The sequence below is a fragment of the Triticum aestivum genome, chromosome 5D (genome assembly GCF_018294505.1).
Source record: "Triticum aestivum cultivar Chinese Spring chromosome 5D, IWGSC CS RefSeq v2.1, whole genome shotgun sequence".
Classification (NCBI taxonomy): Eukaryota; Viridiplantae; Streptophyta; class Magnoliopsida; order Poales; family Poaceae; genus Triticum; species Triticum aestivum.
Genome location: NC_057808.1, coordinates 563,471,412 through 563,543,500, shown reverse-complemented (window position 1 = coordinate 563,543,500; position 72,089 = coordinate 563,471,412). Strand labels below are relative to the sequence as shown.

General features: G+C 47.0%; 2 protein-coding genes across 2 annotated transcripts; one reads left to right on the top strand and one right to left on the bottom strand.

The window, feature by feature from the left end:
- The first annotated feature begins 52,866 nt into the window (after positions 1 to 52,866).
- Positions 52,867 to 54,164, top strand: LOC123123937 (acyl carrier protein 3, chloroplastic). Its single transcript, XM_044544591.1, has 3 exons — positions 52,867 to 53,200; positions 53,415 to 53,537; positions 53,813 to 54,164. The coding sequence occupies exons 1-3, from the start codon at positions 53,027 to 53,029 to the stop codon at positions 53,939 to 53,941; spliced, it is 426 nt and encodes a 141-aa protein (XP_044400526.1). The 5' UTR covers positions 52,867 to 53,026; the 3' UTR covers positions 53,942 to 54,164.
- Positions 54,165 to 54,468: 304 nt separating this feature from the next.
- Positions 54,469 to 60,692, bottom strand: LOC123123936 (ATP-dependent DNA helicase 2 subunit KU80). Its single transcript, XM_044544590.1, has 12 exons — positions 60,557 to 60,692; positions 60,164 to 60,256; positions 60,028 to 60,079; positions 59,440 to 59,571; positions 58,572 to 58,966; positions 58,124 to 58,410; positions 56,778 to 56,973; positions 56,494 to 56,700; positions 55,609 to 55,776; positions 55,146 to 55,526; positions 54,877 to 55,010; positions 54,469 to 54,776 (listed from the first exon to the last, which is right to left on the bottom strand). Exons 1-12 carry the CDS (start codon positions 60,668 to 60,670, stop codon positions 54,716 to 54,718), a joined length of 2,220 nt encoding a protein of 739 aa, XP_044400525.1. The 5' UTR covers positions 60,671 to 60,692; the 3' UTR covers positions 54,469 to 54,715.
- Between the last annotated feature and the right edge of the window lie 11,397 nt (positions 60,693 to 72,089).

The window sequence follows — 72,089 nt, the reverse complement described above, 5'->3', positions numbered from 1 at the left end:
TTCTGTTAAGTTTTGTGTTGTGAAGTTTTCAAGTTTTGGGTAAAAGATTTGATGGAGTATGGAACAAGGAGTGGCAAGAGCCTAAGCTTGGGGATGCCCATGGCACCCCAAGATAATCTAAGGACACCAAAAAGCCAAAGCTTGGGGATGCCCCGGAAGGCATCCCCTCTTTCGTCCTCATCCATCGGTAACTTTACTTGGAGATACATTTTTATTCACCACATGATATGTGTTTTGCTTGGAGCATCTTGTATTATTTGAGTCTTTATTTGTTAGTTTTCCACAATCATCCTTGCTGTACACACCTTTTGAGAGAGACACACATGATTCAGAATTTATTAGAATACTCTATGTGCCTCACTTATATCTTTTGAGCTATATAGTTTTTGCTCTAGTGCTTCACTTATATCTTTTAGAGCACGGTGGTGGATTTGTTTTATAGAAACTATTGTTCTCTCATGCTTCACTTATATTATTTTGAGAGTCCTACAAAACAGCGTGGTAATTTGCTTTAATTATAGTAGGCATTCAAGATTAGTAAAAAAAAGAGAAAATTTTCTTATGAGTGTGTTGAATACTATGAGAAGTTCGATGCTTGATAATTGTTTTGAGATATGAAGATGGTGATATTAGAGTCATGCTAGTTGAGTAGTTTTGAATTTGAGAAATACTTGTGTTAAAGTTTGTGATTCCCGTAGCATGCACGTATGGTGAATCGTTATGTGATGAAGTCGGAGCATGATTTATTTATTGATTGTCTTCCTTATGAGTGGCGGTCGGGGACGAGCGATGGTCTTTTCCTACCAATATATCCCCCTAGGAGCATGCGCGTATACTTTGCTTTGATAACTTGTAGATTTTTGCAATAAGTATATGAGTTCTTTATGACTAATGTTGAGTCCATGGATTATACACACTCTCTTCCTTCCACCATTGCTAGCCTCTCTAATACCGCGCACTTTTCACCGGTACCATATACCTTCCTCAAAATAGCCACCATACCTACCTATTATGGCATTTCCATAGCCATTCCGAGATATATTGCCATGCAACTTTCCACCGTTCCGTTTACTATGACACGCTCCATCATTGTCATATCGCCTCGCATGATCATGTAGTTGACATCGTATTTGTGGCAAAGCCACCATTCATAATTCTTTCATACATGTCACTCTTGACTCATTGCATATACGGTACACCGCTGGAGGCATTCACATAGAGTCATATTTTGTTCTAAGTATTGAGTTGTAATTGTTGAGTTGAAGTGAATAAAAGTGTGATGATCATCATTTTTAGAGCATTGTCCCAAGAGAGGAAAGGATGATGGAGACTATGATTCCCCCATAAGTCGGGATGAGACTCCGGACGAAAAATAAAAAAAAGGGAAAAAAAGAGGCCATAAAAAAGAGTAAAGGCCCAAATAAAAAAATTGAGAGAAAAAGAGAGAAGGGACAATGTTACTATCCTTTTACCACACTTGTGCTTCAAAGTAGCACCTTGATCTTCATCATAGAGAGTCTCCTATGATATCACTTTCATATACTAGTGGGAATTTTTCATTATAGAACTTGGCTTGTATATTCCAATGATGGGCTTCCTCAAAATGCCCTAGGTCTTGATGAGCAAGCAAGTTGGATGCACACCCACTTAGTTTCTTTTGTTGAGCTTTCATATACTTATAACTCTAGTGCATCCGTTGCATGGCAATCCCTACTCACTCACATTGATATCTATTGATGGGCATCTCCATAGCCCGTTGATACGCCTAGTTGATGTGAGACTATCTTCTCCCTTTTTGTCTTCTCCACAACCACCGTTCTATTCCACATATAGTGCTATGTCCATGGCTCCCGCTCATGTATTGCGTGAAGATTGAAAAAGTTTGAGAACACCAAAAGTATGAAACAATTGCTTGGCTTGTCATCGAGGTTGTGCATGATTTAAATACTTTGTGTGGTGAAGATAGAGCATAGCCAGACTATATGATTTTGTAGGGATAACTTTCTTTGGCCATGTTATTTTGAGAAGACATAATTGCTTAGTTAGTATGCTTGAAGTATTATTATTTTTATGTCAATATTAAACTTTTGTCTTGAATCTTTCGGATCTGAACATTCATACCACAATTAAGAGAATTACATTAAAATTATGCCAAGTACCATTCCACATCAAAAATTCTGTTTTTATCATTTACCTACTCGAGGACGAGTAGGAATTAAGCTTGGGGATGCTTGATACGTCTCCAACGTATCTATAATTTTTTATTGTTCCATGCTATATTATATTCTGTTTTGGATGTTTAATGGGATTTGTTATACACTTTTATATTATTTTTGGGACTAACCTATTAACCGGAGGCCCAGCCCAAATTGCTGTTTTTTTGCCTATTTCAGTGTTTCGCAGAAAAAGAATATCAAACGGAGTCCAAACGGAATGAAACCTTCGGGAACGTGATTTCGGAACGAATGTGATCCAGAGGACTTGGACCCTACGTCAAGAAAGCAACCAGGAGAGCACGAGGCAGGGGAGCGCGCCTACCCCCTGGGCGCGCCCTCCACCCTCGTGGGGCCCACGTTGCTCCACCGACGTACTTCTTCCTCCTATATATACCTATGTACCCCCAAACCAACAGAAGCATCCACGAAAACCTAATTCCACCACTGCAAACTTCTGTACCCGTGAGATCCCATCTTGGGGCCTTTTCCGGCGTCCTGCCGGAGGGGGCATTGATCATGGAGGGCTTCTACATCAACACCATAGCCTCTCCGATGATGTGTGAGTAGTTTACCTCAGACCTTCGGGTCCATAGTTATTAGCTAGATGGCTTCTTCTCTCTCTTTGGATCTCAATACCATGTTCTCCTCGATTCTCGTGGAGATCTATTCGATGTAATCTTGTTTTGCGGTGTGTTTGTTGAGAGCGATGAATTGTGGGTTTATGATCAAGTTTATCTATGAACAATATTTGAATCTTCTCTGAATTCTTTTATTTATGATTGGTTATCTTTGCAAGTCTCTTCGAATTATCAGTTTGGTTTGGCCTACTAGATTGATCTTTCTTGCAATGGGAGAAGTGCTTAGCTTTGGGTTCAATCTTGCGGTGTCCTTTCCCAGTGACAGCAGGGGCAGCAAGGCACGTATTGTATTGTTGCCATCGAGGATAACAATATGGGGTTTACATCATATTGCATGAGTTTATCCCTCTACATCATGTCATCTTGCTTAAAGCGTTACTCCGTTCTTATGAACTTAATACTCTAGATGCATGCTGGATAGCGGTCGATGTGTGGAGTAATAGTAGTAGATGCAGGCAGGAGTCGGTCTACTTGTCTCGGACGTGATACCTATATACATGATAATACCTAGATATTCTCATAACTATGCTCAATTCTATCAATTGCTCAACAATAATTTGTTCACCCACCATAATACTTATGCTCTTGAGAGAAGCCACTAGTGAAACCTATGGCCCCCGGGTCTATTTTCCATCATATTAATCTTCCAACACTTAGCTATTTTTATTGCCTTTTATTTTACTTTGCATCTTTATTATAAAAATACCAAAAATATTATCTTATCATATCTATCAGATCTAACTTTCGTAAGTGACCGTGGAGGGATTGAAAACCCCTGTATTGCGTTGGTTGCGAGGTTCTTATTTGTTTGTGTAGGTGCGAGGGACTCGCGCGTGGTCTCCTACTGGATTGATACCTTGGTTCTCAAAAAACTGAGGGAAATACTTACGCTACTTTACTGCATCACCCTTTCCTCTTCAAGGGAAAACCAACGCAGTGCTCAAGAGGTAGCACACAACTATGCACTTGAGATACCTTGGGCACCGGCGGAAGCACAATACGGACGAACCCGAAAACACTTCCATTGTTGGAAATATGCCCTAGAGGCAATAATAAATAGGTTATTATTATATTTCCTTGTTCATGATAATCGTTTATTATCCATGCTAGAATTGTATTGATAGGAAACTCAGATACATGTGTGGATACATAGACAACACCATGTCCCTAGTAAGCCTCTAGGAGACTAGCTCGTTGATCAATAGATGGTTACGGTTTCCTAACCATGGACATTGGATGTCGTTGATAACGGGATCACATCATTAGGAGAATGATGTGATGGACAAGACCCAATCCTAAGCCTAGCACAAGATCGTGTAGTTCGTTTGCTCAGAGCTTTTCTAATGTCAAGTATCACTTCCTTAGACCATGAGATTGTGCAACTCCCGGATACCGTAGGAATGCTTTGGGTGTGCCAAACGTCACAACGTAACTGGGTGGCTATAAAGGTGCACTACGGGTATCTCCGAAAGTGTCTGTTGGGTTGGCACGAATCGAGACTGGGATTTGTCACTCCGTGTAAACGGAGAGGTATCTCTGGGCCCACTCGGTAGGACATCATCATAATGTGCACAATGTGACCAAGGAGTTGATCACGGGATGATGTGAGTTACGGAACGAGTAAAGAGACTTGCCGGTAACGAGATTGAACAAGGTATAGGGATACCGACGATCGAATCTCGGGCAAGTAACATACCGATGGACAAAGGGAATTGCATACGGGATTGATTGAATCCCCGACATCGTGGTTCATCCGATGAGATCATCGTGGAACATGTGGGAGCCAACATGGGTATCCAGATCCCGCTGTTGGTTATTGACCGGAGAACGTCTCGGTCATGTCTGCATGGTTCCCGAACCCGTAGGGTCTACACGCTTAAGGTTCGATGACGCTAGGGTTATAGGGAAAGCATGTACGTGGTTACCGAATGTTGTTCGGAGTCCCGGATGAGATCCCGGACGTCACGAGGAGTTCCGGAATGGTCCGGAGGTAAAGATTTATATATGGGAAGTCCTGTTTTGGTCACCGGAAAAGTTTCGGGTGAAATCGGTAATGTACCGGGACCACCGGGAGGGTCCCGGGGGTCCACCAAGTGGGGCCACCAGCCCCAGAAGGCTGCGTGGGCCAAGTGTGGGAGGGGACCAGCCCCAGGTGGGCTGGTGCGCCCCCCACCAAGGCCCAAGGCGCATGGGAGAGTGGGAGGGGGCAAACCCTAGGTCCAGATGGGCCTTAGGGCCCATCTAGTGGGGCGCCTCCCCCTCTCCTCCCCTTGGCCGCCCCCTTGATGGGATCTAGGGCTGGCTGCCTCCTCTTGGGGGTGGAAACCCTAAGGGGGGCGCAGCCCCCTTCCCCCCTATATATACTTGAGGTTTGGGCTGCCATACACACACGAGAAAGTCTCCTTTTGGTGCTGCCCTACCCCTCTCCCTCCTCCTCCTCTCCCACGGTGCTTGGCGAAGCCCTGCGGGATTGCCACGCTCCTCCACCACCACCATGCCGTCGTGTTGCTGCTGGATGGAGTCTTCCCCAACCTCTCCCTCTCTCCTTGCTGGATCAAGGCGTGGGAGACGTCACCGGGCTGCACGTGTGTTGAACGCGGAGGCACCGTTCTTTCGGTGCTTAGATCGGAATCAACCGCGATCTGAATCGCTACGAGTACGACTCCCTCATCCGCGTTCTTGCAACGCTTCCGCATCGCGATCTACAAGGGTATGTAGATTCACTCCCCTTCCCCTCGTTGCTAGATTACTCCATAGATTGATCTTGGTGATGCGTAGAAAATTTTGAATTTCTGCTACGTTCCCCAACAGTGGCATCATGAGCTAGGTCTATGCGTAGTTTCTATGCACGAGTAGAACACAAAGAAGTTGTGGGCGTCGATGTTGTCAATTCTTCTTGCCGCTACTAGTCTTATCTTGTTTCGGCGGCATTGTGGGATGAAGCGGCCCGGACCGACCTTACACGTACGCTTACGTGAGACAGGTTCCACCGACTGACATGCACTAGTTGCATAAGGTGGCTAGCGGGTGTCTGTCTCTCCCACTTTAGTCGGAACGGATTCGATGAAAAGGGTCCTTATGAAGGGTAAATGGAAATTGGCAAATCACGTTGTGGTCATACGTAGGTAAGAAACGTTCTTGCTAGAAACCTACAAACCACGTAAAAACTTGCAACAACAATTAGAGGACGTCTAACTTGTTTTTGCAGCATGTGCCTTGTGATGTGATATGGCCAGAAGATGTGATGAATGATATATGTGATGTATGAGATTGATCATATTCTTGTAATAAGAATCACGACTTGCATGTCGATGAGAATGACAACCGGCAGGAGCCATAGGAGTTGTCTTTATTATTTTGTATGACCTGCGTGTCATTGAATAACGCCATGTAAATTACTTTACTTTATTGCTAAACGCGTTAGCCATAGAAGTTGAAGTGACCGTTGGCGTGACAACTTCATGAAGACACAATGATGGAGATCATGATGATGGAGATCATGGTGTCATGCCGGTGACAAGGATGATCATGGTGCCCCGAAGATGGAGATCAAAGGAGCATGATGATATTGGCCATATCATGTCACTATTTGATTGCATGTGATGTTTATCATGTTTTTGCATCTTATTTGCTTAGAACGACGGTAGCAAGTAGGATGATCCCTTATAATAATTTCAAGAAAGTGTTCACCCTAACTGTGCACCGTTGCGAAGGTTCGTCGTTTCGAAGCACCACGTGATGATCGGGTGTGATAGATTCTTACGTTCGAATACAACGGGTGTTGACGAGCCTAGCATGTACAGACATGGCCTCGGAACACACGCAATACACTTAGGTTGACTTGACGAGCCTAGCATGTACAGACATGGCCTCGGAACACGGAGGACCGAAAGGTCGAGCATGAGTCGTATAGAAGATACGATCAACATGGAGATGTTCACCGATCTTGACTAGTCCGTCTCACGTGATGATCGGACACGGCCTAGTTAAACTCGGATCATGTTTCACTTAGATGACTAGAGGGATGTCTATCTGAGTGGGAGTTCATTAATCAGACGAACTTCATTATCATGAACATAGTCAAAAGGTCTTTGCGAATTATGTCTTGCGCTTTAAGTTCTACTGGTTTAGATATGTTCCTAGAGAAAATTTAGTTGAAAGTTGGTAGTAGCAATTATGCGGACTGGGTCCGTAAACTGAGGATTGTCCTCATTACTACACAGAAGGCTTATGTCCTTAATGCACCGCTCGGTGTGCTGAACCTCAGCGTCGTCTGTAGATGTTACGAAACATCTGACATACACGTTTTGATAACTACGTGATAGTTCAGTGCGGTTTAGAATTGTGGCACCCAAGACGTTTTTGAAACGTCGCAGAACATGTGAGATGTTCCGAAGACTGAAATTGGGATTTCAGACTAGTGCCCACGTCAAGAGGTATGAGACCTCTGACAAGTTTCCTAAGCCTGCAAACTAAGGGAGAAAAGCTCAATCGTTGAGCGTGTGCTCAGATTGTCTGAGTGCCACAATCGCTTGAATCGAGTGGGAGTTATTCTCCCAGATGAGATAGTGATAGTTCTCCATAGTCACTGCCACCAAGCTAGTAGAGCTTCGTGATGAACTATAACATATCAAGGATAGTTATGATGATCCTTGAGCTATTCGCGATGTTTGACACCGCGAGAGTAGAAATCAAGAAGGAGCATCAATTGTTGATGGTTAGTAGAACCGCTAGTTTAAGAAGGGCAAGGGCAAAAGGGATACTTCATGAAACAGCAAGTCGTTTGCTGCTCTAGTGAAGAATCCCAAGGTTGAACCCAAACCCGAGACTAAGTGCTTCTGTAATAAGAGGAACGGTCACTGAAGCAGTACTACCCTAGATACTTGGTAGATGAGAAGACAGGCAAGGTCGACAGAAGTATATTGGATATACGTCATATGAATGTGTACTTTACTAGTACTCCCAGCAGCACCAGGGTATTAGATACCGGTTCGGTTGCTATGTGTTAGTAACTCGAAATAAAAGCTGCGGAATAAACGGAGACTAGCTAAAGGTGAGATGACGATATGTGTTGGAAGTGTTTCCAAGGTTGATGTGATCAAGCATCGCATGCTCCCTCTACCATCGAGATTTGGTGTTTGCGTTGAGCATGATTGGATTATGTTTATCGCAATACGGTTATTCATTTAAGGAGAATAATGGTTACTCTGCTTATTTGAATAATACTTTCAATGGTCTTGCACCTAAAATGAATCTCGATTGTAGTGATACACATGTTCGTGCCAAAAGATGTAAAATAGTAATGATAGTTCCAGATACTTATGGCACTGCAATTTGAGTCATATTGGTATAGAACGCATGAAGAAGCTCCATGTAGATGGATCTTTGGACTCAATCGTTTTTGAAAAGATTGAGACATGCGAACCATGTCTATTGGTATATATGCATGAAGAAACTCCATGCAGATGGATCGCTTGGACTCACTTGATTTCGAATCACTTGAGACATGCAAATCATACCACATGGGCGAGATGACTGAAAGTCCTCGTTTTCAGTAAGATGGAACAAGAGAGCAACTTATTGGAAGTAATACATTTTGATGTATGCAGTCCAATGAGTTCTGAGGCATGCAGTGGATATCATTATGTTCTTACTTCACAGATAATTTGAGTAGATGCTGAGAATATTTACTTAATGAAACACAAGTCTGAATTATTGAAAGGTTCAAGTAATTTCAGAGTGAAGTCGAAGATTGTCGTGACAAGAGGATAAAATGTCTATGATATGATCATAGAGATATCTGAGTTACGAGTTTGGCACACAATTAAGACATTGTGGAAAGTGTTTCACAATTAATACCGCCTGGAACACCATAGTGTGATGGTGTGTCCGAACATCATAACTGCACCCTATTGGATATGGTGCATACCATGATGTTTCTTATCAAATTACCACTATCGTTTATGGGTTAGGCATTAGAGACAACCGCATTCACTTTAAAAGGGGCACCACGCAATTCCGTTGAGACGACACCGTTTAGAGAAACCTAAGTTGTCGTTTCTTAAAAGTTTGGGGCTGCGCAGCTTATGTGAAAAAGTTTCAAGCTGATAAGCTCGAACCCAAAGCGGATAAATACATCTTCATAGAAAACCCAAAACAGTTGGGTATACCTCCTGTTTCAGATCTGGAAGCAAAAGTAATTGCTTCTAGAAACGAGTCCTTTCTCGAGGAAAAGTTTCTCTCGAAAGAATTGAGTGGGAGGATGGTGGAGACTTGATAAGGTTATAGAACCGTCACTTCAACTAGTGTGTAGCAGGGCACAGGAAGTTGTTCCTGTGGCACCTACACCAATTGAAGTGGAAGCTTATGATAGTGATCATGAAACTTCGGATCAAGTCACTACCAAACCTCGTAGGACGACGAGGATGCGTGCTACTTCAGAGTGGTACGTGATCCTGTCTGAGATATCATGTTGTTGGACAATACTGAACCTACGAGCTATGGAGAAGCGATGGTGGGCCCATATTCCGACAAATGGTTAAGAGCCATGAAATCCGAGATAAATGGATCTTTGAGAAGAAGACGGACGTGGACGGTAATGTTACCGTCTATGAAGCTCGACTTGTGGCAAAGAGTATTTCCACAAGTTCAAGGAGTTGACTACGATGAGATTTTCTCATCCGTAGCGGTGCTTAAGTCCGTCGGAATCATGTTAGCATTATCTGCATTTGTGAAATCTAGCAGATGGATGTCAAAACAAGTTTCCTTACCAGTTTTCGTAAGGAAAGGTTGTATGTGATACAATCAGAAAGTTTTTGTCGATCCTAAGGATGCTAAAAGGTATGCTAGCTCCAGTGATCCTTCCATGGATTAGAGCAAGCATCTCGGAGTCAGAATATACACTTTGATGGAGTGATCAAAGTTTTTGGGTTTATACAAAGTTTGTTAGAAACTTGTATTTACAATAAAGTGAGTGGGAGCGCTACAACATTTCTGATAAGTATATGTGAATGACATATTGTTGATCCGAAATGATGTAAAATTTCTGGAAAGCATAAAGGGTTGTTTGAAAGGAGTTTTTCAAAGGAAGACCTGGATAAAGCTGCTTACACATTGGGCATCAAGATCTATAGAGATAGATCAAGACGCTTGATGATACTTTCAAAGAACGCACACCTTGACATGATTTTGAAAGAGTTCAAATAGATCAGCAAAGAAGGAGTTCTTGGCTGTGTTACAAGGTGTGAGTATTGAGTAAGACTCAAGACCTGACCACAGCAGAAGATAGAGAAAGGACGAAGGTCGTCCCCTATGCTTTAGACGTAGGCTCTATAGTATGCTATGCTGTGTACCGCACATGTAGTGTGCCTTGCCATGAGTTGGTCAAGAGGGTACAATGGTGATCCGGGAAAGGATCTCATGACAGCGGTCGAACTTATCCTTAGTACCTAGTGGATTAAGGAATTTTCTCGATTATGGAGGTGGAAAGGAGTTCGTCGTAAAGGGTTACGTCGATGCGAACTTTGACACTAATCCGGATGACTCTGAGTAGTAAACCGGATTCGTATAGTAGAGCAATTATTTGAAATGGCTCCAAATAGCGCGTGGTAGCATCCACAAAGATGACATAGATATTCGTAAAGCACACACGGATCTGAAAGGTTCAGACCCGTTGACTAATAACCTCTCTCACAAGCATAACATGATCAAACCAGAACTCATTGAGTGTTAATCACATAGAGATGTGAACTAGATTGTTGACTCTAGTAAACTCTTGGGTGTTGGTCACATGGTGATGTGACCTGTCAGTGTTAATCACATGGTGATGTGAACTAGATTATTGACTCTAGTGCAAGTGGGAGACTGTTGGAAATATGCCCTAGAGGCAATAATAAATAGGTTATTATTATATTTCCTTGTTCATGATAATCGTTTATTATCCATGCTAGAATTGTATTGATAGGAAACTCAGATACATGTGTGGATACATAGACAACACCATGTCCCTAGTAAGCCTCTAGGAGACTAGCTCGTTGATCAATAGATGGTTACGGTTTCCTAACCATGGACATTGGATGTCGTTGATAACGGGATCACATCATTAGGAGAATGATGTGATGGACAAGACCCAATCCTAAGCCTAGCACAAGATCGTGTAGTTCGTTTGCTCAGAGCTTTTCTAATGTCAAGTATCACTTCCTTAGACCATGAGATTGTGCAACTCCCGGATACCGTAGGAATGCTTTGGGTGTGCCAAACGTCACAACGTAACTGGGTGGCTATAAAGGTGCACTACGGGTATCTCCGAAAGTGTCTGTTGGGTTGGCACGAATCGAGACTGGGATTTGTCACTCCGTGTAAACGGAGAGGTATCTCTGGGCCCACTCGGTAGGACATCATCATTATGTGCACAATGTGACCAAGGAGTTGATCACGGGATGATGTGAGTTACGGAACGAGTAAAGAGACTTGCCGGTAACGAGATTGAACAAGGTATAGGGATACCGACGATCGAATCTCGGGCAAGTAACATACCGATGGACAAAGGGAATTGCATACGGGATTGATTGAATCCCCGACATCGTGGTTCATCCGATGAGATCATCGTGGAACATGTGGGAGCCAACATGGGTATCCAGATCCCGCTGTTGGTTATTGACCGGAGAACGTCTCGGTCATGTCTGCATGGTTCCCGAACCCGTAGGGTCTACACGCTTAAGGTTCGATGACGCTAGGGTTATAGGGAAAGCATGTACGTGGTTACCGAATGTTGTTCGGAGTCCCGGATGAGATCCCGGACGTCACGAGGAGTTCCGGAATGGTCCGGAGGTAAAGATTTATATATGGGAAGTCCTGTTTTGGTCACCGGAAAAGTTTCGGGTGAAATCGGTAATGTACCGGGACCACCGGGAGGGTCCCGGGGGTCCACCAAGTGGGGCCACCAGCCCCAGAAGGCTGCGTGGGCCAAGTGTGGGAGGGGACCAGCCCCAGGTGGGCTGGTGCGCCCCCCCACCAAGGCCCAAGGCGCATGGGAGAGTGGGAGGGGGCAAACCCTAGGTCCAGATGGGCCTTAGGGCCCATCTAGTGGGGCGCCTCCCCCTCTCCTCCCCTTGGCCGCCCCCTTGATGGGATCTAGGGCTGGCTGCCTCCTCTTGGGGGTGGAAACCCTAAGGGGGGCGCAGCCCCCTTCCCCCCTATATATACTTGAGGTTTGGGCTGCCATACACACACGAGAAAGTCTCCTTTTGGTGCTGCCCTACCCCTCTCCCTCCTCCTCCTCTCCCACGGTGCTTGGCGAAGCCCTGTGGGATCTCCACGCTCCTCCACCACCACCATGCCGTCGTGTTGCTGCTGGATGGAGTCTTCCCCAACCTCTCCCTCTCTCCTTGCTGGATCAAGGCGTGGGAGACGTCACCGGGCTGCACGTGTGTTGAACGCGGAGGCACCGTTCTTTCGGTGCTTAGATCGGAATCAACCGCGATCTGAATCGCTACGAGTACGACTCCCTCATCCGCGTTCTTGCAACGCTTCCGCATCGCGATCTACAAGGGTATGTAGATTCACTCCCCTTCCCCTCGTTGCTAGATTACTCCATAGATTGATCTTGGTGATGCGTAGAAAATTTTGAATTTCTGCTACGTTCCCCAACATCCATAACCACTGTTTCCTCTCTAACTACTATTTTTTCATTATTCTTTCCACAGGTGGCTAAAAGGATGGTCATATACCGGACTCCATTAGGGGCTCGGGTTCGCACATTTATCCAAGGGCCATTCCCTTCAAAGGAGTCCCCAAAACCGAGGACAGGCGACGCAGACGTGCGATAGGAGGTCCAAAATAACTTTTTGTAGACCGCACTCTATATTTCGAGCCTGTAAGGTGCCTTTTTTTCCTCAGCCTTCGACCCCTGGCATGTCAAATAGTCGGGGTCGTGGCGTTTTTATCCGTAACATAACAATCGGCATATCACTGAGGTCCCAGTAAACATATTCAGCATTCACCTTTTTCTAAGGAACTGAATTTTGCTCCTTTGGATGTTTTCACACCTCGGCATAACTTACCAGGGGCTCAGAATGAGACCAAATGAGTTGCCAACAAAGTCCGAATAGCTCTATAGCGTACTTCGGCGTCGCCAGTTTGGCCTTATATGCATCAGCTCCGAATCATGTCTTGGGTCAATAGTTAGGTTGCCCGGCTCCTGTGCTTGCTACCTTACGTTCCGCTCTATCGGCTAAGGTAGTAAAGGGAGAACTACTGCGATTGTGCTTCCGATTCATCCGGTCAAGCACCTCAGTAGAGAAAGCCGAAAACTGACTGTCATGATGCGGCGAGAGCTGGTCAACCACTCGACGACTTATTGGAATCTTTAGTGATTTCCTCTGTATTACACGAAGGACCTTTTTTTTTCAGGTCATACATGTGACGCACCATATTGGCATAGCCCCGCACATACCAGGGGCTATATCATAGACCCGCCGTAAAACTCCTATGGCAAAGTGAAAGTGTTAACGCCCTATAGTCCGATTGCCTCGTTCGCCGCATTGACACCTCCTTCATGGACCAATACGTTGGATTAAGAGTGGTCAAATGCTTTTCCGAACACCCCGGTACTTCCTACGAGGGGGCTGAAGCCGACGACTGGAAAACTTTCAGATCATACAAAAACGGCCGCACAGGAGGAAACAAAGCTTTTATACATTCAATTGCTTTTATACAATATTCTTAGTTTAGTTTTATTTCTTCTTTCTGTTAGTTTACCCCTTGTAATCCATGTACATTCTTCTGTTATTTATTAATAAATTTTGAATGCTGTGGGGGGTTTTCCCTACAGTCACCAGTCAAAAAAACTTTATTACAATATTGTTTCTCACAAATTCTGCACACTTCATTTGAATATTATGTCTTTCGAGCATTGACCCTCTATTAAGCCGGCAGCCTCTAAGACACCCTCGAAATAATGCTCTGGTGCGTGGTGGTCCTTGCCCTTGGGTGGACTCTTCGTCGCAACATCGGTGGCCTTCATCTTCGTCCAGTATGTCTTAACACGGGCAAAGGCCATCCGTGCACCCTCAATGCACGATGATCGCTTAACAGCGTCGATACGCGGCACCGCGTCAACAAGTCGCCGCACCAAGCCAAAATAACTGTCCGGAATTGGTTCGGCCGGCCACAGCCGGACCACGACGTCCTTTATGGCAGCACCGGATATCCGGTGAAGCTCGGCCCATTGGATCATCTGTTTGTTCAGCAGCAGGGGGCGCTTTGACGCACCGAATTGTGACCAGAAAAGCTTGTCGGTTGTATACCCTTCTTGCGCCTGGTAAAACTGCACCGCATCGGAAGCACTCTTCGGCAGGTCCAACAATGCGTCTGGAGAACTCCACACTTGATTAAGCGGGGCATAATTTGGATCGCCAAACTTAGTTTGCAATAAAAAGGGCTTACCAGCCGCGATCTCCCCAGCTTGTCGGATCTCCTCCCTGGCCGCTCTAGATTCGGACCGCGCTTCTTTCGCCTCTCGCAAGGCCTTGTCAAGATCAGCCGTTTTGGCTTTATTATCCTTCTCGAGGAATTCATAGCGGCCAGCTGCATCCTTTAGTTCACGCGCCATCTGGGATATCTTCTCCTCATCTTGGCGCCGAGCAGTCTGTTCGGCCTTCAACTCGGCCGATGCCTTTTCGGCAGCTGCATTACTAATACGGGCCTGCTCTTTGGCACGGGCTAGCTCCGCCCGAAGACTTTCAACGGCGGCGGCACCATCTACATGTTGGGGAACGTAGCAGAAATTCAAAATTTTCTACGCATCACCAAGATCAATCTATGGAGTAATCTAGCAACGAGGGGAAGGGGAGTGAATCTACATACCCTTGTAGATCGCGATGCGGAAGCGTTGCAAGAACGCGGATGAGGGAGTCGTACTCGTAGCGATTCAGATCGCGGTTGATTCCGATCTAAGCACCGAAAGAACGGTGCCTCCGCGTTCAACACACGTGCAGCCCGGTGACGTCTCCCACGCCTTGATCCAGCAAGGAGAGAGGGAGAGGTTGGGGAAGACTCCATCCAGCAGCAACCCGACGGCATGGTGGTGGTGGAGGAGCGTGGCAATCCCGCAGGGCTTCGCCAAGCACCGCGGGAGAGGAGGAGGAGGAAGAGGGGTAGGGCTGCGCCAAAAAGGAGACGTTCTCGTGTCTGTATGGCAGCCCAAACCTCAACTATATATAGGGGGGGAGGGGGCTGCGCCCCCCTTAGGGTTTCCACCCCTAAGAGGAGGCGGCCAGCCCTAGATCCCATCAAGGGGGGGCGGCCAAGGGGAGGAGAGGGGGGGCGCCCCACTAGATGGGCCCTAAGGCCCATCTGGACCTAGGGTTTGCCCCTCCCACTCTCCCATGCGCCTTGGGGCTGGTCCCCTCCCACACTTGGCCCACGCAGCCTTCTGGGGCTGGTGGCCCCACTTGGTGGACCCCCGGGACCCTCCCGGTGGTCCCGGTACATTACCGATTTCACCCGAAACTTTTCCGGTGACCAAAACAGGACTTCCCATATATAAATCTTTACCTCCGGACCATTCCGGAACTCCTCGTGACGTCCGGGATCTCATCCGGGACTCCGAACAACATTCGGTAACCACGTACATACTTTCCTTATAACCCTAGCGTCATCGAACCTTAAGCGTGTAGACCCTACGGGTTCGGGAACCATGCAGACATGACCGAGACGTTCTCCGGTCAATAACCAACAGCGGGATCTGGATACCCATGTTGGCTCCCACTTGTTCCACGATGATCTCATCGGATGAACCACGATGTCGGGGATTCAATCAATCCCGTATGCAATTCCCTTTGTCCATCGGTATGTTACTTGCCCGAGATTCGATCGTCGGTATCCCGATACCTTGTTCAATCTCGTTACCGGCAAGTCTCTTTACTCGTTCCGTAACTCACATCATCCCGTGATCAACTCCTTGGTCACATTGTGCACATAATGATGATGTCCTACCGAGTGGGCCCAGAGATACCTCTCCGTTTACACGGAGTGACAAATCCCAGTATCGATTCGTGCCAACCCAACAGACACTTTCGGAGATACCTGTAGTGCACCTTTATAGTCACCCAGTTACGTTGTGACGTTTGGTGCACCCAAAGCATTCCTACGGTATCCGGGAGTTGCACAATCTCATGGTCTAAGGAAGTGATACTTGACATTAGAAAAGCTCTGAGCAAACGAACTACACGATCTTGTGCTAGGCTTAGGATTGGGTCTTGTCCATCACATCATTCTCCTAATGATGTGATCCCGTTATCAACGACATCCAATGTCCATGGTCAGGAAACTGTAACCATCTATTGATCAACGAGCTAGTCTACTAGAGGCTTACTAGGGACATGGTGTTGTCTATGTATCCACACATGTATCTGAGTTTCCTATAAATACAATTCTAGCATGGATAATAAACGATTATCATGAACAAGGAAATATAATAATAACCTATTTATTATTGCCTCTAGGGCATATTTCCAACACTACAGTCATGCATGCAATTTTTCAGCGTCGCGCTGATATTATAAACACGTATATGTAATGACTGCCCCAAATGCTTACCTTGCGACTCGTCAAGACGCTTATGGATCAACGCAATATCATCCCCAGCCACATCAAGCTTCTGCTGCTGCTCGGCAACCTCCGAATTCCGGGCAGTTGCCAGGGGGAAATAGCCTGTGTTTCAATTAATGAGATTATTTCCTGGACATATGATATTGATCCTCTAATTGCCTCCCTTGGGAAGCAAACCAGAGTCTCAGGGGCTACTACCTATACACGGGCGCAGTTTGTGAATAAAACACAATAAAAAATTTACAGTACAAACCTCGAAGCCTCTTAGCAGGCTCGTGCAGGCTTCAGTTAATCCGCCTTTTGCGGATAGAACCTTTTCAACCACCGTACCCATCAAGGTACGATGTTCCTCCGAGACGGACGCCTGTCGCAGCATATCCGTCAATGTATCTGGCACTTCAGGACCGCCAGAAGCTGCCACAGGAGTACGGCCTCCCTTTGAAGGGATCCGTTTACTCGCCCCTAGAGTTGTCTCCGGCTGTAGGCCGGACAGATCGGGGCCTTCGTTGGCCTTCGGGCCCTGGGCTACCGAAGTATCAGCTTTGGGTAGTGTATTCATCACCCCTCGCACCACTTGTTGATCGGGAGAGACCCTCCGGGACGACACCTCAAGATTGTCCGCCTTATTGGGCGAGGAGACCGGTGGAGGCGTTTCGCTTTCCATCATCTCCGGGAGAAGATCCCCCGAGGAAGAGGATTGGTGAAGGAGGCTGTGCGCCGAACTGCAGAAACATACATTCTAGATGTTACCTTGGTAGCAGGAAAGAAGCGGGATATGCTCGAAAACATCCTTGTCTACTTACAATTCGGCTAGAGGCTTGTCCTCGTCGTGGGACTGTGCGAAGACGCCATCCTCCAAACCCGAGCCGCCCGACTGGGGCACCTTGCCCCGCTTAGAAGCCCTTTCCTCCCAATCTTCGGAGGCAGCCCTTATCTTACCTTAGGGGAGGAGACCTTGACTTCTCCTTCACTTTTGTCTTCGGACGAAGGAATTTTGATTCCCCTAGACGTACTATCTGATATACCTTCGGGATGGAGGCCGCTTTTGGTCCTCCCCCTTCCCACTTTGTCCTCCTCCACCGACACCTGGTATGGAGCCGGGGCCAGCATCCTTGTCAATACGGAATCCGCTGAGTCTTCAGGGAGGGGGCCGAACACCGGATTCGCTCCGCTTTCTTTATCCAGCCCTGAAAAAAAACAGTTTGCTCAGTAACATATTACGGCATACTTAACTACAATGTGTTCGGGAACCGAGCGCTTACCGGGGTATCCGGGTGGTTGCAGTCGAGGCCAACATCCTCGGTGGTGTCCGGCCACTGTTTCCGCTTCCCAAAAACAACTTCCACATCCCTTTGTGCGTATTGCCAAAGAAGTGTTGAATGGTTCGTGGTCCTTCCGGATTGAACTCCCACATGCGTAGAGACCTACGCTGGCATGGTAGGACTCGGCAGACTAACATCACCTGAATCACGTTGACAAGATCGATATCCTTTGGAGGGTTCGGATGCGGCTCTGGAGAGTCTGCACTTCATCAACTGATCCCCAGTCCAGTCCCTTATTAATCCATGATGCAAGCTGTAGCGGAGGGCCCGAACGGAACGCAAGTGTAGCTGCCCACTTGGTACCGCGGGGTTTTGTGATGTAAAACCACTCCCGTTGCCATTGGTCGGAGGTTTTTGTGAAAGAACCTTTTGGCCAGAGAGCATTGGTAATCTTGCTCACCACAGCGCCACCACACTCCGCCTGTTTCCCCTCGATCACCTTCGGCTTCACACTAAAGGTCTTGAGCCACAAGCCGAAGTGTGGGGGAATTCGGAGGAAGGCCTCGCACGTGATGATAAACGTCGAGACGTGGAGGAAAGAATCTGGGGCTAGATCATGAAAATCTAGTCCGTAATAAAACATGAGTCCCCAGACGAAGGGGTGAAGAGCGAATCCTAGCCCTCGGAGGAGGTGAGAGATGAAAACTACCCTCTCGCCGGATCTGGGGGTCGGGATAACCTGTCCTTGAGCAGGAAGCCTGTGGAGGATCTCTGCGGTTAGGTATCTGGCCGCCCAAAGCTTCACAATGTCCCCCTCTGTTACAGAGGAAGCCACCCATCGGCCTTGTGTGCTGGTCCCGGACATGATTAGGGAGCTTGGAGCAATGAAGGCGAACCTGGGATGTTAGAGCTTGTGGTTGGAGAAGCCAAGGAGAAGATTTGGCGTAAATAGAGATGGCCCTTGGCTCCTTTATAAAGGCAACGGGTATCGAATGCCTCCTCCTAAACCTGGAAACCTGCCTATTCCTAAGGAATCTTTTCAGTGGGACGGTTGGGTTACCCACGCTCGCATTAATAAGAATCCCGCGATGAAGGGGACACGATCTCTGCTTCGACAAGACATGCTAATAAAAACCATGCCTCGAAATGTGGAATGGCAGGATAAGAAACGGTTCGAAATAAGGACCGGACAAGTGTGGGGCTATGTCACAAAAAGTTGTTAGCAGACTGGGCCTGTAAAATATTGTGTTCTCTGCGGTTGTGTATGGTACTTGTGTTGCAGATCCGGATACGTTCGTTTCATCCGAAGACTATCTTGGAGTATTCGGGAAGGGGAACCCGCCTTGCAATGCCGAAGACAATCTGCGCGCCGGACACCTCGTCATTGAAGCCTGGTTCAGGGGCTACTGAGGGAGTCCTGGACTAAGGGGTCCTCGGGCGTCCGGCCTATTAGCCATGGGCCGGACTGACGGGCTGTGAAGACACGAAGACCGAAGATTCTACCCGTGTCCGGATGGGACTCTCCTTGGCGTGGAAGGCAAGCTTGGCGACCAAATATGAAGATTTCCTTTCTCTGTAGCCGACCTTATGTAACCCTAGATCCCTCTGGTGTCTATATAAACTGGAGGGCTTAGTCCGGATCAGGAGACTCATTACCATAGTCATACAGGCTAGACTTCTAGGGTTTAGCCATTATGATCTTGTGGTAGATCAACTCTTGTAATACTCATATTCATCAAGATCAATCAAGCAGGAAGTAGGGTATTACCTCCATAGAGAGGGCCCGAACCTGGGTAAACATTGTGTCCCCCGTCTCCTGTTACCATCGATCCTAGACGCACAGTTCAGGACCCCCTACCCGAGATCCGCCGGTTTTGACACCGACAACCATCCCGAGTACATGCGCCAGCTCAGATCTTAGGACATAGAACGTATGTTGTACTAGAGACTCACAGATGACCTATGTATCGCTGCGTCTCATAGTTGGGTCTGTCCGACTCAGACCTTATCTCGACTCGGATCGGACTATGTGGAATCCGACCAGATCCTTCCGAGTCCATATTATCTAGTTAGCATCTAATGCTCCATGGCTAGTGAGATCGAGCCATCCACCGTGTCATGTGCTAATATAGTCGGCTGCATGTCCAGACAACCCTTTCGACTAGGGACCTTTTAGGACAGTCATCATACGATGCATAGTCCCATAAATAAGTCACGTACTTGTAGATACACATCATTGATAATATCCAAGGACTATCTTTACACATAAACACATAGAAAATATCATCATACATGATTGCCTCTAGAGCATATCTCCAACACTTGTGTGTATGGATACTCAGGATAGGTGAATCGAGAGGCTCACTGAAGCCCACAACATGCTTGCCAGCATCCAGACTCCAAGAGAAGATGATCTGCATCGGAGAGTAGTTATGTATGGGCATGTTGAGGTCCTCAGCGTCATGGTGATCCTAAGAAAGAAAGACAATATTGGAAGTTGTGATTGCATGTTACATCAAGTGAGACAAGTGGTAGGTTAGCTAACTGTGATGTGGCTTTGGTAGCGCTCAACCTCTAACCGAATGGTGAAGGTGTCATGATTACATTATGTGCCGGTAAGGTCTCTAAGCTTGGACACTTGGACCCATCTCGCTCACCACTCCTAAGATTGGTGTATACACGTGTTGAGGTCACCTTTGTGGCAGAGAACTCAAAACCCCGGTTGGCAACATCATTGAGGTGCACCTTCTTGAAGCCCTTATCATCCCTCACCCCACTCGCGATGATATCATACATATCTTTCATGATGAAGGTGGACATGAAATGCTGCCATTTCAGGTCAGTTATTTTGTTAGCTTTTTTGGGCTTCTAGAATAAGCCCCCACCCATCTTATTCTAGAAGCCCAACCGAAAATATTTTTTAGAAGCCTACTAGTCAAGTCTTAATTAGTAGGCTTCTAATTATAAATTTGATTGAGCTTCTAGAATAAGCTGGGTAGGGGGCAGCTTATTCCGGCTTATTCTAGAAGCCATCAATAGGAATGGCCCTTCATTGTGTTCCCTTCATTGCCCCCCCCATTTGTGGCTTTCTAGCCTTAATGGCCGGCTTAGTAGTTGTTGCAAGCATCAAATATAGTACCGCATGACTCTCAAGCACTTTTGCATCAAGAGCCATCGGTTGGGAGTCCTCAAATAAGAGAGAAAGATCTAGGTGTCGGACATAACTATAGCTTGATTATGGTCTTTAGTAGTGATGTCATAGAGTTGAACAAAAACAATGCATCTATCGTGATAGCATACTACACATGGACTGATCACCAAGCTCAACACACAAGCATACGTAGCAGGCTATCATGGACCGGTCATGAAGTTCAACACACTACCACATCTACCATCTGACACATGGACCGATCATCAAGCTCAGCATAGTACCACATCTGCCATAGTAGCACTGGAGCCGACATGGAAAACAATTAAATCTACCACAACAACATGAACATCATCACCGCCGTAAAGGAAAGTCTACCGTACAACCAAAACATTACCACTAACATTTGATCTACGACATCCTCACACAACATCATGAAGCAATACTTGCATAACCTGCCATACTACCTACGAATCTACCCCTACCACATGCCCACATATCTGAGCTACAACGTGTAGGGAGTGATTGAACTTACAACCATCGGAGGAGCAGGGAACAACTCGGAAAAGAGAAGAAGGAAGGATCGCCGCCCCTGACTAGCGTCGACCGGAGAAGATGGCGCTACTTACGTGGTCGTTGGTGAAGAAGATAGATTCCCGGGACGGAGAGATCGGATGAGCGAAGTTGGTAAATAGGGCGAGGCAATCCGGGCGAGGGCGGAGGTGACCCAATTACTCTCGCTTATGTGCCTGTCTCATGAGCTCGGCGCCGATCACCCCCCATGCACGAGGAGAGTGGCTGAGTGGAAATTGCCGATTCAACCGATCCTCACGGGTCTAGATGAGCGGTGCTTTCAAGAAGCGTGCTATGCAGGCCCAACAATGCTCACGGATTACCAAATGGATGGAAATTGCATCAAAGGTCCTGGCTGGGACGCGGGCCACCAAACACACCCCGAGAAGAATACACGGGCACACACATGGGGCGTGTTTGGTTGTAGTTTGCAATAGTAGTTGCATTGCATGTCCATCTCCAGCCAGCCTGGTTGTTGAAATGCAGCCTCATATGCAGCAGATCACTACAAAAAAAAGACACATCCGTGACATTTTGGGTCGAACGAATTTTTTTTTGTCATACATATGACACTTCTATGACGATAATTGTAACAAAACCCGGTATCATCATAGATGTGGTGGGCTCCTACTTCTATGACAAAAAATCATGACAGAAAATGGGCTTTTCGTCCTGGGCGGGCTGGAGACGCAGCTGCATGACATTCTTTGGGCCGTCCATGACGGAAAAAAACCGTGGTAGAAGCGAGGGCGAGGAAAATTTCGGGGAGTTCCCGGTTACGGTGGGAGATCGGGGGCCGAGCGATGCGCGTTTCTCTCGTACACGTACGCGTGTGTGTGCGAGGCGTTGGCTCTAACTGAACCCGAGCGAGGCGTTGGGCTCTAACTGAACCCGAGCGATTGCACTGCAGGCTACGCGTTACTGAACCCGAGCGATCGATCGATGGCTATTAACTGAACCCGATCGAGCGATTCCTTCGCTACTGCTGCTAACTGAAGCCGATCGATGCTGCCTCTGGGATGAACAGTGAGCATTGTGGGGGGGGGGTGGATGAACAGTGAGCGGTGGCGTTGCCTCTGGATGAACAGGACCCCATGGTGTGGAGGGCTGGATGAACAGTAGACAGTGGAGGGGTGCCCGTGGAGGGGTGGTTGAACAGGACCCCGTGGTGTGGAGGGCTGGATGAACAGTAGACGGTGGAGGGGTGCCCGTGGAGGGGTGGTTGAACAGTAGCCGGTGGAGTAGCGCGCGGTGGAGGCTGGATGAACAGGAGCCCGTGGAGGCTGGAGGAGGTCGACGGTAGCCCGTGGAGGTTGGAGGAGGTCGACGGTGGAGATGAACAGTATCCCGTGGAGTCCCGTTTTGTGGTACGCCACACCCCTCCCGATGAACAGGACCCCCGTTTCGACCGTAGGAGGTCCGTTTCGTCCGTTTTGCGGTACGCCACACCCCTCCCGATCAACAGGACCCCCGTTTCGACCGTAGGAGGTCCGTTTCGTCCGTTTTGCGGTACGCCACACCCCTCCCAATCAACAGGACCCCCGTCTCGACCGTAGGAGGTCCATTTAGTCCGTTTTGCGGTACGCCAGACCCCTCCTGATGAACAGGATCCCGTTTCGAACGTGGCCGGTCGAACACAAGGCCGTTTCCTCCGTTCTGCGGTACGCCAGGCCTCGTTTCCATCGCCTATTCCGTCCAAGCCCTCCCGATGAACACGACCACGCATTCCGTTCTGACCCAGCCGGTTGGCTCCCACGCATTCCGTTGCCTCCCGATGCACACGACGCATTCCGTTGCCTCCCCATAAACACGACGCATTTTGTTGCCTCCCCATGAACACGACGACGCCGCTGTTTCTCCGTTCCGACCCAGCCATGTCAACGAGCCCTCGCCGTACGTATGCGCGAGTAGGCGTTCGAGACCTCGTCCGTATGTACACATACGTGGCCGTATTTTCTTTCTTACACCCTAGCCGCTGTACGTACGTGTACATGCTACGTGCGCGCCTCTACTACGACACGTGCGCGCCTCTACATCCACTAGTATATATGTACGCACACGTTCGCGACCAGAATGACAACGCTACGTACGCTTCGACCAGGTGGGTCCCGACTGTCAGGCACTTCCTTGCGTGCGAAGATGTAGCTGGTGGGTCCCAGCAGTCAGGGGGGCGAATCGTTTTGTTTTTTTTGCCCGGGCGCACTTCCTTGCATGCGAAGGTGTAGCTGGTGGGTCCCAGCACTCAGGGGGGAAACATTTTTTTCGCGAAATACGGTGGCCCGTCCGGTGGGTCCCCGCTGTCAGGTGGAGGAATAATTATTTTGCGCGTAATAAGGAGGCACTTCCTTGCTGCGGCCGTGGACCCAGCTGTCAGCGTCTCCACGCACAGTACTCTTCCGATGGAAGTCGGTCGTTGACCACATTAACCACTCCGCGCCCAGAGCACCACGGCGAGGCCTAGGAAGGGGACGACACGGAGGCAGGGAAGACTCGGCAGTTGTTTCCCACGCGGAGGGGAGTACGACTGTACGAGGGTTTACTGGTTCGTCTGCCGTCGCCGGAGAATAACAGCAGGTGTGGGTGAGTAGAGAAATGGCTAGGCCAGCGATGGGAGTACGGTGGGGCAGTGAGGCCTGCGCGGCAGCACAGCCGGCCGCGGGGAGGAGGGAGCAGGCAGTCTCGCCGGCGCTTGTTTGAGCGGCTGGAGCAGGAAGAGCAGAGATTGAAGAAGCACGACGGCCGTTGGATGGACATCCAACAGTCAGTGCTTGTGCATCAACATTTTTTTTAGGAAAGCCTCAAATCTGTGGAAAACAGCATACATCCCATCTGCCATTATTTCTAATAATTTACAGCCCATTTGCTAATTCTTAAGGTTTTTTTGGAGCCCATATTCTTTTTGTTAGCATTACCGCCCATATTGTGGCCACGGTTAAAAAATTATACGAAATTTTGCATATTTCGGTGCGGTTCGAACTGTTTTTAATCCTGAAATTTCGACTCCCATTCAAACTGATTTTAAAAATAAATGTATATCAATTAAAATCCAACAAATTCTCCACGCATAAAAATTAATGTAATTTGAAATCTTGAAATGAAAAAAAGATATTTGAAACTAATTGCCGGTTTGATGTGTTTTAAAAATGTACAGCCCATTTCTCATTACTGATGGGCCATTTTCTCGGCCAGCCGAATGAAAGCTCTCCTCGTCTTGAAAGATTTGCAGCCCAACAGGCCTGACAAAGCGACTTACTTGGCAAATCACAAAAAAACTGGGCTATGGCCGTGGACCCAGCTGTCAGCCTCTCCACGTACAGACTCTTCCGATGGAAGTCGTTCCTTGACCACGTTGACCACGCCGCGCGGAGAGCACCACGGCGGTGGACGACAGCGATGCCTAGGAAGGGGACGACACGGAGCCGGGGAAGACGCGGCAGTGGAAGCCCGCGCGGAGAGGAGTACGAGGGTTCACTGGTTCGGCTGCGGTGTGAGGCTGCCGTCGCCGCAGGGCCTGGCCAGCGGTGGGAATAGTAGGAGGCGGTGAGGCCTCTGCGGCAGCACAGCCGGCCACGGGAGGCAGGAGCATGCGGCACGACCGGCGCTGCTTTGGGCGGCTGGAGCAAGAAGACCAGAGGTTGAAGAAGCACTACGGCCGTTGGATGGACATCGTACGGTCACTGGAGCTAGAATCGTTCATATTGACTAAGTTGACAAAGCCCTTCGTCCCCGTCAACTTAGTAGGCACACAAGTCAGCCTCCCACCAAGGTGGGTCCCAGCTAGCCGGGGGAGTATTCATTTTTTTGTGCGTAATAAGGAGGCATTTCCGGTGGGTCCGAGCTGACAGCGGGGGGAACGTTTTTTTTCGCGAAATACGGTGGCCCGTCCAGTGGGTCCCAGCAGTCAGGGGGAAACGATTTTTTTCGCAAAATACTGGTGGCCCGTCCGGTGGGTCCCCGCTATCAGGTGGAGGAATAATTATTTTGCGTGTAATAAGGAGGCACTTCCTTGCGGCCGCCGTGGACCCAGCTGTCAGCCTCTCCATGTACAGTACTCTTCCGATGGAAGTCGGTCGTTGACCATGTTGACCACGCTGCGCCGAGAGCACTAGAGCGGTGGACGACGGCGAGGACTAGGAAGGGGACGACGCGGAGCCGGGGAAGACGCAGCAGTGGAAGCCCGCACGGAGAGGAGTATGAGGGTTCACTGGTTCGGCTGCGGTGTGAGGCTGCCGTCGCCGCAGAATAACAGGGGGTGTGGGTGAGTGGAGGGATGGCCTGGCCAGCGATGGGAGTAGTATGGGGGCGGTGAGGCCTCCTCGGCAGCACAGCCGGCCACGGGAGGCAGGAGCAGGCGACACGACCGGCGCTGCTTTGGGCGGCTGGACCAAGAAGACCAGAGGTTGAAGAAGCACTACTACCGTTGGATGGACATCGTACGGTCACTGAAGCTAGAATCATTTATATTGACTAAGTTGACAAAGCCCTTGGTACGCTCCAACTTAGTAGGCCCACAGGTCAGCCTCCGAAACGGTGCGCCCCAGATGTCAGGGGGAGGAATCATTTTTTGGGCGGCCGAAGCTAAGAATATCCGAGATTGAAGAAGAAGCACGACATCCGTTGGATAGACATCCAACGGCCACTGCTGCTAGAACCGTGTGTTGACTATAATAAGTTGACAAAGCCTTGCATACGCGTCAACTTATTTTTTTAGGGGACGCGTCACTTAGTAGGCCCACAAGTGTGTGGCAGAGAACTTATAGCCCATTTGCGTTTTGTAAGAATGTACAGCCCATTTTTGAATTCTAATGGAATTTACAACAGCCCATTTACAGTTTGTTAAAAGTACATCCCATTTTCTAGCTAGGACAACGATTAATAATTTCAACCAACCGTTGAAGACAGAATTCAATAAAATTTCCCACATTTTGATGGGATCCGAAATATTTTTATCCCGAAATTTCTAGTCAGATTAAATATAAATTTGTATTACGTAAAAATCCAATGAAACATTGCGCGCGCAACAATGAAAATTTAAGATTTTCAAAATCCATAAATAATATTTTTAAAACTAATTTCGTGTTTGGTGCATTTTTTTATAGTTACTGCCCAGTTTTTATAATTACATCCCATTTATTATTTTTAAAGCCCATTTTCCTGTTAAGCCTAATGCATCCCTCCTAGGAAAGATTTGCAGCCCAGCGGGGCGGAGAATAACAAGTTGACCTTTCCTGGGTATTCCTCAAAAAGACGCATAGCTGGGCTAGCCATTTTCATCTTGAAAAAATTAGTATCTGGGCTGGATATCTGGCCTGGGCTAGACGGGCCACAGCCCGCCCAGTTAATACCCTGCTCTCCTCTGAACAACAACAAAATCATCGCCAAGAAAAACTCTGCAGTGCTCACGCCTCAAAAACACAAATACTGCTCGAACTGCTTGGTCCCAGCTGTCGGCCACACCTTGTGCAATTCTCTCGTTTATATTGACTACATAGGTTGACAATGGTGTGGGACCGTGATGTCAGGAAACCAAGAGAAAGCAAAAAAAATATAGTTGTACATAATAAGGAGGCACTTGCGTACGTACGGCTATGGCCCTAGTGGGTCCCTAGTGTCATCCAGTCAAAATAAAGTCATCTCCTGAATCCTCATGTTCGTTGACGATGTTAACAATGCTCGGCGCCACGGCGAGTGCAACAACTCGAAGGAGAACGGAGAGGGCCTCGCGGGCCCTACGGATGGTCTGATACAACGCCCGCTGCTCATTCAGGAAGCCAGGATCATCATACACCTATGAGCACCTTCGAGAAACTAAGACGGCATGAAACGGTAAGGCCGCGCTTGGGAGCTCTGGTTTATTTCAAACCTGTATTAACATACAAGTGTCATTTACTCGTCATCGGAAACAACGCGTAAAATACAGGCGTAATGAAACCGAGGGCCCGAGGTCTGTAAGTAAAACCGGCGGGTTACGCGTGTAATTTGAGAGACCAGTGTATATTTTACGAGCACTGCTATATGGACGACATTACCAGACGATACATGCACGACGTGCGTATCATGCCATCCATGGGCAAGGCTGAAACAGCAGCTAATGGCTGGATTAGCAATCGTCCGAGTGTCGTTCAGCGTTTTTATCGTGTGTGAAGTACTTCCGATATTTTACTAGTCGAAATCGACCAACCAAGCGCCTTCGCCCGAGACCATCTGCTTTAATTTACAAGCGTCAGTTTTACAAGCGATTTTGGTTGGAAAATGACGATCCAATCACGGCCTAATATCATGAGTTGGTCGGAAGATCATATGGTTTCACGTCTAACCTACCCGACTTGTCGTATAGGCTATGAATGAAACATCAGACGATGAACTTCTTAAGCACGGAAACAACAGAAGAGGATGATCTTCTTAACAAGCAAATCACTGGCATTAGATCGACATGCAAAACAATACGAAGCATTATTCTCAGGAGGCACGGTGAACAGCTCGTGATGCTGCATGCCACAACATTCCAAGCTCAACTTTGCAATCAAACACAAGACCTGGCATTACATAGACAATATTCAGAACAAACTCTTAACACAGGAATATCTCAGCAGAGTAACTATTCACTTCTAAACTGAACACAGGAATAGGAAAAAACACTCGACGCTGCTCACAGCAAGGGCGTCCCACTCAAAAATATCAAATGCATGTCTTCTGGCTAACATCAATGAGCAAATTTTGACAAGGTTTTCCAATTCCAATATATTAAACTAACGTCTTCTTGCTAACATCAATGATTAAACTTTGACAAGCTTTTCCCATTCAAAATATGTAATGCCTATGATCGTGGAGTCCTGTTGTAGCTTCTTGTACTTGTTTGGGCACTTTTTGCCCAGGGCACTCCACGTGTTGTTAAATTGCCAGTGGTCTCTGCAGACTAGTCATGTCACCGGTGTCTAATAATACTCTGTAAAGCTTCTCGGTCATTCCTTCTGTAATGTAGCGCAAACAGTGACTGCTTCTTTCTGCAAAGTGGAACGACCAACTGGACCCAGTAATGCAGCAGTTTGCCTTGGACACATTGGCTCCTTTTGTGCAGTTCAACTAAAATCGAAGTCGGAATAAAATCGAGCTTTAATTTTGATATCCCTGTAAGCAAGGTATAAGGGAAACAATTACTGAGAAATAACGGTTGATGACTTGTACTCCCAGAAGAAAAGCATCTACTGATCTACTTTATCTTAATGGGAAACAAAGCAGGAGAGTAGCAATTCTCCATCAGTGTGATTCATTCATATTGACTGAGACATTATCTTAACAATGCCTTGTTTCAACATGTATAAAGAACGACAAAGCAGAAAAGTACCATTCCTAAAACAATGCAACTGATTCATTTTAACAGAGACATTATCTTAACAATACCTTGGTTAAACATGTAGAAAGAACTACAAAGTAGGATAGTACCATTCCTAACAAGTGCTGCAGTTTTGAACTAAGATTCAGTAGTTAATTAATTCTGAGAGTGGCATTGCTTAATTTTACCAGCGGCATTAGATTAAAGAAAAGCATAAACAGTTCCAAGGGAGAGTGGGCGCAACAACAGTATGTGCTTCCATCTACTTATAAAGGGGGTGATGCAGAGTTTGTTGTAACAAAGCAATAAGCATCATGTCTGGGTTGGTCCCATTTTTGTTCACTACTTAATGGGAAAAGACAGCAATACAATAGCTTCAATTCAACATTTATTTAAAACAGTACCAATACAAGTAGCACAACATCTCAAAGCACACTGCACAATCATGTGGATGAAGGCCTGTACTGACCTTTCATGAGACAGACAAAGATAAAATACGAATGTTGATCTCCTTTTGTGCAGTTCCACCAAAATTAAGCAAAGTCACCGGTGTGACATTCAAGTTGAACTGCACAAAACACTCTTAAAACATAAGTGTTTCGAGTAGCAAAGCAAAATGTCGCAATAGCAACAAGTTGAATCGATAGCCCTGTCTTAACAGAGGCAAAAAAGGAAACAATTACTTGCCGATAAAGGAGGATGAAACAAACGGTGACAGAAAGAAGCATCTAACTTATCTTGGATGGAAAACAAAGTAGGACAGTAGCATTTCTAAAACGGTTGCATTGATTCATATTAACAGAGACATTCTCTTGAAACAACATTCGTTAAAAAATGTAATTTACTTTTAACAGTGGCATTGCTTCAATTTTCCGGCGGCATTCTTAGATTAACAACAGCAAAATAGCTATATGGGACATGCCAGCACCATGTGCGTCCACACGTATAAATGGGTGATGCAGAGTATGTAGCCAAGCAGCATATATGCGCTGGTCCCATATTTGTTCTCTTTGAACCTTCTTCCTATGTGAGGGCAGCAAATCTAGTCCTGCACAAACTACCCGACCCTCCTGTTTCTTTCCCTTTTCAATAAAGAGATTGGTTCCTTACAGATATGTGTACTGGGTTACCCCCTTTTTCCCTTTTCGACCTACAAAGCGGCTGGATAGCCAGTCTATACTACTTTCCGCCCCTCCTTTCCTCATTGAACCATGTCCTAGATTCTTGCTCCAGCCCACCGCACCCTTCTTTCCTCTTTGAACCAAGACCTAGATTCGACTATAGATCGAAAAAGATCCACATGCAGCTAGAGCAACGACGGTTTCAAAGAAACTTATACCTTAGGGTCGTCGGGATGTGGCAAGGCGTGCGGCGGGAGGCCGGATCTGCCCACACTACGTACGGCAGCGAGGAAGAAGGGGTCGGTGGCCCTCCCGCACAGGCGCTAGGTGAAAGAGAACAGCGCAGCCGGCAGTGGATTGCCTCCCTCGCCGAAGGCGATAGAGTGAACGCTGCACCTCCTCCCCTTCCCGGTGCGACGGGATACGGACGCCTCCTTCACCAGCTGTGAGGGGGGAGAGAGAGACAAGAGGCCAACACAGTCTTGTTTAGATCTGGTGAAGAGAGGGTGAGAGACTGTGAATATAGCAAACCCTAGCAAATGAACGCTGAGCCTCCAGCGTGTAACATATATGTAGTGCGGCGAGCGTGTGGAGAGTGCAAACCCTAGCGAACAAGCGCTGAGGCTCCCGCTTATATATATACTACTGTAGTACGGACTGAGCTCCGGTGCCTTCACTGCACCTGCTTTTGGCTGTATGACAGGTGAGCCAGCCACATTTTGGGCCCACCTGTCATAAATCCAAAGGCAGGTGCACTAAGTCAATGAAGCTGCGTCCATATAGTACTCTCGTGTATACGACTAATATATAGTGGAGTGGTTTTCTTATTCTCTCCATAACAATCGTTTTAAATTGTGTAAGTACGAAACGAAACTCTTTATTTAATGTACAGTGAAGAAAACTAGTACTACTTCCGATGAACTAACGATCCACGCCCACGCGTCCTGGTCGCACTTCCTGTCCTTCACGTGTGGTACACTACCCTCCCTTAAGTGAACAACCACACATGCGCCAAATTATCAGAAACGTGTGAGAGTGTGTACAAATAAAGAATTTTAATTTCAATTATCGAAAAGGTTTGAGAGTATTACAAAGTTTGACTTCAGTCAAATCTAATATGCGGAGTAAATAAAAATGGAGGGCTACTACGTCCATCCGGGTTTTTAGTCCACACCATTTTTTAAATCAAAGTTAATAGCTGGACAAATAAAATTACAGGGGAGCTGGAGACAAAGTTGTGAGAAGGCTTAGAAATCAATACAAAACTTATGCTCTTAGTACCAACGTCGATCCTTCTTCGAGGAAACATTTGGTTCATAGCCAATTGTGTGATAAAATTGCACCAACATGAAAGACGACTGCGTCTCCAACGCAACCAAGGTGAACTGACGAAGGATATCATCTTTGTGCGTAACAAGCAAAGAGCACTGATGGAAGACAGGTTGTTTTTCATTGAAAATCGATCAGCTTCACCAGCCGACGCAACCATGAGGCGCAACCATGAGCATCGATAGGTCATCGTGGTGATGCATCATCCATTTGGCATCAAGTTTGGGTGAGGCACCTATGAAGTTCGACAAATCCTCACTGTGGTCTGTTTCTTCTCAGTAATCAAGCTCGAGGAAGGAAGAACCACGTGGCAGAGGACAGTGAGGCGGAACAACAATGGCCATCCAGTTTTGTGCAGTTCCACTAAAATTGAGGAAGACATGCCCGAGTATGGAGACACGCATCGCTGTTTCCAAAAATATAAAAAAGAGTTAGCAACGACATCTCAATTGTCAATAAGAATTAATGAAAAGTACACCAACAAACAGAAGCATCATAATTATCTTGATGGGAACTAAACCAGGATACCCGAGAAAAAAAGCATTTCTTCATTTAACTAGTGATAGTACTACCACCATATGGACAATGACCGCACAACCACCATGTACTTTTTGTCGAAACAACATGTATACCTCCACTGAGGCATAAATTAGGACAACTTTTCGAGTGGCATTTCCTCTATAATAGTACTAGTAGGTGATGTTGGACCAGCCGACGAACCCTAGCTACTATGCATGGGGAGCTGGGGAGTAGTCGCATAGAAGAAAACCCGCACGCAGCGACCTGGGGAGCTAGACCAGTACAAGAAGTTATACCTCAGGTGGGCGAGATGTCGTTTAGGCGGGCGGGCGGGATCTGCCCACACGATGGCAGTGAACAAGGGCGCGAAGGATCTTCGTCCGCGCCAGCGCCGACTCCGAGAGGACGGTGCGCATCGGCTTCCTCTGTCGCCGACGGCGACAACGTCAACGCTGCACCTCCTCACCTCCCGCAGCGGACGGGATTCGGCCGGATCTGTGACCACCGGTGAGGAGAGAGATAGAGTGGACACTGTCATCTTGTTTTGATATGGAGAGGGTGGGAGAGCGAGACGCGAGAAACTCTATCAAACAAGAGGCTATAATGGAGTAAAAAAATCTCTCCATAGCAGTGGTTTTAAATAGAATACGCACGTTCCCGGAAAAAAGAAACGAAAACTGGCGGACAATTTTTCTAACGTACCAAGAAAGAAAACTCGATCAAAAACACGCCCCCGCTTCCAGGTCGCGAGAGTTGTCGCGCACACACACATAGACATAGACATGCATATCCGTGTTTAGGTAAAATTCCATTTCCATCTCCATCTCCATCTCCAATCATATTTGTCAAACTGGCACATTATTTACGTTGTTAATTATATACGCAGCAATATTAACGTACAACATCTCTTGTTTGCGCACGTCCGGACCGCTGCCACGGCCGGTCCTGACCAACCCGAACCCTCTTCATCACCCGCCCGTGCTTCCCGCCCGAAACGGTCAGTGCCGCATTCATGCCCGGCCAGAGCGGACGCGACCTCTCACTGGCTCCGGCATTGAAGCGGCGCGCCGGCCGAGAGAGCGTCGCCCGCGCCGCTTTCGGGTGCACGCGGCTGCTCCGCGTTCAAAGGTCGCAATAGCTGGCTACAACATGCATGTAAAAAGTTCTTGGGAGTCCGTGCTACAGCTAGCTGTCCTCCCCCAACTCGTCAATCTCTTCCAGTAGTGCTAGTACTCCATGGCGCGATCCATCGACAAGCAAGCGGGAAAGTTATCGTATACTCGGTATGCGGTGAGTGGCATGCCGAGCGACCGTGTGGGGTCGAGCCGTGGAGGAGGGTGAGACACGAACACGACAGATGTGATTTAAACGTTGGTTTTGCTCGATGGCGCGATCCAATGAAACGAAACGTTGGTTTCTCTCCGTTTCCATTTTTTCTCCGGAAAAACGGAAACTTCCCACTCCATTTTCATTCCTATTCCAAGGTTGCCCCGTTACAACATTCCATCAAATACAAAGGAAAACTAACACGCATGTTGATGCATCTCAATGATTCACAGATCATAGCCAATATTTACTTCACAACTAAAGAAAAAAGTTGTGAGAGCGTGTACAAAAGAAAAACTACTGATGGGGTCACTACGACTTAAACCCTAAACCCTAAACATGATTTAATTTCCTGGCCAGGTAGAACCTGTCGAAGGAAAGACGGCTGGCACCCTCGGATCATACGATGCTTTTGTGCAGTTCCACTAAAATCGACCTGAGCATCCCTGATGGCAAAGATATTGAAGAAGTACTGTGATTAGGATAATAGTACTGGCACTAGTTCATGAGACATAAACTCATCACAAGTAGAAGCCGATAGAAGTAGAGAAAGATCGACATGGAGATGGAGCTACGGCAGTGGAGCAAGCCGGTTCCAAAAGGAAGATGGACTACCTGGGACGTCGGGCTGTAGCTAGAAGGGCGGTTGGGACGCGGCATCGGCCCATACCACGGTGACCCCCGATTGGGACGCACCGACTGTGGGTTTTCTCCCTCGCCGATGTCGACCGCGTCTACGCAGAACATTGTTCCCTTCCCCCAGCTGCGGGATCAGGCCCGTCGTTCTATGCTTGTGAAGAGAGCAACCTAAGCAAGCAGGCTTGTAGCTTAGGCTCCTGGTAGTGTATATATAGTGGTTTTCTTTTTCTCTCCATATCAACCATTTTATATTGCGTACGTGTCATTCAAGAGTGAAATGATGGTTGCTTCTTCCGACTAACTTACTGTGTGATTTGACTGCTCCTTAGTGGCCCCTACACGTACTCCCCCTACGTGTATGCAACAGTCACACGTACACATGGACGCAAAAACGTGCGCGACGCCCTAATGCATGCATGTCCGAGCACACGACGGAACACACACGGTCACGCTCAAGTGCTCAACCTACACGTGCATGCACACACATACTCAGTCAGGGTGAGCTAGTGACCGTATAAACACCGGAAAATATATATATTGAGCGCAATGAGCGTATTATGAAGTCCACTGACCGTATTTTTACAAATATACAGTGACAGACAGTGTATGTATCTCGTTTGAAATTAAGCCATATTAACCGGAGAGGAGGCAGTATGGACTAGCATTACTTTGTTGTGTCCCATCAACTTGCCGAACGAGGAGAAGGTTGCAGGACGGGAGAAGCTTGCGCGCGGTGGCTCGCAGGACAAGGAGAAACTTTTGACTAATGCAAGCTCTCCCTCGCTCAGGCGGTGGACGTGCAACAGTTAATTCGGTGTCAGATTGCCAGAAGCATACACTATACTACTAGTGCTATTATTGTTCGACTTTCCGAATAGGCAAACAGCCAAGCGCAAAGTTTACTAGTACTACTACTATAGTCTATAAAGGTACGTACTATACTAGTACTAGGAACCGGATGGAGGAGTGTCTGTACTCTTATTATAATTTTAAAATGTGATAAAGCAATCTTCACACATTTGGTTCTCTTCGAGGGTTCTCGCATGTGATAATGGAAGTTGATTGCATGGAACACTCGCCACAATTCTCGCTTAATTCTGGCTCATATCCTGTTACAAATAGTAGCGCTCGGTAATATTTCCTCTTTTTTTGTTATTCAGCATGTAAACAGGTCAGCAAACCTTGCGGCGCATCTTTGTGCAAACCGTGCTTGCTGCACTTTGATTGTGACCGAGAGCTGGCTTGATGAAACACCTCGCTTCCTACTTCTTTTTTGCGGGGTACCTCGCTTCCTAGTTGAAAGAACATGCGGTGCCCCCATGTTTGGTTTTGGTAATTGATGACAATCTCTATGGACTAATGGTTGCCTTGAGTTATATTTGAAGGATTTGTCCATAGGCATTTCTTGAAGTCCATGTGTTGGTTTCAAAGAGTTTATGTGGTGACCAAGGTGTTATTAAGGAATTATCCAAAGATTGGTCATGTGAGAGTAGAGCTTATTGCAAGCATGTCTTGAAGAAGAAGATTGTGTGATCATTCATGTTTACCTTCAAGACATCATCCAAATGAAGAGAGTTGGAAAGAGTCAAGGTTGATCAAGACTAAGTCAAGAGTGAATCAAGTTGATCAACACACAAAGCGCACAAGATGTACCGAGAGGGATCAAGCGATCCCATGGTGTGGTAAGCATTGTCGATTACGCTTTGTGTACTAACCCATGATCTTCGTGAGAGTTCTTTGTGGGGTTAGGTTGCGCTGTGCAAGTTCAAGTGAAGCATCATGAAAAGATCAAATGCTTGAAGCTTGCCGTCCATTGTGGCGACAATGGACTTGTGAAGATGTTGCGGTGTGCAAGTTCAAGTGAAGCATCATGAAGAGATCAAATGCTTGAAGCTTGCCGTCCATTGTGGTGACAATGGACTTGTGAAGATGTGCGGAAGAGTGGCTCACCCATAGTGGAGTATGGGGGAGGATTCAACTAGTCTTCATCGAGCCAACACAACCAAGAAAGGTGGTCCAACTTGAGGGAGTCAAGATCGTCATCATCTAGCTCAAGTGGACCATGTGCAAGGCAAAGGTTTGCTCTTGATAGGTTTTCTATTTTACCGGTCTCATGATGGTAGTTGGGAGACCGGGTTATAGGATCAATTGCCGTACTATCAAGGGGGGCTCTGGATGAGTAGCTTGATCGTATCGTGCATAGAGAGCTCAAACCATTGCATCCTTGCATGATCTTTGTTGGTTCTTGTTTGGTTCTTCTCTTTGTGAGTTTTGGAGCTTATGGTCATCTTGATGACAAGCTCGAGTTCATCGAAAACGGAGTTCACTCGCATCTTCTATGATGTTTTCGATGTTGGAGGTTATGCCGGTTCTTCTCGGTTGGAGGTTTCACTCCTCTATTTTTTGGCATACCTCCCCTGTTTTGATGCTACCCGTCTTTCTCAATCCAACAAGCTTGAGTTTGCTCAATTCGGAGCTCATATGCAGAAGTTATGGCAGTTTTGGTTTCCTAGCGGTAGTACCGCGGCCAGAGCGGCAGTACCGCTTATCGCCCCAAGCGGTAGTACCGCTGTCCAAAGCGGTAGTACCGCCTATGGCCATAAGCGGTAGTACGGCTACGGTTCCGCGCTGGTACCGCCTCGATTTTGGGTCTTGCATTTTTCGTGTCGAGTTTTGCAGTAGTTGCACGGCAGTAAGGCACGGCAGTTCCGCCTATAAGCGGTAGTACCGCCCCGATGGGCGGTAGTACCGCCTGTAAGCGGTAGTATCGCTGCAGTCGGGCGGTAGTACCGCTACTGCATTTTTGGTCCCGTGTTCTGCTCCTCCAGCGGTAGTACCGCTGGGGTGCGCGGTAGTACCGCTTATAAGCGGTACTACCGCCCCAAGGTTCATGTTTGGTTGCTCCTTTTCCCTGCTTCTTCCGCCAGAGCGGTAGTACCGCTCGTGTGCGGGCTGAGCACATAACGGTTGGATTTTTCCCCTTCTATAAAAGGGGATCTTCTTCCCCAATGAACCTTATCCGTTGAGCTCTTGTTCTTCCCCCATTGTTGACCTTCTTCGAGCTTGCTAACTCTCAATCCCTCCATGGATTCTTGCTAGTTTTTGAGGGAAAAGAGAGAGGAGATCTAGATCCACATTTCCACCAATCACTTTCTCCTCTATGTGAGGGGAACCCATTGGATCTAGATCTTGGAGTTCTTGGTGTTCTCCTTCTTGTTCTTCCTCTCATTTTCCTCCCTAGCATTAGTTGCTTCGATGGGATTTGAGAGAGAAGGACTTGGGCACTCAGTGTGCCCTTGCCATTGCATTTGGTGCATCGGTTTGAGTTCTCCACGGTGATACGTGGAAGTTACAAGTTGAGAAGCTTATTACTCTTGGGTGCTTGGTGCCCTTGAGCTTGTTCCTCTTGGGTGCTTGGGCGCCCTAGACGGTTGGTGGTGTTCGGAGCTCAATCATTGTGGTGTAAAGCTCCGGGCAAGCGTCGGGGTCTCCAATTAGGTTGTGGAGATCGCCCCGAGCAATTTGACGGGTTCCGGTGACCGCCCCCAAGGGTTGCCAAAGTGTACGGGTTCGGTGACCGCCCCCAAGGGTTGCCATTTGTACGGGTTCGGTGACCGCCCTCAAGGGTCCCTTAGTGGAATCACGGCATCTTGCATTGTGCGAGGGCGTGAGGAGATTACGGTGGCCCTAGTGGCTTCTTGGGGAGCATTGTGCCTCCACACCGCTCCAAACGGAGATTAGCATCCGCAAGGGTGTGAACTTCGGGATACATCGTCGTCTCCGCGTGTCTCGGTTATCTCTTACCCGAACCCTTTACTTATGCACTTTACTTTGTGATAGCCATATTGTTTCTTGTCATATATCTTGCTATCACTTAGTTGTTTATCTTGCTTAGCATAAGTTGTTGGTGCACATAGGTGAGCCTAGTTGTTGTAGGTTTTGTGCTTGTCAAATTAACCGCTAGGTTTATTCTGCATTTGTTCAAGCCTAAACCGTAATTATTTTAAAGCGCCTATTCACCCCCCCTCTAGGCGACATCCGTGATCTTTCACTAGTGACCAGTGTCTTGGCTGATCGTCCTAAGAATGCTTATATATGAATAAAGCTCTCTCATTTACCCGCAAAAAAGATTAAGCCATATTAACCGGAAAGGAGGGAGTATGGACTAGCACTACTTTTTGGTGTGTCCCGTCAACTCGCAGAACGAGGAGAAGCTTGCAGGACAAGGTGAAGCTCGCTTACGCCTTTTGACTAATGCAACCTATCCTCGGTGGACATGCATCAGTCCATTCGGTGTCAGATTGTCAGAGGCATACACTGTAGTACCCAACATGTGGAGTACCATCATTGTTCGACTTCACGAAGAGGCGAAGAGCCAAGCGCAGTAGTACGAGTAGTACTACTACTAGAACCGCATGGTGGAGCGTCTGTACTCTTATTTTTTTATCTCTGATAAAGTACACGTTTATCCCGGAGAAGGGCGGAAAACGGCAGCCCAACATGTAATGAATGATATCGATCAACCAACCATGCTCGAATATATCTTGGCCTCCGTGCGAGCCCGTCTGTGTGTTCTCGCTCCTCGTCTCTCTCTTTGCCGTCAATTGAGATCAATTTGCTCACACTCCTGTCCCACATGTCAGTGATATGCCAAGAGGAGGTGCGTTGACCGACTGGCCATACGCGTACTTGGTTTTGCACCTTCATACTACTCCTCCCTCCGTCACAGTTTACAGGGCGCGCTTCATTATGATGCATTTCTCTCAATGCATTTCCACCACCAGAGAGACTTTAGACGCGTTTGGTTTAATGCTCAATTAATTAGGGCATGGTAACCGCAATCAAGTCCACAATTTTCTCTCCATGTACTGTACTACTACGGAGTGGAGTAAGTGCATGCATGTGTGTACCCGGGGTGGAAGCACTGCATGCATGTGTGTACGCATTATTCCCTCTAGTAATAGACGCCGTGCTATAACTACCAATGCTATTTTTCAGGCCGACCGCTAGTCGCCTTGGTCCCACATATTTTTTTTATTTTTTCTGAAGCGCGCTGTATAAACAGTGACGGATGGAGTAGTATGAGCTGATTCAAAGAAGAGCGTATTGATGGTTGCTTCTTCAGAGCAACTTACAGTGGGAAAGGTGGGGCTTATGATTTGACTGCTCATTACTCACTATTAATGCGGCGCAATGACCGGGATGAGTCTCCCATGCGGTTGTGCACTACCCCCTCGGTTCTTAAATATACTCTGGAGTATTTGTCTTTCTAGATATTTCAACGAGTGACTACTCAAATATTTGTCTTTTTAGAGATTTCAAATGGACTGGCACATACGGATGTATATAGACATATTTTAGAGTGTAGATTCACTCATTTTGCTCCGTATGTAGTCACTTGTTGAAATCTCTAGAAAGACGAATAGAATATTTAGGAACGGAGGGAGTACACATACGAAGCAAAATGAGTGAATCTACACTCTAAAATATGCCCGTTTGAAATTTGTAAAAAGACAAATATTTAGGAACGAAGGAGTATAATTTTGTGCATGGCACATGGACCCGGATGATAAAGAGGCTTCTGGCAATGCTATCAAGCTTCCATCATTTGTTTACATAATTGACGTACTATACAAATAATTTTCCAGCGACATGAAATTGTACAATGGTGTGAGCTTTCAGCTTTTGTTTCGCGTGTCTTGCCATCGATGCTCTTTCGGAAACAATAAAAAACTAACTTCCTTGCTAATGCATGTCAATTATTAGCAGATCAGAGCTAATAATTACATCACAACTGAAGACAGAGTTGTGAGAAGGTGTTAAATTAAAATTGATCCATGCTTTCATTGGCAGCAACGTCCCCCCAGCTCTGTCTAAATCAACAAGGCATGTTGGGAAAAAAGTAGCTGTCTGGAGCATGCAACATTCCGATCATTTTGTGCAGTTCCACTAAAATAGAGCTGAGCGTCCCTGTTCCAAAGATATTAAGTGTGATTATGATAATAGAGGACTGCTGATGAAACAATAAACACACAAATAGAAGCCGGTCACCTTTGCAGCCTCTCTTAAGACTAACTAGTTGGAGAAGATTAGGCTCGGAGTTGGATGAGGAGGATAGAGCAAAACCAATCTCCCTTTGTGCAGTCGCACTGAAATGTAGAGACGTTGCCCATGTGACATTTTAGTACAACTGCACAAAACACTCTTAAGAAAAAAGTGATTTGTGCAGTTCACCAAAAGGTCGCAATAGCAACGAGTAGAAAGGAAACAATTACTGGCCAATAACAGTTGATGACACATGCGACGATAAAAAAGAAGCATATTCCTTGTCCTAAGGGAAGATAACAACACGGTTGTGTTTGTCTAAAACGGTGTGAGGACGAGAATGCAATATGGAAAGTACGCCGGACGAGCTACGTTTTGGGCAAAGAACTATGGAGGATCCACATGCAGCGACGTGGGAAGACGGGCAGTGGAGCAAGGCCGGAGGGGATACCTGGAGGTCGTCGGGATGTAACTAGGTGAGCGGCGGCGGGCGGAATCTGCGAGCAGGTGGCGTAGGCCCTGCCGCACCGGAGCTTGGTCAGAGAGAACGGCGTGTACCGCAGATCGGGACGTGCTGCCTCGGCGCCGTCAAACGGAGAAACGATGCACTTCCTCCCTTTCCCCCGGCGGACAGGATGCGGCCGGATCAGTGACCAACGGTGAGAGAGAGAGAGGCCACCGCACTCCCTTTCCCCCGGCGGACGGGATGCGGCTGGATCAGTGACCAACGATGAGAGAGAGAGAGGCCACCGCACTCCCTTTCCCCACGGCGGACGGGATGCGGCCGGATCAGTGACCAACGGTGAGAGAGAGAGAGAGAGAGGCCACCGCAGCCTTGTGTGAGATACTCTGAAGAGCGACAAACCAGGCAGGCAGGCTCCATTGTATATAGTGAGCGGGCTACCTTTTTCTCCATAAAAATCGTTTTATATTCTGTGTACGTGCCATTGAGCGCTATAACTTTATTTAAAAATAACGCGGCAACGCGTCAAGTCGAACTTTGTTTCGTGCACGCGTGGTACACGACCTCCCTAGGTAAACAACCGCTACAGGCGTTCAAATTAGCACGTGGGCTGCCATTTCGTAAAGAAATGAGCTCCACCGTGTACCCGCACGGGTGTGGCTGGGCACGAAGCGTGAGGACGTGCACGGTGCACCTATTCTCTTCTTGTATACGTACACCACCTACGTGGGGTTGTGTGAGACAGATACAAACCTAGAGAGATATAGTGTGTGGGTTCTTGAGAGTTTTGGGGGGGTCAATAAAAAAATGTAACATATGCAATGTGTGTGAAATAGAGTCCTGGATATAACATATATATAGAGGGAGCGATCCACGAGAAGAGAGTGGAGGTATCATCGGCTTGAGGTGTCCATAGAATCGAAGAGAGGGATGATGTGTGTGTGTGTGCGGGCGCGATCGATAAAGAGTGCCATCGAATTTGTGTGTGCCCACGTCAAAGATATAGAGTGGCTGGCCTACTGAAACGTGAGATGGGACATGTGCAGTTTGTCTCTGTGGCATGGATACCTACCTGCAGCGCTCGACTATCGGTGTGTGGTGGGGGAAGAGGGAGGCCCAATTAACTATAGAGGTACAATGGCTGGTATATGTGTGGAGGAGGAGAGAGGCCTACCTCATGTATTAAGGAGATCGATCTGCCTCATGTATTAAGGGAGATCGATCGGCATCCATGCATATGTGCAGGAGAGGAATAAGGTTGGGAGAGAGACAGAGCTAGAGTGTTGGAGGGGGTGGTAGTGGAGTTGCTTCTAACAAATGGTGGGATAGGCTTGCTAAACAAACGGAGGGCACGCCCGCAATATCAATAAGAGAGGAGATGGCTGCTTGTTGTCTGTGCACGTGCGTGTGAGAGACGGGTCAAGAGGCATGCACGAATGATGAGGGGGGACGATGTGGCTGTGGTAAGCAGACGTAACTACATAGGAAGATCAATCGCCCTTTGTTAGAGAAAGGAGAGACATAACTTGTGAGGTACGTCGATCGATGGGGGGGGTAGTTAAAGTCGATCTAGGTATATGTTGGGAGATCGATCGGTATACATGCATGTGTGTGTTAGAAGGAAATGAGGCACGAGGAGAAGGATAGAGAGAGAGGGATGCATGTAGGAGGTGGTACGAGAGGCATACTATATCGAGTGGGAGGAGTGTGCGAGTACGAGAACGATGAAAAGAGTGGTGGGAGTGAGGCATGGACGGTGACAAGAGAAGAGGGGAAGCTTGTGTTTGTGCTAGGCACACCTGGCTAGAGAGGCATATCGATCGATGTGTGTTATAAAGAAGGAGCTGGGGGGCCTACACACACCGTGGGTGAACGACCTAAAGTGAAAAGACAAATTTGCGCGATGGAGCTAGAGAATGCTGAGGGAGGGTGAGAGGGATGCGGGCGTGTGCATGCACAAGAGAAAGTTAGCGCTAGCTACAAAGATAAGAGGGTTGTGTGGGTGTAAAAGACGAATAGAGATCATATATACTTCATTATAAAAAGCGAATTCGGATATTTGAAGAATTTATCATAGTGTTTCAAACCGACGCATGTGTGAATATATATAACGGTGATACACATGGTGTGGTTATGAACATGTTATACTACATTTAATATATTTTATCTCTACTCTTATAAAAAACGGAGTTGTTGATGATGGTGTGCCTGCCATCCTGCATTATAGGCCATCCGATTTATATCTGGCGGATAGCAAGGAAACTATGATGGTTGAAGTTGGCAACAATCATGATTGTAGATTCTTATTGAAATAGAGAAACGAATTCAAATTTAGTTCGAATTGCAGCGGTAGTATAGACATTTGGAATGCACTAAAATTTTGGTATGAGTAGGTTACATGCATTATACAGCAAGCGAAAAAATTTAATCGGACATAACATGGATTCATACTCCCTCCTTCCATCTATATAGGGCGTAATGAGATTTTTAAGACCGCCTTTGACTATTGACAAGATTAATAGTACATGACATGCACAATGTGAAAATTATATCATTGAAAGAACCTTTCATAGACGAATTTAACGGTGTGATTTGTGTAAGTTGCATGTCATATATCATTGCTCTAATATTTGGTCAAAGTTAGCATCGAAAAATGCATTAGGCCCTATATAGATGGAAGGAGGGAGTAGCTTTGAATAGCATTTGTATAGTAAAATGGGGCAAGACTCTCTCTTTGTGTGGTGTGAATAGTTTTATTTTTTTGTTTTCTTTTTGGTTGAGGGAAGTGCAAATTTATTTGGTACGTACAAGTACAATATTACTACACGTTAGGCTTGTCCCTAAAATTCAACCCGCGTCTTGTTGTATCCCGAAAATTCAGATATCGTGCTCCCAAAACTGGCGCCTTCACAACCCGCGCCTTGCTATCCCGAAATTACAACACGCGCGAAAACTCCCTCCAGCTGCCAAATCCCGACACGCGAAATCCCCCTTCTAACCCTGAGCCGAAAGGGCCGCTAGTTCAAATCGGTGGGGGGTACTTTTGTAACACACCCTACATTTCGGACAAGCGCGTCCCTAAGTCATGCTTCACCCCCTCCCATCGCCCCCTTTTCGCCATTCGAAATCCCAGGCCGCCATAACCTCTCCGCTCCAGCCGCGAAACCCCACCCTCCTCCGTCCGCCACGTCACCGCTGCCCAGCCGGAGCCTCTTCCCCGACGACGTCGTCAACCGCAACAGCTCGACGTCCCTCGTCCACCTCCCCGGATGAGGATCCATCGTCCATCTCGTCGTCCCGCCGGTTCAGCCGCCCCGTCCTCCACCTCCAAGGAGCTGCTTCGACGATCGCCTCGTCTATCGCGGCTGCTCCATCCCCACAGTGCCGCCTTAACCTGCTCCACCGGAACCGCAGCATCCTCACCGACTCCTCGGACGAAGCCGAGGCCTACTCGGCGCCACCAAAGAGGTTGTACACTCATCGCATCGCACCTTCTCCTTAAATCGACCTCCCGGCGCCGACGGTGCTCCATCCCGCACACCCATGGAGCGGCTACCTTGAAGCCGGTGCCGCGGGCGACATCTCCACGGCGGCTCTCCCCCAGTGCAAGGCCCCTTCGGCGGCGGCGTCCATACCAGCCGGATCTGCTGCTGCTGCTTCGGCTCTCGCTCGCTCGCTCGCGCTGCTGCTGCTGCTCCGGCTCTCGCTCGCTCGCCCAGCTGCTGCTGCTGCTCTCCCCCTCGCTCGTGCTGCTGCTCTGCTCCGATTAAGCCACACTTCAGTCGACTGAATCGACTTTTGGGTCAGTCGATTTTCAGGGGTTGGGGGGCTCGCCGGAGTTAAGGAAGAACCATCCGCAGCGGGGACGGGGGCTCGCTGGAGAGGTACCCCACTATCTATCTTAGGGTTCAGGGTGGGGGCGGGGGGCCTAGAGGGCTGGCCGGGGCGGCGGTGGCGAGTTGTTTCGGGGCGGCGAGGCGGCGCTAGGGCCGGCGGTTCGGCCAGTGGTGGCTGGCGGCTCAGGGGGGTGCAGGTTGAAGATGAACTGCAGGCCCTCCCTAAACTACATGTCAAGTGCCTCTCTGCTACCATTGCGTTCAGTTTCGACAGTAGCATTCAGATTCCACAGTAAATTTCAGTTTCGACAGTTAAGTTCAGAGTCAACAGTTTTTACCTCATCTGTTGTAGTCAGGTGGTTTTTGGTGATGTTAATTTTACATCCATTTTACATCATCTATTGGAGATGCTATTAGAATCCCACTTGAGATTGACGATGTCTGTCTTGTGCTGCTTCAGCCTTGACATCTTACGGCTCACCGGAGCTGCTCCAACGACAGAACAATCCATCACAACAGAGCAATGCCCTGGACACCGTCTACAGATTCCTCAGATCTTCCTCCATACCTCCGACAACCACCTCTGCCTCAACTGCTTCAGCGACCAACCCAATGATGCTGAGGTCGACATGGCTACGGCAAAGAGGTTGTACACTTGTTGCATCACTTATTACTATACATTCACGTCGATCCATTAGGGCTATTTTGGTTCAACGGAAAAACGTCGATCCACTGGTTGTTACCATCACTCTAAATTTCTGCATGCTCTCCTTACATAATCTCACCATATTTTTTTCGTATGCATGTCAGATATTGTACACAGTCATGCTGAACATGTAGAGAAAAAGAGAAGAGTTTTGCGCGGCAATACAATGTCATGCAGACATCGCTCCATGGTGGGTTCAATGGCAAACCCTCCCCACCCCTCTCCAGATTGTAATCCAGAGGAAGATATCTGTTCTGAGGCGGATTCAGACGCCGCTAACCACTCCTATTTACCCCCCAAGGTGTTTGCTCTACCTTGGCATGATGATGTTAGTCATATCATGCATATGTTGCCTTGCAGTGCCTACTTTTGACATCATATATGTCATCTGCTTAGTTTAGACATCTTCTGTAATGCCACCTGTTTAGTTTCTATATCATATATGGGAATTATGCAGTCTCATGTCTTTTAGCCAGCCATAATATATGTGAAATGTGCAATGCCATCCTGTTTAACCAGGTATCATATATTTGAATGATATCTTGCCCATCCTTTTCTTCATTACATTTCCATTTGTTGACAATGTTTGTACATTAAACTACTCTTCCTGTGAATCAGCCATTTGGGTGGGAGATGGAAAAATCTGGAGTGAAAACAAGGCCTCCAGAGCAGACAGTGCTACCTGTCGAAGCAGATCTCTTGTTGGGTCCCGATAGCTCCTTTGAGATGGATTCAGAGATAGATGACCAGTCCTATTCCCCCACTGAGGTGTATGCTCTAACTTGGCACGGTTATACTGCTCATATCATGCATACGGTGTCTTGCATTGCATAGTTTAGACATCATATACACAATATTCAACACCATGTTCTTAGTTCAGACATCATATCGAATGCCCTCTGTTTAGCATATAAATCACATATGTGAATTAAATGATGCGATCCTGATTACTTAGATAACATGTAGGTGAATTATGTCATGCGATCCTGTTTAGTTATTCATCATATCTTTGAATTATGTTATGCTATGCTATCCAGTTTAGATAGAAATCATATATGTGAAATTATGTCATGCTATCCATTTTAGTTAAACAATATACATGTCAACTATTTCATGCCCTCTTTTTTCCACACTATCTATTGCATCTATCTCTCATACAGTGTCTGTACATTCAACTGTGTTTCCTGTTTATCAGCCATTTGAATTGGAGCGGGTGATGCCAGTATCTAGCGGACTAAAAACACGGTCTTCAAATAAAATAGTGCTACCTCTTGGTGGAGATAGCACCCCGGTTGTACATGCACAAGAACCAGCCCTACCACACATAACCCAAACTCTCACAGATTGTACCCCTACTGCGATGGACAGAGAACCAGCTTCACCCAATCTAACCCCAACCCCAGCCGATAGTAACCCAGTTCCTGTTGACACATCACCATCTCCACCACAGAGCTCCCAAACAAGAGCAGTTAATAAGGCAGCTCCAGTGCCCAAAGGGCCAGTACTATCACGGCGAACCCCAACTCCACCAGTTAGTACGCCTATTCCTGTGGAGGAAGCACAACCAGCTATTCGTAGTTTAGCATCTATCGCATTTGATGTTGTTAAATGGTATGTGCGTATCTTCCCATCTTGGAAATATTATATTGAAGATGAAGGAAAATGCCAGTTGCAGGTGTTTGTCCAGGAGTTATGTGTAAGTAATGTTATTCATGGCAATTACTTTGCTTCGTCCCATACATCCTACCTCCATGATGGTTATAATACAGCAAATTTTCCCATTTTTCTCTATAGAGAAGGACCGATTTGGAAACTCAGGATGAGGTAACCTGTGCTAATACCTCTGCTATCTTCAAGAATGCTTGGTGGCAGTATCGGAATTACCTGAAGAAAACGTACTTCACCGGCAAAGAAACTCATCAAATTCCCTTACGTTCTCCTGAGACACATTTACTGGACGATGACTGGGAACGCCTTGTTCTGTACTGGTCCCGAACCAAGAATGTGGTAAGGTCTATGAGCTCATTTTCTATTTTTAAGTATTATATTCTTGCGTCTTACTGTACTCTGTTCATGTAGAACAAGTGCCTATACCTGAAGAACAACTGTTCTAATTTAAGATTCCATTGCTATCATAGTTCAAAAAAGCGCTAGGCGTTAATTGTGCGTTTTGCCACCGCCTTGCGCTTTACTGACCAAAGCGCATGCTTATGCGCAGTTATGCACAAATTATGCGTAGTTATGCGCAATGCATTTTGCCACCGCCTTGCGCTTTACTGACCAAAGCGCATGCTTATGCGCAGTTATGCACAAATTATGCGTAGTTATGCGCAATGCATTTTGCCAACGCCTAGAGCCTAGGCGCGCTTAAGCGCTCGCTTAGGCGCGCCTTTTTTTAACTATGATTGCTTTGCTCTTGTATCACTGTATTTACTCATACAAACTTATTTTTAAATTGAAGGATCCAATCGAAACTCCAATGGCACAGCAGGTATGTTCACTCATGTTTCTTTAACATGTTTGCTCTTATCAATAGCTCTGTTGATTTCAATTGTGTATACAGTCGACTTTCATATCATGCACATTACTAGCATCACAACAGAGCCAATAGTGTTGTTGTACATGTAGACCCGTGGTACCCATCTGAAATCTTGTTGTGTCGTGTAGTTTCCCACGCTTTGTATTCTTTCACTGCTGCTTTGTCTTGAACTGATATGATTTGAACCGTGTCTCTATTTTGATTTGGCAAGACAATGCAGTGACCATAGGACATAGATATATGTTTGTTTGATGCTTTTATTATGTACTGGTACTTGGCAATAGAAGACTTGGTAGTTTAATCATGTCCACCTTACTAATGAACTGGTTCACCAAAATGAGTTTCATATACTAGTACATGCTAAACTTGTTATGTGTCTACTTGTTTCTTCTTTTAGAATGCTGACAGAATATTGGGGAAGAGTGCCTTATTAAGCAATGGTAAAGGAAGTAATGCAGATAAGGTTCAGGATAGTGACACATCCTTGTTGGTCTCCAACAAAGCTGATAAAACAGCTAAGGAAGACTATCTTGAAGACAGCGAGACAACCCCAAGGTCCTGTCTTGGTTTATTGTTCGAGTTACTGGCCACTACCGCTTGCACAAGCTATTCAAAACTCACTGTCTGAATCAGTTCGGTTTCTTGAGTCTCAACTACAAGCTGAAAGACATCGATCAGCTGTGCTACGACAAGAAGCGGAAGGACCGCGGAAGTCCCTGGAGCATTCAGATGCATACTTTCTGGTGCAACAGCAAGCGTTGGAGGATTTTAGCGCCAAACAGGACAAAGCTAATCAACTTGCTAAGCTTATTGCCAGCATGGTGGATACCCAGGATAACGTTTCTTGAGCTCTTCTGAAGTTGTTTCAGTTATGCTCTTGTTTTGCTGCCGCGTTTATTTGCACTGGTGGCCAATTTTGACAGCCAGTGTATGTAATGTGCTGCTTTGTTCCCTATATTTGCCCTGGTGGCGAACTTTGATGCCCAGTGGATGTAATATGTGTAATAGCGGTAATAGGCTAGCGTTAATTGCTTGCTTATTTATTTCCTTATTGTCTTGTTTAGTTGTTTGCTTGTAGTCACTGCAGTTCTTTTTCTGTTTTTTTCTAGTGGCCACAATAGCCTATTTTTGGTAACTAGGCCAAAATAATCGTGGCAACACACGGACTGTTGTAACCATGGGCCTCCTGCAGGCTGTATGATCCATGGGCCTTCGTCCGGCCGTAGGATCCATCGGCCTTCTATATGGGCCTTAGGGTCCATGGGCCTTCTACGGGTCGTAGGGTCCATGGGCCTTCTACGGGCCGTACGATCCATGGGCCTTCTACGGGCCGTACTATCCATGGGCCTCATACGGGCCGTAGGATCCATGGGCCTTCTACGGGGCGTATCATCATTTCGCCAATCATGGGTCGTACTATTCGTGGACCATAACGGGCCGTTAATAGGCCGTATTTGATAACTCTATGAAAACAGCCCAACGGGTTTTTTTGACATGAAAACGGCCCAACGTATTAACGGTCCGCAAACGGGCCGACTGTAACGACGGGCTGAATTTGGCCCACAAGCAGAAAATGACAGTAACGGGCCGTATGTAACCGAATGCTGCAAATGAGCCCAAGAATCAATGGGCCCTGAGAAGGCCGGAAGATAACTTGGGCTGGAAACGGCCCAATGGAATAACGGGCCGTTAATGGGTATAAAGTGATACACTGTTCATTACGAGCCAGTTTCACCACGGGTCGTTAATGGGCCAAGAGTTACAAAGGTCCTCATATGGGCCGAAAGAAGTCATGGGCCACACATGGGCCGGAAGTTAAAACGGGCTGAATCATATTGGATGGCCCAGATGACGCTACTGGGCCTAATTCGGATAGGGCGTAACGGGCCCTGGGTTAGCGGGCTGTAAATGGGCTATATGTGAACAGGTCGTTAACAGGCTTTCCGTGGGCCGGCCCGCCACCTTTTGACCAAGTCAAACGGGCCGGCCTTTTCACAGGAATGGGCCTCTATTGGGCCGTGCCACGTGTCGCCGTATCATAGGCGCCTTCGGTCCAATGAGCGGATGACATCTGTCCCAACGGTGAGCCGACACGTGTTTCCTCCAGCCAATGATGATTTTACACGTGGAAAATCCCCATTGGTCGGGGCTGTTAATGGGTTATCGGATCCAAAACCCGACCCGATATCTTAACGGCGTTCCGTTACGGTGGATGCCACGTGTCGGTCACCCTTGACGAAAGCACTTCTGTGACGCGCGATTTATCGTCATGGAAGTGCACTTCCGTGATGATAATTTTGGTAATGTCATGGAACACTTCTACGACAGCACATGTATGACTATCTTGATTCTGTCATAAATTTGTCATGGATGTACATGCATGACAAAAAACGCGACCTACTGTGACAAACACGTATCATCACGGAAGTGTATTTTTTTGTAGTGGATGCAACCTGTTTGGTTGCCTGCATCGCATGGAGGGGCGCTTACCCCCCTGCTGTTTGGTTGGCGTTTTTGTGCTTAGGGTGTGAGCAGATGCAAACTTCAGCTGTTTGGTTGCAAACAACGTTTGTGTTCTGCTCACCCCATTCAAATGTGGTGGCCTTACCACCACATGATCAACACAACAGCAAGATCAAACAAAGCAAGCAACCAAATGAAATCAAACACAACAAGCAAAGAGATGACAACAAACTACTTAACTACATAACATAAGTCTAGATTAACAGCAGGGGCATCCTCCTTCCCTGCTCCATGACAGGGTGCTGCTCCTGGCCAAAATATGAACAAGTTCCCAGCACAAGTCTCGCCACACACCATAAAAGTTCAACACTAACACCTTACTTAACTTAACTACATAGCATGCTCGATGTCACCAACGCAATTGTGCCTGCTGCAACGAAACCTGCACATGACCGAGGAGTCGTGGTTGTAGATCTGAACCTTCAGTCCGAGTCCTAAGATGCGCACAACGACGAGGTCGCCGGGGACGATCCGGTGGCCGCGACAGAAGTAGTTCCAGCCCCGGCCAAGCACCATGTGCCCCTCGAAGTTCTGGACCTGCACCCAGAACACGCACCGCTTGTTCGCGGACAACCTGACCACGCGTGGGAGCCGCTTGATGACCAGCCAGGTGTTCATCACCTCCACGAGCTTGGGAGGGACGGGAAGCATGGTGAGGTCCTCGTTGTCCTTGATCTGCTGGTAGAAGCGCAGCGGCTCCCGGGCTCCCTCCTCGTGGCCCTGCCTCGGAGATCGTCCCCTTGAACGAGGCAGGCTCATGAAGGCGATCCTGCCAGGCAGGGCCACCGTCCCGAGCTCCTCCACCCGCCACATCCCAGTCAGTCTTCAATACCATGTCAGGTAAGATGACAAGTATTAGTGCACAAACTCTTTGCAAAATGGCACTGATCAGAGACATTTGCCCAAGAGCAAATGCCACTGATCAGTGCACAAACTCTTTGAGCAAATGCCACTGATCAATGGCACTTGCTGTTGGGCAAATGCCACTAATCAGTGGCACTGATCAGTGTACTTGCCCAACAGCAAGTGCCTTTTATAAGTGGCATTTTCTCATGGGCAAATGCCACTGATCAATGGCACTTGCTGTTGGGCAAATGCCACTGATCAGTGGACTTGCCCAACAGCAAGTGCCATTGATAAGATAAGTGGCATTTTCCCATGGGCAAATGCCACTTATCAATGGCACTTGCTGTTGGGCAAATGCCACTTATCTTATCAATGGCACTTGCTGTTGGGCAAGTCCACTGATCAGTGGCATCTGCTTTTCTGCAATCACCACCCATCAGTGCACTATCCTAAGCATGGAAACATCTAAAAATAGCAACAACAAGTGCCAATAGCACCCATGCACATTTGGCAGCATCCTAAAATGGTCCTACTACATGCACGTATAACAATCAACACAAACCCTAGCTTGAACATGTATGTACCAACACGAACAAACATGAACATGATCCATGCATGTATGTAGCAACATGATCCTTGCATGAACACACATCCTAGCAAGACCCTACCATGAACACAGATCGTAGCAAAGCACACTACCATTGGGGACTCTAGCATGAACACAACTAGTAGCATGAACACAGATCATAGGACACACTAGCAGTAGCAGAAGAAAATTATCCTAGGACACACACTGTACGATACAAGAACAGATCGGTCCGACTGGATTCGATTGGGATGAAATCCAATCGGATCTACTCGAATCTGATCAAATCCTATCTAATCCTATCGAACCCACTAACTACTAGCACATGCCTAAGAAATAAACCTCTAATCTACAACTACGAGCAAGCATTGAGGGGGGTTGACTCACAGGAGCACGCGCAGTCGCAGCAAACTGAGGTCGGGGTGAAAATCCCGGCGGGAAGGAGAGAGGTGGTGGAGCAGAGGAGGAGCCGGCCCTGGCGACGGCATGCGGCATCGGCCCCGTGCTCATCGCCACGCCGGAGGTCGAGGATGGTCCGCCGACAGGAGAAAACCCTTGGACGGGGGGCAAGAAACCCCCCTGCCCAATGGGGTCCCAAGCAGCGGCGGCTCCATGGACGGCGCCGGCGCCGAGCCCAGGACCACGAGGTCCGGAATCGGCGGCGAAGCAGGAACGGGCGCCACCGCATTGCCTGACGCTCGTGGTGGCCGGCAGAAGATGGGGGACGGCGCTCGCAGCGCCGACGCCAGGTCCCGGCCCGAGTTCTGGAGCCCGGCCAGCCAGTGCTCCTGAATGCTGGCGATGCGCTGGTCGGCGAGGGTCAGAGGGCGGCGCGGCGGAGCAGGAACGGGCGCCACCGCATTGCCCGACGCTCGTGGTGGCCGGCAGCAGATGGGGGACGGCGCTCGCAACGCGCGACGCCAGGTCCCGGCCCGAGTTCTGGAGCCCGGCCAGCCAGCGCTCCTGGATGCTGGCGATGCGCTGGTCGACGGGGGTCAGAGGGCGGCGCAGCGGTGGGCGAGGCGGAGCCATCAGAGGAGAGGAGAGGGAGGGGCGGTGAGGGAGAGAGGGAGCAGTGGGAACAATGCGACTGGGCGGTGACAGGAGAGTGGGGGGCGAGTAATGAGACATCGCCTCCGTCTCCCGCGTTGCCCGAGGTGTGCAACTGCCTCGCACGCGTGGCCGCACCCAGCCAGGCTCGCGAGAAACTGCCGATTTCCGCCGGGCCAGGCTACGAGCTGCTTTAAGTCTCGTGCGGGCCACAAACCGCATGCAGCCCAGCCAACCAAACAGGCAGCGCACATCCCGCGCGGGCCTGGTTGGGCTGCATGCGGACAACCAAACACGCCCATGGTGAAGCACACATGTGTGCATTTGGAGCCAAAAAAAAAAGCACACATGTGTACTCCCTATGTGCCAACGCATTCATTTCGGCGGCCGGCCGTGGTGGTTTTATATTACCAACCAACCAACCGTGCGTGCGGGAAGTCATGAAGGAGGAGAAGAAGCCGCCTCCAAGGGTGGGGTGGGGTGAGGTGGACTGCTGCGTGCTACGGCGTTGTTTGGTAATCGCAAGAAGGAACGGTGGCGCTGGAACGGTGATCCCTAGGCTACGCCAGCCCAGGCCGGTCTGTGTGTGGGTCGATACAACCGAGGCGGCCTCGCCGTCCCCGCCCGCCACCGCCCCATCATAAAACACACGCGCACCCGCACTCCCGGCCTCCTCATTCCTCCCTGCCTGCTCCTGTGGTCCATTCAGCCGCCGCCATGTCCGCCCCCGTCGCCACCGCCGGATCGGCCGTCTTCCCCGCGCATCGGCTCCAGGTAAGCACCAGCGGCAGCCGCCGGAGCGCGGCGTGCTTCTTGAGGCGGCAGAGCTTCCCGTCCATCTCGATCCGGTCGGCTCCAACGAAGAAGCGCTTCCTCCACCTGCCTTGCTCGGTACACACACACACACACACACACTCCTGCATTCTTCTTCCATCTCCATGCTCATGACCGCCTGCACTAGCGCACGGGCAGCACCCCACAGCAAAATGCTCCCACCAAATCCATGCTGAATGCTCTCAACTAGCACTACTTTGTCTGATGGTGACGATGATGATGATCATGTGTCACTCAAGATCCGCTCTGAATCTCCAAAATCCTTGGACAGGCCAAGCAGGACACCGTCGACAAGGTCTGCGGGATCGTCAAGAAGCAGCTGGCCGTCGCCGAGGACACCGTCGTGAGCGGGGAGACCAAGTTCGCGGACCTCGGCGCCGATTCGCTCGACACGGTAACGAATTCCCTCCCTCTCCTCACTAACCAGTGATTGCTCAACATGGAGCTACAACAACATCGATCTGACCTTTTTTTTACAGTCTTGTGTCTTCTTCCAAAATATAAAACCAATTCCATATGTTATTCTTGTGTATTGTTCCATAGTATATAAAACCAATTCCATATGTTATTCTTGTGTATTGTTCCATAGTATATAAAACCAATTCCATATGTTATTCTTCCGTCTTCTTCATAACATGGTGCTGGATCCTATTGCAAACAATGTTGCAGGTTGAAATCGTGATGGGTCTGGAGGAGGCATTCAGCATCACGGTGGACGAATCGAGCGCCCAGGAGATCAGGACCGTGGAGGACGCCGCGTCTCTCATCGACAAGCTCGTCACAGACAAGGATTCTTAGAACAAATCCGCCTCCATGCCCCTGCCTGAATAGCTTTTTGGGTGCTCGCCTTGTTGTTGTTGTACTCTAAATACAGATATGGAATGATGTACTGGCTGAAACTAGCTAGCCAGGAAGAGGCTTCTATGCAGAGCTTGTTTTTGTGTATGCTATGCTATCCCATATTGAATAAATGAGGGGGGTAGCACTTCTTCCCCGAGGCAAAGATTGCTGTTATGTATCCTATCAGTGTCACTCAGCACTGCTGAGATGTTTACTCTAACATAAGAAAATACTCCCTCCGTTCCAAATTACTCGTCGTGACACACTATCATATCAGATATCATGACCAAGCTTCCGAACATGAAGCATGAGTCACGGTACAGCTAAAGTGATGTTAGAATTTTCTACTGGCAATGCCACCCAGACCCATGCTACTGTGAGGATATTTCAGTGACTTGGTAATCACTCAAATTTGATCCTGTCAGCCAAAGAAAATGGTATTTAGGACAGGTGCGTCGGGTACGACGGTCATCGCGACCTGGGACTAGAAACAGAGGATTTCTAAATTCCACTAGAATTTTCCCTTTCACGACGGTTGCGAATTAACATACATACTGGGAATCTAAAACAGTAGCTTAGATGATAGCGTGTTCATCGCAACTTCTGTGGCACACCATCGTATCAAATACCATATCATGACCAAAGCTTCAGAACATGAACCATGAGCCGTGGTACAGCTAAACTGATGTTAGAATTTTCTACTGGCAATGCCTTGAGGACCCCAGACCCATGTTACTCAGAGGAAATTTCGGTTTTCATGAAGAAGCTCCTCGCCATCTCTTCAGTCACATCGCTGCGTGCAAATAGACGGGTAAAATTAATGGTAAGAATAAGAAGCACAGGATCGTGTTAACCGAACTATCTGCAGTAGAGACGTGTAGGGGTTTCCATACCTGTCAGGCGCTTCTTCTTTGCATATAAGCAAAACATTCTTGGATGAAAGAAGCTGAAAGAACTTCACCACATCATCCACCTTCTTCAGTCTCTCGTAAAGCTTAGTCACAAATTGGTTATATTCCTCCGGCTCCTAAGAACAAATGACAGATTAGGTACGTACTGACCAGGCATGTTTAAATTAACTATGTCCACGTGCTCTTACTCTTAAATAAAACATAGGACCTATGCTACACTGAAGTAAATAACCACAGGGAGTGAGCGTTACCTGTTCGATTATACAGGCCTTCCGCAGAGCAACAAAACACTCAAGTGCCTTTTCGTAATAATCTCCTTGAAGAGAATTCTGTACCAAATTGGTCGTGTACTTCTTCATCTCTTCAATTGCCTTCTGAACCCATATTGAGCTAGATCTCTCTGCCAGCATGGCTTCAAAATCTTTAACAGGATTTACATCTCCAATCTTCCCAACCTTCTCTGTTGAAGGAAACAGTACCTCTATCGCCCTAGCCTTCTCTGCATAAGGATCTTCTGGCTTTTTAGCTTGACCATCTGCCGCCGTAGCCTTCTCTGCATTATTTTCTGAACTTTTAGCTTGATCATCTGGGTCAGTATAAGCTAATCTCTCCTGTGTCCGGGCTTTCTTTCTCTGAGATCAATCAGACAAGTTAATGTTGAAGTTGAGTACCAAATTACTGAATCAAGTTTAACACGAAATGTCAATACTTAACCTTGGGGTTCTCCTTCAGCTCGAAAGATTTGCCTAAATTTTGGATTAACGGTGCTCGATAATTAATGACGTCAGGATCTGGCTCGGTTATCCTCCTTAGACAGCTATCGAGCGGTGGTGGATTTGCATCTGGCTGCTTTGACTTCAGATCAAGGTAGCTGTAGAACCTCTGAAGGGGAACAACAGAACCGTAGTCAATGAAACAAGAGATATATATACACAATCATCAAATAGTACAACTAAGAAGCAAATGAGAAGGCAAAGGATAAAAGCAAATTGCTAGCATAGGCTCACCGAAACATAGGTAAACCCCAATGCACAAGGTCCCAATGACATTCCAGATATGTATGATTATTTGATAAGAACTGTATTTCAAGTCTCTTCGTTAGTCAAAGGACCTTTCATCTTTAAATTGCACCTTATTGTGCCTAAAGTTCGAATATTGCTCATACTCTCTTGTTGATTAAACTTGGGTGACAAATGATATGGAACAAAGGATTCAACTACTCCCTCCGATCCAAAATAAGTGTATTATATTTGAACTAAAACCACGACAGTTATTTTGGATCGGAGGGAGTATCATATTTGTTACAGGTTATTTGATAACTGTATTTCAAGTCTCTTTGTTAGTCAAAGGACCTTTCGTCTTTAAATTGCACCTTATTGTGCCCAAAGTTCTAATATTGCTCATACTGGCTTGTTCATTAAACTTGGGTGACTAATGATATGGAATAAAAGAATCGACTTTCATATGTTAACAGTCCAGAAAAACAGCTACGACTTCAGAACTGAAAAATAGTAAGTGTGCATCACTAAACAAGATGAGGGGAAATAGCATATAGTAAGAAAGAACAAATAACAAAAATAATAAATTGCAGTATTCGACCTCCAACATAGGGTTTGGTGTGAAATCAGGCCTGAGGATCTCTTCCCTTCCAGGTGGTGCAAGGTCTAACATCTTCACTAGGTTATCTGCCGCTTCCTGCTGTTCTTCAGTAGGCTGTGATGATGGTGGCAGGCTGCTGAAGGAGCGAAATGGAAAGTCTCTGATGTCCTCAGCAAAAGGCAGTATATTGAAGTAAAAGGAATCTGGCTGCAAGGCAAAGTAAACAATTGCTTGAACAGGTTCGTAGTCACCCATCAATTGTGAGTCACGAATGAAGTACATACCACATTGTTCACTGATGAGATGTTTGGTGTCAATACACCAAAAGCAACATTCGCTTGATTTTGCCTCCACACACATCGCAGAATTGCAACCTTGTTCATTTCTTGCATTGCTCTAGCTAAGGCAGAGACTGCAACAATTGCTTTTGTGTTTCCCGGTTCAGGTACAAAGGAGTTCACATCTTTCATAAAATAGGACCTGTCAAGTAGAAAGGGGACTGCCTTACATTACCAGTAATATGGGTTTTAAAGTTAAAATTGCAATATAACAAAGATAGTGTGCAGCTCACTGATGAGTTGAGAATTTTTCTGAGATATAAACAAGTTGGGATTTAAAAGCAACTTGTATTACTCAGTGACATACTTTCAGAAAGGGGCGCAATTATACTAGCTCTTAGAACTTGACCCCAATGGCATTCCTCAAAGGATAAATTGATTTTGACCCAGTACCAGACTGGGTTATGTTGTAGGAGTAATATATTCTTATGCACATGCAACTGGGCCAACCATGGAAATAACTATATAACGTAAAGACACAAGCTTAAACCAGCAGAAAACCAGGCCACAGCCAGCAACACTTTTTTTTGGGTGGGGGTCACCAGATGCTTCATATTCACAATGATCACCCAACAATAGCAGCAAAATGGATTTGTTGGTTTGCAACGTCTTCAAAATAAGTGGCATCATGAAACTTGAAATAATCATGAATAACAAAGAAATAAATGCAGAGGTTTCCTTCAATTAATTAGTTCTCACGATTGTAGTTGTAACTAAGAATAACGTTCCCTATAATATGTTGTCACTAAGGAGGCAAGGGTAGTAAGATAAGATGTATTTCTAGGCTTCTAGCAAATCTCTCCTATATACTTAAAAAAAACCGTAAAGTTCTGTCAACCATTTGTTTGTCCAACCTACTCTCGTTTTGATTATTTTTCCCGACATCTCTGGTTTTTTCCACCAGTTTTGCCTGAAAACCGCATCAATTATGTTTTTTTGGTAAACTCATAAGTGCTTACCAAATATAATCCTACTTTTTTATACAAACACATCAACATGGGCAGGTGAATCATGGGATAACCTACTAGAATATTTATGCCCCCATCGCAACGCACATGCAATTATCTAGTGGGGTAAAATGGTTGTAATTTCTATGCCTCAAAACGATGGCATATAAAGAAACAGGGAAAAGTTTCAGCTTATTAACTGGCAAAATAGTACACCTGAAGGACTAGGTGTATCATTACTCATTAGTTTCAAAGATAACAATAATGCTGAAGCTTAACACTTTTCTCTGGTGCCAAAGAAATAGATATAATGCCAGATGCCAAGTTGAAGGATATCCAATATACCGTGGTATGCTGGATCTATCTGCAAAACCTAGAAGCTTCACACCTTTCTCTGGCTTGAACTTCACAGCCTCCCATTCAGCAGATGATATAGGAACAACTTGAGGACCGTAAAGATAGCCCTTGATTCTTTGATCTGGTGGAACAACTGTGTCTGGTTCTAGAATGCTTTTGTACTCATAATCCACTTTGACTTCATGCGAGGCAAACTGATCACTTGGAGGAGCCTTATCAGAATACTTCTTCAAAGTGGGGAATTTTTCCTCAGATGTTTTCTTATACGCCCACACCTGTTCACAAGGCATCAAGCAGAAACACCATTGTCAACCAACTGGAACACTAATGAGATAATGATGTCAAACTAAACTGCAAACTGAATCAGTAATATTTGACTACTGTAGACTTTGTTTAACTGACAGAAATATTGTACGATTTTTTTAAAACATCTCACCTTGATTTTAAAAGTGGAGCTCACTTCCAGGTCTCCCCTGAAGATAGTAACTGGGAGTACATTTCTTGTCTTGAGAGCACCTAAGAGTGCTGTCGGGGTGTCAACCTGGACTACCTTTGCCACCGACCTATCTCTGAAGTGATATAATAATCGGTCATTTTCATCCATTACAGAATTGTGTTGAACTCCAGATTCCCTGAAAACAATGCAATCCATCTTAATATCATGTTTTTTCATCTGGTCTGCAATAGTGTCCACCTGATCTTCTTTTGTCCCTTGGGGCGGATCCCTTAGCAGATGTTGTGCGTCGGTGATTAGACACAGACGTTGCTTTGCTTTGGTATCTCCGAATCTCTTTATCAGCATATCCAAACCAACAACAATAGCATCCAGAACTTGCTTTAGTCAAGGAATTCCACTAACTGAATTTTATCACACTCAACCAAAATATAATAACAAAGCCACATTGCACACATCAACAATATGGTAACTAAAAGAAATAATTTCATGCAAAACCAAGGGGGAGGAACTACAGAAGCTGCAAGTGAATTATGAAGGAGAACCTGCTACATAAGGAACCAAGTTTTAGTTATAATTAATGTATGTCAAACTAACAACAGAGGGAACTCCTCAACAAGTAAACACCTTAAGATGATGGGATCAAAGAACTACTTTATGTTACAACTGGGGATATGAACTAGTAGCACATATAAGCGTAGACAACTACAAAAAACCTTAGAAAGTAAAAAAGAAGAGGAGCTCAAAACATGTGTTATGTGCTGATCGTGGGAAGTAAGCAAATGCAGTAACAGATGGCTCTTTAAACATTAGACTGAAAAGACATCAACACATTGTTATTTATGGATACAGTCACCAGGGGCAGTTCCCCTAGGAAGATTTTCAAGAGCATCTTTTGTTTCTTCGTCAACAACTTTAATATCATGCTTAACCAGCACATGCTTATAGCCCCCAAGTTCCCTCGCAAGGTCATTGTGTGTTTCTGCATAAATAAGTTAAAAAATTTAAGTAGCACAGTTTTCAATTTTAAGAAGCATAAATGCAAGCCAGTCCCAGATAATGTGCTTGGAAGTTGTTCAGGACTGAAGCACTGGGATGGCATAGCTAAATATAGTGCATTCAGAACAAATATTCCCCAAAGACTAGATGCATGCTAAGGAGGAAAACATTGACTGTTTTCCATTCTGAACCATAAATACACTTGTTCAGTGCAAGCATATGTACTGTAAGGCTTCCCTGAAGTGACATTAATCAGGACCATACATATACAGGCCATTGGAAATAGAAGTTACAATCAGTTCAACATTGCATTAAAACCTATATGCTGTAGTGAAACATAACAAGAAAACAAGAAAAGGTTTTCTAGTTAACAGGGCAATATTTGAAGTCCCAATGTACACGCAAAGTTGTGTTACCACAAATGCAGGATCAGTTATACCTTTAGTTCCAAACAGGACAACGCCAACCTCGTCGCTCCTATGAAAAACCAGCTGCAGAGTGCAAAAACGCACAAGCAGTTAGCTACAACGGCAGATTAACGTATTGGGTCAATCACAGAGTTCCGGATGGCTTGCCTTCTTGCGCAGGAGGGTGGTGCAGACGTTCTTGACCTCCTGCAGCGCCCGGTGCATCGTCGGGCCGACATCCAGCAGCAGAACCAGCCCCTCCTACATGGGATTCGGCAAATCAAAGCCGTCAGCGTAACGCAAGAACAATGTACAGCCTGCGGCAGTAAAACACTCGTACTGAATCTACACATGAGCGATGGGAAACGAGGCTTCCCCCCTCTATTCCCCTTGTAGCGCTCAGAAACCAGAATCGCTGGAAGAAGACGTGCCTCCTCCTTCCTAGGACGACGGGGGAGGGAGGAGGGGATCCACTCCAAGGCGACCGCGTCTGTCCCGAGGCGGCCGCGAGAAATGGCGCGTGCTTGGTACTTGCTAGAGAGGAGGAGCGGGGGGTCGTACCTTGTTGCGCGCCATGCCGCGGGGCGTGGGGAAATCGGGCCGGCGGCGCGGCCGGCGGCGACGGTTTATGCCGCGAGAGTTCCGTGCTCTGGAAGGAGGAGGGCGCGGCGGCATCGACGTGTTTTTTTTAGAAGGAAGCGACGACGACTTAGGGCGGAGTCCGCGGCGGTGTGATGGGCTGAGAATTCGGGCCGTATCGCCGTTCGGCCCGTGCTAAGCAGTAGCAGCCTCGTAGGGCCTAACAGTATCTCAACAGGCGTATACGGGCAGATTTTTTTTTGTTTTGCCCAAATCTCTTCCAAGTTTATGTCCGGTGAACCTCAGAAAAAAGTTTATGTCAGGCTGGTCAGGCCAACGCTGAGGGCATCTAAAGATTTACAGTGGCTGGCGGTGGGCCTTCAGCTTGTGTCGTGGACCCGTAATATCTGATTGTCAATGGGACTAAAAACAAAATCTGATTGTTCAACGCACTAGGTAACTATTTTTCTTCAACATAGTACAACCAAAGTCGCTCGCATACACAAGCATACACTCACACCCTATGAATACACGCACACATACCCTACCCCTATGAGCATCTTCGAGAGACTGCACCGACATATCATCTTGAGATTGACAAAGTCACCACTGACGCATTCGTTGTCGATGGGAATGTCTTCTCCCACTGAACACACATAGCTGAAAAGTCTGAAATAAATCCAGAAAAAATGCAAACACCAATGTCAAGTCTAGGACTTGAATTCTTGTGGGTTGGGGATACCACTATCCTCATAACCATTCAATTCACACAATTCTTTTTTGGTATTTCTAAATAAAAACTAACAGTTTTTTGGCAAAACTAAAATAAGGAAGGAAAATACACACGGGATAGCCTGTTTCCAATTCCACATAAATTCAGGCCAGCCAAGTGCCGTTAATGCCATGTTTGATTTATTACAACGTGCTTTAATTTTTTTCTTCTGGTTTTCTTCTTTTGATTTTGATTTTGATTTTTCTATTTCTGTATTTTATTAATAAAAAATGTACATGTAATATTTTAAAATCCTATTAAAACATGGCGAGTATTTTTTAATGCACGATGGACATTTTTTAGACACATGATCAATATTTTTTATGCACAGTGATTTAAAAAAATACATGATTAATATTTTCTTAACAAAGAATGAATATTTATTAAATATGTGTGTATATTTTTAAAATATATTATTTTGATATGCGATGAACAATTTTCAAATACACAGTAAATATATTTTGAATATATGATGACCATATTTTGCAAATACGCTATGAATTATTTTTACAGGTATGTGCATATGTAATTTTTTATATATTTTACCCTATGAATAAAAATATTTTTCGTCAAACTAGAAAAATTGGGGCGTTAATGGCTGTCCCGTCATGAGCTCTTTCCCTTCTATCTGACACATTAGACATCACATAGATGTCGATCATAGGCACAGTGGATGCAGCAAGCACGCCATACTATCTACTGTAGTATCCTTTTATGTACAGTTTCCTGTAACAGGAGCTGCCGCCACCAAGGGCTTGTTCTGATGTCCTCCAGCTTCCAACTCCACAAACTCTAAAGTTAGAGTCGAGCCGAACGTTTTAGCACCAAGAAGCTGGATCTGAGAAGCTGCAGCTGACCGTAGTGTAAAAATGCGAAGCTGGGAAAGCCCAGCTCCACCTGAGGGAGTCCTGGATTAAGGGATCCTCGGGTGTCCGGGCTATGTAACATGGGCCGGACTGATGGGCCGTGAAGATACAAGGTAGAAGATCTTTCCCCGTGTCCGGATGGGACTCTCCTTTGCGTGGATGGCAAGATTGGCGTCCGGATGTATAGTTTCCTTCCTCTGTAAACCGATTCTGTACACCCCTAGGCCCCTCCGGTGTCTATATAAACCGGAGGGGTTGGTCCGTAGAGGCTATCAGAATTCATATAGGCTAGACATCTAGGGTTTAGCCTTTACGATCTCGAGGTAGATCAACTCTTGTAACCCCTATACTCATCAAAGTCAATCAAGCAGGAAGTAGGGTTTTACCTCCATTAAGAGGGCCCGAACCTGGGTAAACATCGTGTCCCCTTTGTCTCCTATTACCTTCGATCCTCGGACGCACAGTTCGGGACCCCCTACCCGAGATCGGCCGGTTTTGACACCGACATTGGTGCTTTCATTGAGAGTTCCACTGTGTCGTCCGTGGAAGGTTCGATGGCTCGTTCGATCATCAACAACGATGTCGTTTCCGGGGAAGCCTTCCTCCCCGGCCAACTTTTTGTGTTCGGCGGCTTCGCTCTGCGTGCCAATTCGATTGGTCACCTTGAACAGATCGACAGCTACGCCCCTGGTCATCAGATCAGATTCGGAAGCCTGAATTACGCCGCCGACATCCGAGGAGACTTGATCTTCGAAGGGTTCACGACCTCGACCACTATTCCTCATCTCCAAGAAGGAAACCCATCGGATCCGTCATCAGGCACCGCTCAAGGACCAATTATCATCCCTGCCCTAGCTGTAGATCCAGAGCAGGCCACCTCATCCGAAGAGGGGAGTTTGAAACTCGCCGGACTCTCTCCTATTACGGAACTCTTTGCCGGAGACCCAAAGGCAATTATGTCCTCGACAAGCCTGGAATTAATCAGGACTCCCCCTGTCACCGGAGAGCCAAATCCGCCTCCGGATGCTAACTCCGAACCCTCAAGGTCTGCGTCCATTGAGCACGGCCATATGTCATGTACCATGCCCAGCTCCGCAGGACCTCGGTTCCCTGTCCGGCCCTCACTCCTAAGCGAGGCCTTGGACTTAATGCAATCTCTCGCCATCACGGAGGTATCACCTCCGAATTACGCACAGCCCGAACTAGGGGCTGAGTGCGGGGAATTTTACGTCCCACCCACCACCCATTTGATAGCCCCTATCGAGGACTTAACCGACATGCTCGACTACGCCTCCGAAGACATCAACGGTATGGACGACGATGCCGGAGCCGAACCAGGCAAAAACCCGCCTATCACCGGACGTTGGACTGCCACTTCTACATACGACGTGTACATGGTGGATACACCCAAAGAGGACGACGATGGCAATCAGGATCCGATCGAGGACAAGCCCGTCGAGGTACCACCGAGGCGTCGATGTCAGCGGCATCGTTCACGATCGTGGCGGGAAAAAGAAAGTAATACTGGCACCGGAGGCAATGACACTCCAGAGAATGCCGAAGACTCTGACCAACCCATCGAGCCTGCCGTAGAGTAGGGTGATTGGGAAGAGGCACAAGTTAACCCCGACGAGCCAGTCGGGAATGAGGATTCGGAGGATAGTAACTATCTACCAATCTCCGAGGAGGATGTCAGCCTCGGCAACGAAGACTTCATCGTGCCAGAGGAACCCCTCAAGCAAGAGCGCTTTAAGCGATAGCTCATCGCAACATCAAGGAGCCCAAAAAAAGAAACAGCAACAGCTTCAAGCCGAGCAGGATACGCTCAACGACAGATGGACCCAGGTCCTAGCTGCCGAAGAGTACGACCTCGAACACCCAGAAAAGAGCTATCCGAAGCGTCGGCTATTGCCACAATTCGATGACGAGGCCCTAGAGCCAATACCGTCAAGATATAATCATGCTGATGAACCAGACCGACCACCACGTGGGCGAGACAAAGCGGATACTCATGCCGAACACCAGCCCGCGCCACCTCGCCGTCGAGGCAAAGAGGTAGCAGCTCAGGGCTACACCTACGACTTATGTCAGGACCTGGACAATAGAGCCGGCCAGACCAGATCAATCTACGGATCAAGGGGACGTGCTCCAACGAGAGACGACGGCCTTTAAGCTTGGCGTGATAAGCATAACCGAACTAGGGCTAAAAACCGAACACGGATGTCATCCGAACTCCGTCGTGACGTTGCTCGATACAGAGGCGCCGCACACCCCTTATGCTTTACCGATGAGGTAATGCAGCACCAGTTTCCAGAAGGGTTTAAACTCGTAAACATTGAATCATATGATGGAACGACAGATCCCGCGGTATGGATTGAGGATTTTGTTCTCCATATTCATATGGCTCGTGGTGACGATCTCCACGCCATCAAATACCTCCCCCTAAAGCTGAAAGGACCAACACGTGACTGGTTGAACAGCCTACCAGAGAACTCTATTGGTAGCTGGGAAGACTTGGAGGATGCCTTTCGAGACAACTTCCAAGGTACCTATGTCCGGCCTCCGGATGCCGATGACCTTATGTTGGGGAACGTAGTAATTTCAAAATTTTCCTACGCACACGCAAGATCATGGTGATGCATAGCAACGAGAGGGGAGAGTGTTGTCTACGTACCCTCGTAGACCGTAAGCGAAAGCGTTATGACAACGCGGTTGATGTAGTCGTACGTCTTCACGATCAACCGATCCTAGCACCAAAGGTACGGCACCTCCGCGGACTGCACACGTTCAGCTTGGCGACGTCCCACGAACTCATGATCCAGTAGAGCTTCGCGGGAGAGTTCCGTCAGCACGACGGTGTGATGACGGCGATGATGATGCTACCGACGCAGGGCTTCACCTAAGCACCGCTACAATATTACCGAGGTGGATTATGATGGAGGGGGGGCACCGCACACGGCTAAAAGATCAACTGATCAACTTGTGTGTCTATGGGGTGCCCCCCTCCCCCGTATATAAAGGAGTGGAGGAGGGGGAGGGCCGGCCCTCTCTATGGCGCGCCCTAGGGGAGTCCTACTCCCACCGGGAGTAGGATTCCCCCCCTTCCAAGTTGGAGTAGGAGAGGGAAGGAAAGGGGAGCAGGGAGGAAGGAAAGGGGGGCCGGCCCCCCTCCCAATTCGGATTGGGCTTGGCGGGGGCCTCCTTTGCTCCTTTCCCCTCTTTTCCACTAAGGCCCAATAAGGCCCATATACCTCCCGGGCGGTTCCGGTAACCTCCCGGTGCTTCGGTATATTCCCGATCTCACCCGGAACCATTCCGATGTCCAAATATAGTTGTCCAATATATCGATCTTTATGTCTCGACCATTTCGAGACTCCTCGTCATGTCCGTGATCATATCCGGGACTCCGAACTACCTTCGGTACATCAAAACACATAAACTCATAATACCGATCGTCACCGAACGTTAAGCGTGCGGACCCTACGGGTTCGAGAATTATGTAGACATGACCGAGACACGTCTCCGGTCAATAACCAATAGAGGAACCTGGATGCTCATATTGGTTCCTACATATTCTACGAAGATCTTTATCGGTCAAACCGCATAACAACATACGTTGTTCCCATTGTCATCGGTATGTTACTTGCCCGAGATTCGATCGTCGGTATCTCAATACCTAGTTCAATCTCGTTACCGGCAAGTCTCTTTACTCGTTCCGTAATGCATCATCCCGTAACTAACTCATTAGTCACATTGCTTGCAAGGCTTATAGTGATGTGCATTACCGAGAGGGCCCAGAGATACCTCTCCGACAATCGGAGTGACAAATCCTAATCTTGATCTATGCCAACTCAACAAACACCGTCGGAGACACCTGTAGAGCACCTTTATAATCACCCAGCTACGTTGTGACATTTGGTAGCACACAAAGTGTTCCTCCGGTATTCGGGAGTTGCATAATCTCATAGTCATAGGAACATGTATAAGTCATGAAGAAAGCAATAGCAACATACTAAACGATCAAGTGCTAAGCTAACGGAATGGGTCAAGTCAATCACATCATTCTCTAATGATGTGATCCCGTTCATCAAATGACAACTCATGTCTATGGCTAGGAAACTTAACCATCTTTGATTAAACGAGCTAGTCAAGTAGAGGCATACTAGTGACACTCTATTTGTCTATGTATTCACACATGTACTAAGTTTCCGGTTAAAACAATTCTAGCATGAATAATAAACATTTATCATGATATAAGGAAATATAAATAACAACTTTATTATTGCCTCTAGGGCATATTTCCTTCACCTTAGTCATATAGTCCAGCAACCCGGAGAGTCAGCCCGCAAACTCTGGACTAGGTTCTTAATTAAAAAGAACCAAATCGTCGACTGTCCGGACGCCGAAGCCCTCATGGACTTTAAACATAGCGTCCGCGACGAATGGCTCGCCCGACACCTCGGTCAAGAAAAACTGAAGTCTATGGCAGCTCTTACCGCACTCATGACCCACTTATGCGCGGGAGAAGACAACTGGTTGGCTCGTAGAACACTACAAAAAAATACACTTCCGTGATGATACGTGTTTGTCACAGTACATCACGTTTTCTGTCATGCATGTACATCCATGAAAAATTTATGACAGAATCAAGATAGTCATACCTGTGCTGTCGTAGAAGTGTTCCATGACATTACCAAAATTATCATCACGGAAGTGTCCACTTCCATGACGATAAATCGCGCGTCACAGAAGTGCTTTCGTCAAGGGTGACCGACACGTGGCATCCACCGTAATGGAACGCTGTTAAGCTATCGGGTCCGGTTTTGGATCCGATAACCCGTTAACAGCCCCGACCAATGGGGATTTTCCACGTGTAAAATCATCATTGGCTGGAGGAAACACGTGTCGGCTCACCGTTGGGACAGATGTCATCCACTCATTGGACCCAAAGCGCCTATGATACGGCGACACGTGGCACGGCCCAGCAGAGGCCCATTCCTGTTAAAAGGCCAGCCCGTTTGACTTGGTCAAAAGGTGGCGGGCCAGCCCACGGCAAGCCTGTTAACGGCCTGTTCGCATATAGCCCATTTACAGCCCGCTAACCCAGGACCCGTTTACGGCCTATAGGCCCAGTAGCATCATCTGGGCCGTCCAATATAATTCCAGCCCGTTTTAACTTCCAGCCCATGTATGGCCCATGACGTATTTCGGCCCATATGAGTCCCTTTGTAACTCTTGGCCCATTAATGGCCCGTGGTGAAACCGGCCCGTAATGAACAGTGTATCGCTTTATACCCATTAGCGGCCCATTATTCCATTGGGTCGTTTCCAGCCCGTGTTACCTTTCGGCCTTCCGAGGGCCCATTTATTCTTGGGCTCATTTCCAGCATTCGGTTACTTACGGCCCGTTACTGGCCTTTTCTGCTTGTGGGCCAAATTCAGCCCGTGGATACAGTCGGACCGTTTGTGGCCCGTTAATCTGTTGGGCCATTTTCATAGCATCATCAAATACGGCCTATTAACGGCCCATTATGGTCAGCCCATAAAACGTATGATTTCCACTCTAGCCCGTTTACGGCCCCTTATACGGCATGTACAATGCCCATAGATGAGACGGCCCGTAGAAGGCCCATGGATCCTACGGGACGTAGAAGGCCCATTGACCTGACGGCCCATAGAAGGCCCATTGATACGACGGCCCATGGATCCGACAGCCGATAGAAGGCCCACGGATCCGACAGCCCATAGAAGGCCCACGGATCCGACTGCCATAGATGGCCATGGATCGTCCGTCCCGTAGATGGCCCATGGATTGTACGGCCCGTGGAGGGCCATGGTCACTACAATGTTTGGGCGAGTTGGCCCCCGTTTAAACGATATAGCATATTCAAAGAATTATCCTACTCTATACTATCACCTCTAAAAACATACACTATACAATAAAGAGACTAAGACATAGAAACGTAGAATAATCCTACACTATACAATAAAGAAATTACAGCCGATTATACCCACTGGGCATTATGGTTCGGCACCAGTGATAATAAAGCATACACAAACAACAAATTACATACACTGGGCAAATACAGCTCATACATCATGGACGCACATCAACATAACTTACCATTTGAACTATAGTCTCTTCAGAAAATAGGATTGACCGGATTTAGATAGCACAAATTTCAGTCTGCAAAATCTCCAATTCCTTCGTTGTTACCTCAGTGTCTTGTTTCATTTTTTTGACTCCTGCATCTAATACCTGCATGTCCAGTCTCAACTTGTTGATTGTACGTTCAGAATCATGTACACGTTGTCTTGCCACCTCTAGTTGATGCTCGAGAACATCAGCACATTCCAATTCCAATCCATAATCATTCAGTAACGGCCATGCCGTACTGCTCGCAGATCTTTGTGTTGATGTCACTTCATCCTGAAATGTTTCTGTAAGTACACATGACTAGGGAAAAAATATAGTTACAACAGTGAAGCGAGCAAGATAGACTATTTTGTACATGGCAAAACATGACTAACAATAATGTTACACATCATGAAGCATAAGCAGGTGATATTTTAAAAATGATAAAAAAGGTAGTCTGTGCAGCCTGCATACAGAAATCTCTCTTAGCTCACCAGAGGAGCATGATGTTGGGGCCCAATCCAAAACACAGACAAGGTACAAATTTAGACAGCATGTTGCGTAGAAGTAAGCAAGCAGTTGGCCATTCTGTAGCTCAATTAAAGTCTTAGGGAGCATAATGAACAGCAGAGGGTTTCATACAAACATACTACAACAAGCAAAACTATGCAATCATTAGCCTAGTATAAACTAGATTGTGAGCCTCATGCAATAATAGTTGGTTAATAGACTTCAAAGCTTCAGGCACACTTCGGCAGAGTAATTAAATGGTAAGGCCTTTAATTATGTCAACTAATAGTTATACAAGTACCCAATATCAGGCATCATTCTTTGGGCATCTCATTAACTGAGGACAAATAAAGCAATTGAAAAGAGCAAATTAACTATGCCTGAAACAAACAAGGAATTGAACTGTTGAGTTGGATACAGTGACTTACCTTAACAGGTTGAAGAGGCTCAGTGCAGCTCCTACTTCTCTTGCAAGGCTCCTTCCTAACATCTTGTACTTGGAAATCCTCAATCTTATCTTCATTGCACCTCCTCTGCAAGGTGACACAAACTAGTTACTCGTCTCCTTGGAAGATAAATATGCATACTTTCCAGTCTGTGAACACAAAAGGATGAGATTATAACAAAACAACACCACATAATGAAACATGCCGCATCTCTTGCACTTGCACACAATGAAATGAGCATTTACTATGTCTGCACTATGTAAAAACTAGGCATACCTTCGAACTGGATCTCCAGGTACTCTTGGAGAGCCTACTTTAGTGTACAGCCAAACCTTTATGTCACCTATGAGTTAGAAAAGGCCCCACTACAGCAGCCCTTAGTGTTTAAATTGTTGACAAGCTCCGTTAGAGTGTTAGGTCAAGAACGACAAGTAATCAAAGCAAACAGTCCTAGTATGGCTGGCTGATGCAAACAAGCAATTGAACAGATGTGTGAGCAAATCTTACATATCAAGAAAAGAAGCAAAGAAGGAGGCTTAAGACCATCACTTGACTGACCAGATTTAAGGGGCATTTAAACATCATGTGCAACGTATGAACTAACATAAAAATTGCATATTCCAGATTCTACAATGGAATGCACATGTATTAGGTTATGCCATGTATGATGATGCCTAAATGTACACTATAGCAGGCAGGAGTGATTCATCATTGCACGCACAATTGAATTGCAGGTTAAGGGCCAGTTCTATTCCGCCTTTTCAGGGCTTATTGTCAAAATAAGCCATAAAAGATGTAAAGAAGCCATTTTTGAGTTATGGGCTTGGGCTTAACTAATTTCGCTTTGGAGGGGGGTGTTTCGGGTAGAACCTCACTAAAAATTGAAGGGAAGGGGAATAGTGAAATGACTCTGTTGTCTGCCTGTATTACACTCAAAATGCAACTAGTGACGCCCGTGTCACACCTCACCCTCAAGTAAAAACAAACACGCAAGCGTTCATTGCCCTGCCCGCTTGCATCTCCTCTCCCCTTTTCCTCTACCTCGATCCCCTGCCTGCAGCACTATGGTTCCTCCAGCAAGCCGTCGCCACTGGTCCCATCTGGCCTGGTCCTCGACGATGTTCTGTCCAGCTAGGCTACATGGCCGGCGGGTAGGGGAAAATCTCCCTGGCTGCTCCTCCCTCTGGCGCCGCCCCTCATTCTCATGGTCTCCAGCAGTTGCTCCACTGTGGTTCGTCCAACGCACTACTCCGGCAGGCGCTGCACAACTACGGCTGATGGCACACTGCGGCAGAAGGCACCTTATTCCCCTCCCCACCTCCCAGGCCGTGGCCTTGAGGTGCTGTTGAAGGATGAGCTCATCCAACATGGTGAGGATAATATGATGCTTTCAGGTGGTGCTGCTATATGATAATAACCAGCCACTTGGACCATCGAATTTCAATAAATAATTGTTCTTCATTTAAATGTGGGTCATGCGTTTTTCGTTTAAATTAGGCAATGGGATCTCTATGGAAAACATTGACCAAAGTAGATTGTGCCAAGTAGATGGTATCTTTGTATTTGCATTTTGAGCAAATAGTGATGGTCTGTTTTCCTATCATATTAATTACTGCACTGGGTTCAATTTGTGATGTTTGCAAGTCAAATTAATTTTCATATGGGTAGCAAAATGGAAAAATATAATGTAATCTAGACTTTTCACTAATCATACCAAAGATAAGCTGAAAACGCAATGAAAAGAACTGGTTGGCTTATTACATGGAGCTTATATTCACAGGTGCTTATTTTCTTAGGATAACTCGTTATAACTGTCCCTAAGAAACTTGGCCAATAGAACTGATATACAAATAACATGTCACGATGATTGCAATGGAGGAGTGACATACCATAGCACACTGTATAGGTTCACCGCTGGCTCTCCTTTTTTTGCGATGTTCCATGAAATTGCCACATACATCTTGTACGTTTTCATTGTGTAACCCTATCTGCAAGTTGACACGACTAATTTCAGACATCTCTACATGATAATACATTGCATATCCCTTGCGCATATTTAAACCACCAATTAATGATTGTGTGAGTAGCATAAACTAGCCATGACTCTGTGTGTTGGACTAGCAGGCACTCTAAGGGGGCCTAATGTAGTGTACTAGAATTCCTACATGTCACCTACGATTTTGTGTAATGTACTGCCTCTGTTCCTAAATATATGTATATGTAGAGATTCCAGTATGGACCACATACAGATGTATATAGATGCATTTTCGAGTGTAGATTCACTCATTTTGCTCCGTATGTAGCCTATAGTGGAATCTCTAGAAAGACTTATATTTATGAATGGAGGTACGAGGTAGTATCATGTATGACATCTACATATCTAAATTAGCAGCTAGTAGTAGAAATCATTGTCTGCACAAAGGGATTACTGGTCGAAAATCCTAGCAAAGCACGCTGGCAGGCACAGAACAATACAAGAGAGAGAGAGACACGCTTACAAGATCATAGCAATGCCTCGGTCCAGGATCTTGGTTGGCCAAGCTGTTAGATCCAGAAGAAACATCGTCCTTGTAGTTTTTGTCAGCTGCATAACAGGTAACAGCGACCTGTTAGTATATTTGAAGTACATCGGGCAAGTGATGCTGGACGGGTTTAAAGGTGACAAGTACCTAGGCCGTGGCGGGTGCTTGGCATCTTGCCAGACGGTGGGAATCGGGTTAGAAACGTCAAGGGTGATGACGCTGCGCTGGCTGTCGGGGTCCGGTAAGGAGATCTAGAACCGTCG

Coding starts and splice junctions, on each gene's coding strand:
- LOC123123936 (XM_044544590.1), bottom strand. CDS start 60,670: ATGCCGCCGCGCCCTCCTCCTTCCAGAGCACGGAACTCTCGCGGCATA. Junction 60,080..60,163: donor CCACCCTCCTGCGCAAGAAG/GCAAGCCATCCG, acceptor TGCACTCTGCAG/CTGGTTTTTCATAGGAGCGA. Junction 56,701..56,777: donor TCTCATCAGTGAACAATGTG/GTATGTACTTCA, acceptor TTTGCCTTGCAG/CCAGATTCCTTTTACTTCAA.
- LOC123123937 (XM_044544591.1), top strand. CDS start 53,027: ATGTCCGCCCCCGTCGCCACCGCCGGATCGGCCGTCTTCCCCGCGCAT. Junction 53,201..53,414: donor TCCTCCACCTGCCTTGCTCG/GTACACACACAC, acceptor ATCCTTGGACAG/GCCAAGCAGGACACCGTCGA. Junction 53,538..53,812: donor GCGCCGATTCGCTCGACACG/GTAACGAATTCC, acceptor ACAATGTTGCAG/GTTGAAATCGTGATGGGTCT.